The sequence below is a fragment of the Phaethon aethereus genome (assembly GCF_964289735.1).
Source record: "Phaethon aethereus genome assembly, chromosome: 5".
NCBI classification, from domain to species: domain Eukaryota; kingdom Metazoa; phylum Chordata; class Aves; order Phaethontiformes; family Phaethontidae; genus Phaethon; species Phaethon aethereus.
The window spans coordinates 17,620,365-17,692,453 of NC_138579.1; the positions used below are offsets into that span (position 1 = coordinate 17,620,365).

Consider the following 72,089-nt stretch of genomic DNA (forward strand, 5'->3'; position numbering starts at 1 on the left):
TGAAAATACGGAGGTTCTTGTGTAGTTCCTTTTCTGTTCCAGCTGATTATTAGAATAAAGGTCCTGTTGCATGTGTGTATATGACGCCTTAATTGGTCATAGGGACTTTCTGGTTGAGAAGAAAAATGGAAAATGTGGTATTTATGCCCGTACTCTAGAAAATCAATCTTTTTCTTTCTTGAAGTAAAGATAGAACAGTTCTATTTTTAAAAAAATTGTTCTTAAATATATTTTAAATGGGATTAGAACATAAATGGAACTTTATCCTGAAATGTATGTGTGTAAATCCAAATGCCTAGAGTGAACTTTGCCCTGTAAAGTACAGCTCCTTTTGGATTTCTTTGGCACTTTGAAGAGGAATAGTGCCTGTAAATTTAAAATTAACATTTTCTGCTGAAAATGGTATGAGATTTAGCACTTAGCGGTAGTAAAATCAAGTTATGTCCTTTTCTTAGAATAAATTTTCTCTTCTTGCTGTATATTGTGACTGTATCTAATACTGTTTCTTTTTCTTCTCATAGTAGGCTGTGCTGGAACAAAAAAGCAATGAAAGAAACACTGGATGAATGAATGAAAAGCCCTGCTTTGCAATCCCTCAGCATGGCGGGACTGCAGCTCATGACTCCTGCTTCCTCCCCAATGGGTCCATTTTTTGGACTACCATGGCAACAAGAAGCAATTCATGATAATATTTACACGCCAAGGAAATATCAGGTACTAGTGATAATACTAATACAGTAATGTCAGAAAAAAAGTACAGTTAAATCCATTAACTTAATAGAAGAACCCCCACAGTAGCTGGAGAATGTGCAGTGCTGTACACAGTCTAGGCGTGTCCCTCTCACAGCTCCACCTGTTGAGAGTTAATTGTGCCTCTTTCTTTAGCTTGACTGTGTTCTACATTTCTAATACTCTCTTTCCCTCTTCTCAGTTTGCTCTAACAAGCAGAACAACTTTTAAGATGAGTATTCTCTTGCTGCTCTCTGCGAACTGCTGTTAGGGACAAATAGGGTAAACTGTGCATCTTGATTGTATGCATAGAATCATGTCTCCTTCCCCCTCTGACCTTTTGTCTTCTACTTGGTAAATCTTGATTTTTTTTTTTTTTTGTTTTGTTTTGGGTTTTTTTTGTTTGTTTGTTTGCGTACTGATCAAAGCAGCTCAGTAATGTCAGAAACCCCACCAGGGCACGCTGATTTTCATTTTGTTAAGGAAACCTCTGTTTCTGAGTTCTAGAACTTCAATTCTCTTTGCACTGCAGAGGTGCCTGAAAGCTAGTAATTGGTTAAGATTACTGAGAGGCTTAGATCACCTTGAGCTAATATACTTGCATATTTGGCTGAATGATATATACTGTTATATTTAAAAGCTCTAGCTTCTTTCTTCACACAATGTATCTAGTAACAGAATCATCTATTAAAAAGATATACTTAGAAAGTTACTTAACCTAGCATCAAATGGTGATAATAAAGGATTTTAGGTTTAGAAGATAGACTATGTATAACCATTAATATTTCTTGAAAGACTGTGACAATAAGTTGTTTATAGAAGAGGTGTATTCTGTGGCACTGGAAAGATCCCTAGAGATACTGACTTGTCTGGAATTTATTTACCACTTATGGGTTTTTTTTTTTGTCATCTTTTTCACTGCATTGCTGCAAGTAAGGACATTATTACTTTTTAAACCTAGGTTGAACTGCTTGAAGCAGCTTTGGATCATAATACAATAGTCTGCTTAAACACTGGCTCAGGGAAGACTTTTATTGCAGTACTACTCACTAAAGAGCTGTCCTATCAGATCAGGGGAGACTTCAACAAAAATGGAAAAAGAACTGTGTTCTTGGTCAACTCAGGTAAGAGGAAAAGTATACTAGGTTCCTAAACATGCTGCTAATATTTCCGTGGAATATTCCTTAATAGAAGGTGTGTGAAAGCAAAGTTGAGAAGAACTTTTGTATAAGGTCTTCAACAGCAAGGATGCTAAACTCATTAGAGAATGTGATACCTTTTATCTTCTGCTTATAATTCATTTAACCTGTTCATCTCTACGACATCTTCTGTTTCCTGGTTTAAAATTAAGACATTGGTAACTAAATTGCAGTTCAAATTCAATGTTTCCTTTGCTGCAGTTCTGTTTACATGGAGGCAGTTGCCATGTACACCTGGTTTAACATTAGTCTAAGCTAAAGATTATGCTATGAAACATGGTGCTAGGTAATATGGCACACATCTTGAAAATCAATTTGTGAAAAGGCCTTTATGTGATTGAAATTTTTTTTTTTTAAGCAAATCAAGTTGCTCAACAAGTGTCAGCTGTAAGGACACATTCAGATCTTAAGGTGGGAGAATACTCAAGTTTAGAGATAACTGAATCATGGACGAAAGAGAAGTGGAGTCAGGAATTCTCTAAGCATCAGGTAATGTATTAAGTATAAACTAAATATAAGCAGGGTCTACAGTCAGTTAGGCTTGATCAGAAGTGATAATTACTTGTGTATGAGTTTTGAGGTAAAACATACATAGGGCTTCTCTGGTTGTTTCTAAAAAGCTGTCCTTTTAATCCTTTTTTTTTTCAGTCTCCCTGACTTGTGGCTCACAATGATTGCAGAAGAAATATTGAGTGTGCATGGCATACTTTAAATGCTATTAAAAGATGTTTAATTATTAGGTAATAAAAAAAGATGATAAAACTGAATGTTCTCTGGGAGTGCAGCGCATCTCTTTGGTGTGCATTTTATTTCTGCCTTCTTGGGTACACTATTTCTATATAGTTCTCTTTGTAGACGGAAAAACATTAGCTTTAATGGTAACATTTTGCTTGGTGGTTCTTGGACCCATTCTGTTATAATCTTTTTTCCATGCTGACTTAAGTCTTTGGGTGGGAGTGTTGATCTGCTGGAGGGTTAGGAGGGCTGTACAGAAGGATCTGGACAGGCTGGATCGATGGGCAGAGGCCAACTGTATGAGGTTTAATAAGGCCAAGTGCTGGGTCCTGTACCTGGGTCACAACAACCCCATGCAGTGCTACAGGCTTGGGAAGGAGTGGCTGGAGAGCTGCCTGGCGGAAAGGGACCTGGGGGTGCTGGTTGACAGCCGGCTGAATATGAGCCGGCAGTGTGCCCAGGTGGCCAAGAAGGCCAACAGCGTCCTGGCCTGTATCAGAAATAGTGTGGCCAGCAGGAGTAGGGAAGTGATCGTGCCCCTGTACTCAGCACTGGTGAGGCCGCACCTCGAATCCTATGTTCAGTTTTGGGCCCCTCACTACAAAAAGGACGTTGAGGTGCTAGAGTGTGTCCAGAGAAGGGCAGCAAAGCTGGTGAGGGGTCTGGAGCACAAGTCTTATGAGGAGCGTCTGAGGGAACTGGGGTTGTTCAGTCTGGAGAAGAGGAGGCTGAGGGGAGACCTCATCCCTCTCTGCAACTACCTGAAAGGGGGTTGTGGTGAGGTGGGTGTTGGTCTCTTCTCCCAAGTAACCAGCGATAGGACGAGAGGGAATGGCCTCAAGTTGCGCCAGGGGAGGTTTAGATTGGATATTAGGAAAAATGTCTTTCCTGAGAGAGTGGTCAAGCATTGGAACAGACTGCCCAGGGAGGTGGTGGAGTCACCCATCTCTGGAAGTGTTTGAAAAATGTGTGGATGTGGCGCTTCAGGACATGGTTTAGGGGCCATGGTGGCGTTGGGTTAACAGTTGGACTTGATGGTCTTGAAGGTCCTTTCCAACCTTAGTGATTCTGTGAAGTATCTTGTAGTACTGCAGATATTTGTAATTTCTGCGTTTTTCTCTCCAGCATTGAGTAGTGGCCTATGAAATATGTGTGAGGAACTGTGACAAGTGTAAGTGTTACTGTACTTAGTGGAGTTCGAAATTAGCGTAAAAGCAGTGCATAATTTTATCAAGCAACTCAGCTTTATCTGTCATAATGTACAAGAAATGAGTTTTCATTTAAATAGAATTGTGATAACATCCTCGTTTTCTGTTACAGCTGCAGATGGTTATGAGTTTATGAAGAATTCTCTTTCTTGACAGAGACACGATGATGGGACACATAAGGGACTTCAACATGTTACGGATTTAATGACATTTGTTCTGTGTAGTCTGGCTGGTGTTGATATCATCTGTTTGTTGTATTAATTTTTTTTTTTCCTAGGGATGTGACTGGAGATATGTAGAAAGCCTCCAGACAGATTATTTTCTCAAGTAGAGAATGTTTTATTTTCTTTTGTCCTTACCTGTTGTATGTAGACCAATAGGAGTCGATATTTTTTAATACTGTCTAGCAAGACCTGCAGAACGCTTTCCTACTTCACCTTGACCTAAGACAGCTTGCACTTTTCTTATACTGACACTTTTTTTCCCCTTTCCATCTAGGTTCTGGTTATGACATGTCATGTTGCTTTGACTGTTTTGAGAAATGAATATTTATCCCTGTCAAATATTAATCTTCTGGTGTTTGATGAGTGCCATCTTGCAATCCAGGATCACCCATACCGTGAAATCATGAAGGTGGGTTTCCGTTGCATGAATGTTTTAAATACTTGGTTGAGAAGGAGGAGTCTGGGAGGGCTGGAGAAGTGGGAACTATTTAAGGCAGCTTTTGCTACCAAGGAAGAATATCAGTAAAACTATATTTTAGCATATTCTGGAACTATGAAATGACTGTAATGAATGAATACTTCGGTGATATTATGAGATAGAAAAGTCATGTATTTATTGTCTTTTGCAGTGGGGGTTAAAGAAAAACCTGTCATTAACAGAAAAGAAGCTAAATTTATGGAATTGAGAAATTCTGTAAATTCTTTGATAAAATATTTGAGTTTGGGAATGGGATTCACTAATGAGTTTTTACTATGTTTAAAATACTGATTCCTAAAGATGTTTGTAGGACTCTTTTCAGCATATTCTTGGCTCCTTGTGTTATTTGGCTTATACAGTATGAGAAACCTGTATTATAGATGTCTTTCCAAATCTCTTCAAGTTTAACCAGAGCATGTGTCTTTTTTTTTTTTTTCAGATGATACTTTAGTTTTTTACATTTTGTGGAGTTGGTATGATATGTGTGTTGTATTGTAAATGTGGCAAGGGTATTCTGTGCAGTGCTAACTGTTTGTTTGTTTATATTGTAAATATATTCTTTACATTGTAAATATTTACCTTTGAAAAAGGTGATTGCAGTTAAACGTTAGTCAGTTTCTAGTTTAATTTCCAGTCAATAGAATAGAAAATATTCATTCAACCTTTGGTTCCTTTGACAACACCTACTATTGAAATACTAGTTTCCAACTAGGCATCTAAGTTTGCAGTCTGCTAGCTTGATGGTAGATTTGCAGGGTAACTGTCCTAAGGTATTTCATTCTGTTTTACTTCACAGATCTGTGAGGATTATCCATCATGTCCTCGAATCTTGGGATTAACAGCCTCTATTTTAAATGGGAAATGCGATCCTGCTGAGTTGGAGGAGAAGATCCAGAAACTGGAGAAAATTTTAAAGAGCAATGCTGAAACTGCAACTGATTTGGTGGTCTTAGACAGGTACGTTGTACAGTTATGGGTGTTAAATTGATACCTGCATTTTCATTTTGGATAGAGGGATAAACCAGTAGAAATATTTCTTCTTTTAAATTTTAGGAAAGTTTGTGTGCATGTGATGCCATTACTTCTCTTTGGGGTGGGCAGGGAATGCTAAATTACTTTTTAACTAACCAGTGTTGAAGTATACCTTTCCTGAAGGTTAGGTCAAAGGCTGATTGGCCTTGATATTCAGAGATTTTCTGTAGTTGTTAAAAAAAAATCACAACAAAACACAAGAACAAAAAAACCCTAAAAAACAACAAAAAAACCCCAACAACACAACTAAAAAAAAAAAACCCACACCCCAAAACCAAACAAACCAAAAAAAACCAACAACAACAAAAAAACCCACACCACCAACCTAAAAAATTTGTTACACAACACATTTCTGAACTTGTAAAATGCATTGTCTTACGTTTGGAGAGTAACTGGTTTGTGTTCAGTGTGTGCCATAATGTTGCTATTTAATTTAGAAAAATGTTGCAACATCTACAGTACAAGATGTACTTAATGCCAGAAAGGTTGCATGATTTTTTTTTTTTTTCCTTTTCAAATGAGTAGCCTGGGTTTAGAGGCTAATGAAAGATAGAGGGAGATTTGAGGAAGCAGTGAAAAACAATATTGAAGTAGCAGGAGCAATTGGGTGTTTTCCTCTATGTTCTTACAGAATGTGGAATCCTGTGAATGGTTATTTGTTTTAGAGGAAAATTAGTGTGAAATGATTAATAGGTAGCATGTTTTCTTGCACCAGCTGTACTGTGTTGTATGAACTGAGTCAAAGATGGTTATTTCATGTTCTGGAACAGGTGTTTTGTGGGTGTGTGGTTTTAAATGAATTTTTCTGAACTTCTGTGAACCATTTGCTTTTAAGAATTTCTCATTCATAGCTCTGCCATTCGAGAAGAGTAATTACTTGTGTATGTGTGTCTATATATAGACCTAAATTGACATTATGTGGATTGTATTTGTTTGGCGTATCAAAAGAATACACTTCGGAAAACCAAAAGTGAACATGGTGGTCAAGTAAATTCAATTTGCTTTGCCTTAAATTTTCCAATATTTGAAATTAAGATAGTGATACCTCCTTTTTAGGGAGTGTATTAGAACAGTATTTTAGAATTAAGTATTTTGTGTGGTGGAGGTTTTTTTTACTTTCAAGTATTTAACTATGTAACTAATCATTATTAATTAACGGTGGGGGAAAAAATGTGCTTAAACACACTTCATGTTGCTGTTACTGGCTGTATAACCTTAACAGGCTGAAATAGCTCTGACTTTCAGAAGCTGTGTTTAACTTGATCTTTGCCCTCAATTAAGATATACTTCTCAGCCGTGTGAGATCGTTGTAGACTGTGGACCATATACTGACAAAAGTGGGTTGTATGGAAGATTATTAAAGGAGTTGGATGAAGCACTTACTTTTCTAAATGACTGCAACATATCTGTGCATTCAAAAGAAAGAGATTCTACTGTAATTTCTAAGCAGGTAAGGACATTATATGTAAAAAACCTGGCTAATAGAAATCTTACTGCTGTTTTTCTTTACCATGTATGTTACATTACTGAAACTTTGTAAGATAGCCTAGACCATTTGAGCAAAAAGACTTTTGTGTTTTGTACTCATTAACAGTGCAGGTCTTTTCATAAATGAGTGGGGCTTGAACGTCAACCATTGATTAGAACTTCATCTAGTTTGAGATTCAAATTTGCTTAAGGCAGTAAAGTAATTCTGCACCCTGATGTTGTGGGTCCGTATTTCTGAAGTCAGGAATTTGACGTCTTCGCAACCTCCCATGACCTTTGAATAATTCAGTACAGAAGAAAAAGTAATGCCTCAGGAAGTATTTGGAAAAACTGTACCCAGGTGTATTAAAAGATGATAAAGTAAGAATTCAGGCAAAAATTCCAGCCATAGATGTACAATTTATCTTAGAACAATATTGGACTAGTGCCACACCTTGCTGGAATGGAACGCTTCAAGCTAGCCCCTAATTTTCTATGTGTGTGCCCCTATGTTGTCACGTGAGATGGCAGAGTAGAGTCCAGAAAGCATGGTGTATTGAGCAGGGACCTGTCACACATGGAGTCCAGGCAGCTTTTTTCCTCTCATGGGCTTTGTGGTTTGAAATTGCCTCCTGAGGTACAACTATGTAGGTATGTAAGTGTCTGTTTAACAAGAACTCTGTAGTAAGTCACACTTCTATAATAGTCCATGAGGAAATTGGAGAACCTATTTCTTCAGCCCAAAGTATTCCAGTTTGTTTTAACGTTCTTAGAAACCCAGTACTCTGACGCTGTCCAGAAAAAGATTATTTGGGCCTGAGGGTGATATGTAAGGCAGCCTATCACAGCTGTGTGGGAAAAGGAAGTCCTGGTTAATTTTGTGCCAAACTTAAAATGTACTAGGCTAAAAAATATAAGGAGTGCTGGCAACTGGGGGCAATCCCCAGGATTTGCGTAGTCCAGAAGAGTGGATTAACTGCTATGCCTCTAATGCACAAGCTTTCTGCTTGTTTTCTGATCCAGTAGCTCTCCAAGAAGATGGAGGCACACATTAAGAAAAAGAAACCAGTTTTCAGCCTGAGGTGCCTTTTGCCTTGGCACTGGAGAGCATCAAGCCTCTTATGTGCAGTTACAATTAATTTAGATAAAGTTTGCCCTTAATTTAAGTTTACAGCTAACAAACTTCAGGGAGGATAGAGATTGATAGTCTGTTCTTTACTTCCTCACAGAAGAGAGGAAGGAAGAGAAATTAAAGCAGCAAGTGAAAACTGTATCATCCTGACTGTTGTCATAGTTCTGTCATAGTTGTTCTGTTGTAATAGTGCATCCAAATCCTGAGTCTTTTTAGTAGTAGTATCCATGTACCCCACTTCTGGATTCCTAGTTTATTGTTTTACCACTTGAATCTTAGGAGGAAAGAACTTGCCATCAGATAAGATGATGATGATGATACTCAAGTGCCTATTCTGTGCTCTCTGAGTACGTTATAGTTATCCCTGTTTTTCCGGTTCCACCCAAACATACAAACGCCTAATTATTTTTCCTTTGAGAGGCTAGACTTGCTAAGATTACCCTGAGGCCACTATACAACTTTCTGGTTAGATACTTTTGAAACCATTGCAAATATCAGTAATAAAGTAAAAATGCCCAGTAAAGCATTTGTTTTATTAGTTCTGTGTTAAATATAAAGGATAATAACTTCTGCTTTGTTTAGCTGCCTCAAGAAGTATTCTCCTTTTTAGCATAATTGTCTTAAGGTAAATTTCAAATTACAATTCAACAAAATTGTAAAATGTTCTTTAAATTTGTTATTCTGAGATTCAGAAATGTAATTCAGAACAAGTTCAAAGTTTAGTTGTTGTAATATAGGGGGGAGGGGGAAATCTGCTCCATTAGGAACACCAAAGTTTCCAAGGCCATCTAACAAAACAAACATCTAACAAAAGCGGACTTCTAAATAGTTTTGTAATAGAACAATTGTCATAATCCTTACAAAGGTTGTGCTATGTAAGAAACAAGATTCCTGTCTTAAATGAATAGTTCATGAATGTACTCTTTGAACTGATACTTGAATTCATTTGTTGTAGATATTGTCAGACTGTCGAGCTGTGTTGGTTGTTCTGGGACCCTGGTGTGCAGATAAGGTAGCTGGGATGATGGTGAGAGAGCTGCAGAAGTATATCAAACACGAACAAGAGGAGCTGCACAGGAAATTTTTATTGTTTACAGACACTTTCCTAAGGAAAATACATGCACTCTGTGAAGAGCACTTCTCGCCTGCCTCACTTGACCTGAAATTCGTAACCCCAAAAGTAATAAAGCTGCTTGAAATCTTGCGCAAATATAAACCGTATGAACGGCAGCAGTTTGAAAGTGTTGAATGGTATAACAATAGGAATCAGGATAATTACGTATCTTGGAGTGATTCTGAAGATGATGATGAGGATGAAGAAATTGAGGAGAAAGAGAAGCCAGAGACTAATTTCCCATCTCCCTTTACTAATATTTTATGTGGAATTATTTTTGTGGAAAGAAGATACACAGCAGTTGTTCTAAATAGGTAAAGCTTTTTACTTTAAAAAAAAAAAAAAATATTAAAAAAAAAAGAAAAGAAAAAAGGCAGACTCAGCTGCCAGCACATGGATGTTAATATCATGGATATCTAGGGGATTGTCTTGTATTTTCAGAACTCTATTTTAAAGTTGGCTTAGGAGGTCATACTGGATCTGTATAACAAATAAAAAAAAAAAAAATTATTCAGGCTATGTGTATATGGGATGGATGGGAAGAGCATGTGTCTTTGAAAATTGTACTCAAGGGCTTGTTTTGGACCTGAGTTTGTAATTTGATTCCTTTAGACGGCAAAATCTAAAATACTGTAGTTAACCTGTAAAATATCCGTATACTGATTTGTCTTAATTAGTCTTTAAATTTATATTTGCAATGGATGCTAGAAACTTTTCTAACCTACTGAGTTCAATACTTCTGGAAATTTTATCATTACCTTACTAAATTACATTATCATATGATCCAAGTCTACAGAAAGCCAAATTTTCCCTTGCACAAATGTCTCTTAAGATTTACCAGTACTGCTTTAACAGTTAGTGTTTATAAAACGCCTATTCAGTCAAACACTAAGCACTTTCTTACAGTCTCCACCAAGAAAAATATGAACCCTGTAATATTTGCCAAGATACACTTTGCAATACTCTAGTTCCTTATCAGTTCTTATTCCTGAATGTGATCCATGTTAGTTAAATATAATACTTAATTGTTAAATGCTTTTTGCCACAAACCATGAATGACATCTGATTTTTTCATCTATCTTGATTTTTGGGGTTTTGATAGGGGCGCTTTGAGTGTGCTAAATGTCCTGGGCAATTTGTTTATTGCATTCTGAATACCTCTGACCCTTCGTTGTTACCTTTTTGCCCGAGTCAATAGTTTGAGTGCATAATATATTCGTTGATTTGCAGACTTGCCTGTTTTTTTGTGAACGTCATCTTTTTTCTTTGCCTCTTTTGCATTGTTAAATATGTTGACATAAATGTGTAATATGAGGCAAACTAAGCCATTCAGTGAAGTGAACGTGTTCTGTTAATAACTCCTGAAGAAATAACATTAACAGAATCTGATAAATTTTTGCTGAGCTGAAAGTATTTAATTATCCTACAGGGAGTAGAAGTGAACAGAATTGTGAAATATTTTGTCTTCTCTAAGTTATGAATGTGATTTAAATTACACTCTTTTTCCACTGTGTGTTCTTGTAGACTGATTTGTGCACTATACTATATCCTAAGTGCTGTTGAACCTGACAGAATATGATGTCTAGATCAAATAGGTAACCAAATTCTGTGGTCTTTAAGCTTTAGGCACCTTTGGTACAGGTTATTGGCAGTAAAAAATAAAACTACATGTAACTTTTTATCCACTTCTGAAAGCTAGCTAGCAGACTCTCAGAATGCTCTTTTACTTCATGTAACACACCTGATCTCAAAATACCTGGATGATCAGCAGACCTGAGCTGTTGGAATTAAGGCTGAAAGCTTTCAGTGGAGAACCTCACTGTAGGCTCACTTCAGTTGAGTGGATTTAGTTCAAGGGCCTCTGATTGTAGCTATACTTACGCTGTATATACAGGTGGAAAGACTGTCTCCTAAATAAGGAAGTCCTGAGTGTTTGAATTAGTATATCAAAACCACTGAAGCTTCCAGTAATCCAGTATGGATTCTTAGAACTAAGTTAAAGTAGAAGTATAACTTTTCTTAAAATATATTTATTATGGTAGTATTTAGAGACTAGAATCCCACTTTATGAAGTACATGATGACTGAGGAAGGGCAAAATTGATGGCATGTGTTTTACTTTCTGGGAGAAATGGGTAGGAATTTTCTCCGAAGCCGTAATTAAAGCTGATCTCTTTTCTTTAGAGACCTTTAGCAACAGCCACTACACATTGTAAATACTACAAGTTAGAAAAAAGCAAAAAAACCCAACTCCAAACCAAACCCTAAAAAACTCAAGTTATTCTTTGATTATTATTAACACAACTGATGAAGTGGCTCACTTACTGTTTTATTTGGTGTATACAGTCAAGTTCTGGTGCCTCTAAGTTCCTTTTTCAGTAGTGAAAACACTTTCTAAAGCCCAATTTTCTTCCAGTTTCATTGTGGTGCCTCTCAGCTCCCTTACAGAGGGTCCTGAAAGCAGAAGTTTTTATATCTATTTGAAAAACACCACCTGTTACCTACCACTATACCACTAATAATACTTTTTTTAACCACAAGGTTGAAGTCTTCAATATTTCTCAAGAACTTGCCAAAGATGTGCACAGTGAAATGTTTGTTCAGATGTGTTTTAATTGTCCATTTCTATAATAAGTGAGATACAGTAAGAATGTTTGAGATGCCTAGTAGGTACTCAGACTGAAGCTATGTGACTTGACAGAAATGCCATGTGGCAAAACAAACAAACAAACAAATTAGGGAGTCTTGTCCAGTTATTAACCCATACTGCCGTAGTATGTCTGTTCCAAGAGCCTAGGCTGCATACAGAAAAGTCAGTCAATTTAGCCTTGAACTAATAAATCACATGCATTTTAGTATAGGAGGATCCTTCTAGTCTGTTTCCGTAAGGATATCAAGCTACGTGCTACTTTTCTATTTTCTTGCCTATATTCCCTGTCCATTCCACTTTTAACAGATTTCAAAGGAAGGAAGTCTTGAAGGTGTTTTATGTTCCCATAAATCTTGTTTAAAAGAGTGACCAGTTACAGGGGGGAGACTTCCGTCATTTTCCAAGGGTAGAAAGGGCTTTGGTTTGGCAGCGGCTTGCTGGGCAGGTAGGTGGTAGGCATATAGCTGGGGACTGGCATAGCACCCATCTTATATGTGAAGCAGAAATTCTAGAAATGTAATTGGGAAAGATTTGAATTACTGTTGGAAGTATACAGAGGCAGGCTGTCCTTTGGATATGAGGAGCACCTGGTAATGGACGTGATGCATGTGCTGTGAGCAAACTGGTAGTGGGATGGCTATAGTGAGACATGCAAGGCATGTAATTTTTTGTATATGATCCCTTGATTTTTATTTGCTTTGCTGCTCAAAAATGTGTTACAGCTGAGAAATCCCAGGTTCTGTCCATGCTGAAAACATCAACTAAGGATGCTAGGGCATAATTACTTTGCACAATGTAATTATGCTTTTGAATCCATAAGTGTTTAGTTCTGCGTTCAGTGCATTATTTATATGAGCATATAAAAATATATGGTCTACCTTGTCTGTAAAATCAAAACACTGCAGGAGCCAACCTTTTCTGCTTCTGTAACCTAAAGAAGGATGTAGGGAATAAGCTGAGAGCATGGATGATTTGCAACTCCCTCTTCCAGTGTTCCTTTTAAAGTATTGTATTAAGTCCTCCAGTTGTAGATAAATTTGGGTTAATTTCAGAAGTAGTAAACATCTCACTCAGTAGACCAAGCATCACTCCTTAGAAAAACAGGTTAACATTTTGTCATTAGTATACCTGTGCAGAATATGTATTTTAATATTAAGGAGAATAACTGTCTATGTTTTAACTTAAAAATTAACACCTTATATTGAGGAAATATACTTTGTTGATGGAGCAGGTACAGGTTTTTCTGCTAAAACTGGTCATAATTTACAGAAAATGAGATTAACTAAAGCAGTTGTGAGTAGGGTGCCTTAACAACAGGGAGCCTTAGAGTAATAAATTGGTTTAAAAAAGCTGGTTTTACCATGATAGGTCTGAAGCGCATGTGATGCATGCACACGCATGCTGTGTATATATGCAGTCTGTCTTTTATTATCCTTACAGAGGTTTTCACTAGAATTAGTGTTTTCAGAGAAGACTAAGATCAGTGTATGTGTTGGCATGGCTTAATTGTCATGCTTCCATTTTTCCTTTTAATATAGATTTTGCAAACAAAAGATTGTCTTCTATTTTCTGGATTGTGTGACTTCTAAAAATGCATGTAATATTTTTAGGTTGATAAAAGAAGCTGGCAAGCAAGATCCAGAACTGGCTTACATCAGTAGCAATTTTATAACTGGACATGGCATTGGCAAGAACCAGCCTCGTAACAAGCAGATGGAAGTAGAATTCAGAAAACAGGAAGAGGTAACTTCAAGAAAAATAATTAAAACTAGCAATACCTTCAGAACCTTTTGTTTTCTTTTTTGTTTTGTTTTTGGGGTTTTTTTTTTGTTTTGTGTTTTTTGTGTGTGTGTGTATATGTATCTATAAAAACAAACCAAACCAACAGTCAGAGTCTAGGGCACAGTCACTGGAAGTTCAGGGAATACCATTGATTTGACAAATAAACATACTTACTGGAGATAGGGATGTTCATTTTAAAAGAACAAAACAAAAAAACAACATGTTTGGAGACATTGCTATGTCACATTACGCAAACTGAAATTAAAACTTTATGTAAAAATCATGTTTGTGTTTAGCCAGATCATTGACCATCTAATTTTTCTGCATTGGGTTAGGAGTAGTACAGTAATACTGTAAAGAAAATCAAAGTTCCTGACATTTTCAACGGTTAAGCTGGCTTTAATATTTATCTTTGCTAAAAGTGAATTTGGTAGATCATTAAATTATATATAAGCCCCATGATTTTGACCTCATTTAAAGCATGTAAATTATTTTGAAAGCAAATGCATTTATCTCTCACCTCTGGCTGGGTTGTCCTTCTGACCTTCCCCCCCCAGCCCTCAAACCTTTCCTTAATACTGTTTAGTAAATAGTATAAATATCAGAAGTACCAGCTCTAGAATGTCCTCCACCCCTTGACAATTTCTCAACCTCAGAAATGGTTGGAAAAGATGCTACCCTGAAAGCAGCATTTTCTTTTATACTACGGCTGAAAAATTGTAAATAAATAGGTGGGATCCTATCCATTGCTAGTGGCTGTAGTAGCTTCTTAGACTCATGTAATTCCACGTACCAGATTTGATTCCTAGAAATCTGCCTGTTCTGATAGTCTTTCTGTGTTTCTGAAAAGACTTCTTGTAATAGTTTTCTATCTGCATATTTAGGCAAGTTTTTGGAATGTCTGATCCACTTTCCTTGTTTTTATTGGCTTTTTGTGAATCTGATGATGGAAACAGATGTCGGACTAATCTCTCAAATTTGTCTTCATTACTTTTGCAGGTTCTTAGAAAATTTCGTGCACACGAGACTAACCTACTTATTGCTACTAGTATTGTAGAAGAGGGCGTTGACATACCAAAATGCAACTTGGTGGTGCGTTTTGATTTGCCCACAGAGTACCGTTCCTACGTGCAGTCAAAAGGAAGAGCTAGAGCACCAATTTCCAATTACATTATGTTAGCAGATACAGACAAAATCAAAAGTTTTGAAGAAGATCTTAAGACGTACAAAGCAATCGAGAAGGTATGAGGTCAAAGGAATGTGCCTGTTTTTTTTAAATGTATTATAGTATTTTTTAAGGGAAAAATCTCTCACCATGTTCTGTTCTTGAAATGTTAAGATCCTCAGAAACAAATGCTCAAAATCTGTTGATACCAATGAAACTGAAACTGAACCCATTGTTGATGATGATGATGTATTTCCACCCTATGTGTTGAGGCCAGATGAGAACAGTCCAAGAGTGACTATTAACACTGCTATTGGACACATAAATAGGTAAGAGGCATATTCACTTCTTAGTTCTTTTCTTTGAATAAAAAGTTTCTTAGTCTGCCTCGCAACATGGAAGCAGAGACTGGGGCATTGTACACATTTCCTTTTAGGAATACTGACTGACAGGATCTTCTCTCCTGAAGAAAGTGGTCACAGCGGTTTGAAGCGATAGTTTGCTTTTTGGCTCTACCCTACAGAGGCTCTAGCTCTGATAATAAATGTAGTGATCTTGATTTCTGTTTAATTAAAATCTGCCCTGAAAACATTCTATTTCAAAATGGGTGGTAAGATTATTTTTTGCTATTTTTGCTTTTGACAAGCTAGCTTCAAAAATAAAGAAATAAAAGTGGCTTGTTAAAACTATAGTATCTTCCAGTTCTAGTGTTCATATTTGTAATAGTGATCTGTTGTCATGTTTAAAAACAAAACCATAGCAAGCAAGCTGAATATAATACCAGTCCACAAGACAGGGTGGTATGCTTCAAAGGGAGCTAGCCAAATACCACCTTTGTAAGGCCATGGCAATTAGAGGATGTCCTCAGGGGTGGGAAAAGGTAAATGTTATGACACTTACAAAAAAGGCAAGGAAGAAGATCCAGGGAGCTACAGACGGGTCAATTTTACCTTAGTCATATGGAATATTATGGACCAAGTCTTCATAGAAGCAGTTTCCAGGCGTGTAAAGGAAAAGGGGGTTGGCAGCAGCTTACAGACTTTTATTGAGGGCAATTTACCTGACCAGCCTTGCCTCCTGTGTAATGAAGTGATTGACACTATGAACAGGGGAAGGCAGTGAATGTCATTTACTTAAGTAAAGCTTTTGATGGAATTGCCATAGTAACCTTAGTAGTCAAATTCTTGAGATGCAGACCATTTCAGTGGACTGCCTGGTCAGTAAAACCTTCCAATGTAGTCAGATTTGAAGGGTGTAATGGTAGATGGTTCAAAGGCTAGCTGGCAGCTCATTATATGTGGTATTATTCATGGGCCGTTAGGAGGTCCAGTATGGTTTAACATCAGCATGTTTGCATTTGACTCCAAGTTGGGAGAGGGGGAAGTGAGTGCAGTCAAGGAAAGGTGGAATAGACTTGTGCATCATTATAACCTTGGAACCACCTTGCTGGAGACCAGCTTTATGGTAAAGGACTTTGGAGGCCTTCTGCTCCATAGTTAGTTGAACTAACTCAGGAATATACCCTTGCAGTGCTCAGTATGGCCTGAAGTCATCTTCTGTAGTGTTTTACTCCAGTAAGGCAAGACTCCACTGAAATGTGTTTAGGTTTCAATTTGCAGATTTTGATGATTTGTAAAATGTTTTGTCAACTTAGGTACTGCGCTAGATTACCAAGTGATCCATTTACACACCTAGCTCCCAAGTGTAAAACCCGAGAACTACCTGATCATACGTTTTACTCTACTCTCTACCTGCCAATCAACTCACCTCTTCGAGCTTCAATTGTTGTAGGTATTTGGGGAAAGAAAAGCGTGGAAATAAGTAAATATGCTGGTGTAGATGTGTCCGTGCCATTTCTAGAATTCGTTTCATTGTTATTAACGTTGCTACTGTGCTCTGTAACTGTATTTGGATCACAGTTTGTTTCTGTTCTAATCTGTATTCCAGCAGTTAACTGTTTATTCCAAAGGCAAAAATACTTAGATATTCTTCCTAGTGCCTTTTTTTTTCACACATTTATGTATCAGATGTAGAAAAACATCCTTTATTGGTTTTGATCAATAGTAGTTGAGTTACTGTAATTTTCTAATTTTGGCTTCTGTGGAAAACAACATAAGCTGAATACCTTCACAAAACTGTCATCAGTGTATTTATTAAAAAGTTTTGCTTACCTAATAAGTTTGTGTTAAATCGAACTAATTAAACATGTATAATAAGTAATGTGCTAATGAACCAAAGTTGTTAAATATTTAAATGTTTATAGGGTCCTCCAATGAGTTGTGCAAGACTGGCTGAGAGAGTTGTAGCTCTTATTTGCTGTGAAAAACTGCACAAAATTGGTAAGAACTGGAAAAGCAACCTTTTTAGTAAAGAATATTTTATAATAGAGAAATTGAACATGGTACGGATGTTACACATATACATGCGTTTCTGGTGTAGCCATCTACTATAGCTTCCTTTCTCTTGCTTTGTTTTGTGATATGATCATGTAGTTACTAATTTAGCTTATACCTTGTAAGCTAAAGTTAAATTTTCCAGGGGAATCCTGTTATTTGACGTATTTTGTCTTAAACAGCAAATGTAATGTTAATGCAAGGCACACAGATTTTTGAAATTGAATATAGCTAATAAAGGGGAAAAGAGTAGTTTTCTCTAGAAGATGTTGATTATAGGTCAGGGGCTACATCTTGCAGCCAAAAAATAACTTGTTTTTTAAATTGAATTGTAACAAATTAAAATATAAAATACACAGCCCTAATTTTATTGTATTCTCTACTGCATCATAAGTCACGTTCCAAAAATAGGACATTGCAAGATTACTTCAGTTCTCTTGTCTTTATTAAGTGTAATGAAGCATACTCTTTACTGTGGAATGTTTCAAAGAGAATTCCATGTTATGGGTGTTTGATGAAGTATTTATGTATCTCTTAAGCAAAAAAAATTGTGAGTCTGGGGTTTGTATTTTTTTATTCCGAGTTAAACCTTTTGATCACTGAATTCATACCAATAAGTGTATCCAAGAATAACACCATGATGGCTCAACTCAGTGTTGACAGTGCACATTCAACAGTAGTAATTCCCTTTTCAGAATGATACAGAAATATCACTGTTCCCTCTTTCTTGGCATAGCTCCATATGAGTGATTTTTAAATGAGCATTTCAGTGAGTGGTTGTTTTTTATGGGCAAAAGAGTTTATTTTTCTTTGACATTTTCATGATGTAATTCAATTTTTTAATTCACATTTCAGGGGTTTTTCTGTAAATAAGTATTTTTACCAAAAAGTCAACCTTTATCACTTTTCTTCCAAAGCTACACTTTTGGAGCTTTCCAGTAGTAAATGTATTTTAAAAACTTAGGTGAGGTGTTTTCATGTGCAATCATGTCTACTGTGTAGTTTCTGAAGGAACCAAAATTTGATTGTTCATAATGGTATTTTTTTGTACTCTTCATAATATTCAGGTGAACTGGATGATCATTTGATGCCGGTTGGTAAAGAAACGGTTAAATATGAGGAGGAGCTTGATTTACATGATGAAGAAGAAACCAGTGTTCCAGGAAGGCCAGGCTCTACAAAAAGACGACAATGCTATCCTAAAGCTGTTAGTATCACTCACTGCTGTCCACATCTCCAATGCTTTATGTACTGATAAGACAAAATTGCCAACTCTTAATCTTACCTGATGAGTCTTTTACAACAAGTCTTGCATTTGTAGTGGAAATATTTTGCAATTTTAACTGTATGGAGACTTGCACTATTACATGAATGAGCTTATGGGATCACATGCTTTGTAAGCATGCCTGTAGTTTAAAGAATGCACACTTTCTGTAAAGCTTGTTGGCTGTATTTGCCTAGTATAGAAATAACTGGGAGGAATAATTGTCCTGCATTAACAATCTGTAAAATCTGTAAATACACTAGAGCAAAGGAAGAATTACTGGCTTTCTAGACAAATAATTGAAGGCTGAAGGAGATGCCCAGGAGGTCAAAGTTATCAGCCAGGCGTTAAACATAGAAAATTATGATTTTTATTCTTTTTTAGATGCTTGCTTTAGTTTGGTGACTTTACTGGTTGAACACAGAATTCAATGATTTTTGGTTTAAATCTTACAATATCAAATAAGTGTGCTTTTAATATCTTTTACTTCTAAAATACTTCTAAAAATTATACTTAAAATGCTAAAGGGGTCACATAAGATACTCACTACAGCTCTGTGTTATTTATTAAGTTTTCTGTAGATCTGTTACAACAGGTTTCAGCCACATCAGTTTGTGGAACTGGACTTAGTTAGCATTTATGGGGGAATGTCAAATACTCAAAATTAAGACAAAATGGAGAAAAGCTTTTTTCGGAGTGTCTTGCAACTACTCCAGAACCTTCTTTCTTCCCCTGCAGTTGTTACAGGTTCTGTCTAAGGTCCTTTGACAGGTAACTCATTCAGAATAGAAGCATAGTAGCTTCTGATAATCTTCACATTTCACGGAGAAACTGATAGCCTTTGGTCACATGTAGGAGTGTCAGCATGTACGCTTACAGTAGTGGGCTATAGTGCTGTGTTGTACGTTCACGTGCAGCCTCAGTTATGGTGATAGCCCTTAAGTAATTCCATTCTTGGCATCCTCCGCATGCCCCAGTTTTACTAGTAGTTTAAATAATTGGTTATTAGGAAAACTTAGGAAAGGATACTGTGGCATCACAGAGTGTGTTACAGAGGGAACAGCAGATGAGAACCTTTTTCTTGCAAGATTTCACAAACAGCTTGAACCTTTGCACAGCTTTTCTTGGTGCTTCTTGTTACAAGTGCCTTTCTCAGTCCTCTTACCTCACTAGTGATTGTTGGAATATGTGTGACTTGTACAATGCACAATTATGGTATCTCTCATTCAGAGGAATTGATTTGTCAAGTGACGCATCATTCTTTCTCAGTTATTTTTTAATATAGAATCCAAGAACATTTTCCCTTGCTTTTGCCCCAACTTTTCACATCTGGAAAAGAAGCTTTGGCAAATGTTGAAGGTCTACAAGATCCTCTTGGGCTTAATATAGTTATTAAACTTATGAGTAATTTTCCATTAAGCCAAGGCCATAGTTCTGCTACAGTATAACTTCAAAATCCAGGACTACATCTATTGCAGTTCAATTTTAGATAAACAGGAGGATCATTTTTGAGACCCATGAAGTAATGAACTCCTACCAAACATAAAGCATCGTTTCTTAAGGTCTATGAGAAATAGGAGCAGCAGAGTTAAAAGTGCCTATAGCTGTTGTGAGTATTCACATCTGCAAGCTAAAATTGTTATTAGAAAACTTCTACAGTGTAGTGCCTGGGCAAAGGGACAGTATATTGAATTTTGTTTTTGTTTGTCCCAAGTGTATAAAAAACGTTTTTGATGCTTTTAAGCAGCTCTGCTGGGGAAAAGAATGAGTGATAATGAAGCTGTAAGTTCAGCCAAGCCTATATGAAAATTGAATTACTGGGGTGTAGGGGTTTTTTCCTCTCTGTGCATGATTTTCTTTTTCTTTACTTTTTTTTTTTTGTTCCCCTTCTTTTAAGGTCCAAAGACCTGGCTAAATATGGAAATTGGCATCAAAACTTCAGTTGTATTTATGGTGAAGTGATGTCTGTGTTCTCCAGTTAGACTCGCATTTCTAACAGGATGGATACAGAGGAAGTTAGGGATGTAATGGAAGTTGCCTCTTGGCAAATAGGAAGATCTGGAAGCATTGTGCTCCCTTGATGCTAGTGTTCGGACAGATCTCGTGGCTGCCAGGCCAGGCTGCTGACCAAACGTTTTTGCTTATAGAAAAAAAACATTACTTAAATCCAGATTAATATTTTTTTATTCCTCATTTTTAGTAACACCTTTCCAGATAAACATGCAACACCTTGTTCAAAGAATAGTCTTTAGGTGAATTTTGCTGATATTTATCATGTTAATGTTGACTGTCTTTTTTTGGTTTTTAGATTCCAGAATGTTTGAGGGATAGTTATCCCAAACCTGATCAGCCCTGTTACCTGTATGTAATAGGAATGGTGTTAACGACTCCTCTACCTGATGAGCTCAACTTCAGGAGACGAAAGCTATATCCTCCTGAGGACACAACAAGATGTTTTGGCATATTGACAGCTAAACCTATACCTCAGGTAATGAATCTAGCTTCTTTCCTTATTCTATATGCCTTACAACCTGTCATTTTCCACTTATTCCCCATCCCCAGATTGAGGAGTTGGAAGTGACCATAAATGCTGTTTGTATTGAGTAACCTCCTGAAAAGGAGCAATAATATCCGTCCAGTCACAACTTCATTTGCTGTCTTTAGCGATGGAACAGTCTGTTCTATTTTTACCAAACTTTTGTTTTATGATTTTATTTTTTATTATTTTGCAGTAGCAAATTCAAAATGTTCCTCCCTTTTTGTATGAGATATGATAGGCGTGGCATATCAGCTACAGAGATGGCCTGCAGTGCTCCTTATCTATATGAAAGCTATGGTAGCAAGTCCCCTAAGCATTCGTACTCTGCAGCAGCAGAAAAAATAGGCTGTGTTAATTGAAATTGGCACCTCTTGCTTTGGAAAATTTTTATAGAAAGGCATTTTCTGTGGATGAGACTCAGCTGAGGAAGATTTTTTTTCAAATTATATTTTCTGTTACCTGCAGGGGAAAAAAAAAAAATTCAGGAATACTGCTGGTTTTCACATTTCTTCCTCCCTAATGTAAAATACTTTCTTTTTTACTTGACCTTATATACAGAGAAGAGCTGTAAAACACAAGGAGAACTATTAAAAAAAAAAAAAGAAATTAAGCCTTCAAAATCTCATCTACAGTTGAAAGTCCTCAAAGGTCAAAATTCTGATCTGTTTTGATATGGAATCAGGCAAGCACTGCCTCAGCATCTGAACTAAACAACCATTACTCTGTAGAGGAATCATAGTCTGGTTTTTCTCTCTTGATTTCTTTTGGTTTTTTTCTGATTTAGATTCCTCACTTTCCTGTGTATACTCGTTCTGGAGAGGTTACAATATCTATTGAGCTTAAGAAATCTGGCTTTACTCTGTCTCTGCAAATGCTTGAGCTGATAACGCGACTCCACCAGTACATTTTTTCACATATTCTTCGTCTTGAGAAACCTGCACTAGAGTTCAAACCCACAGAAGCTGATTCAGCCTATTGTGTTCTACCTCTTAATGTTGGTAAGAACAGAGCTCTTTTTTTTTTAAATATTCACTTTGAATTCCTTTAGCAACACATTGTTAATGTTTGTGTTAAATTTCAGATTTTAGCTGTAGAAATAATACCATATGTGATAGTATGAAAATTTGTCAGGTATATTTTTATTACTTCTTCACAATTCCAAATTAATTTTAACTTGGTGATGTAAGTTGATTTATAGTAGGTTTCAGCTGACTCTATAAAGGTCTAAAATCATATAGATGTCTCCTTTGAAATTTTTTTGAAATAATCAGATATGCGTATAGAATAAGAAAAAAAAATCCTGTAACTTACATCTTCCCAGAAAAGTTCAGCCTGGAAAACTCTCCCCTGAATAACTGAGTTTTGCATTTTCCTTTTTAAGTTGATGACTCCAGCACTTTGGACATTGACTTTAAGTTTATGGAAGACATTGAGAAATCTGAGGCGCGTACAGGCATTCCCAGTACACAATATACAAAAGAAATGCCTTTTATTTTCAAGTTAGAAGATTACCAGGATGCAGTTATCATTCCACGGTGAGTTCTGTATAAATACTTTAGGTAGGTACCTATTGTATTTATAGGTAATTGTTTTTTAGGTAAATATTTACAATATTTACTTGTAATAAAGGGATGTTAAGATCTGCAATAGAATTGCTTGTAAAAATGTATGCGATTAATTTGAAGGTATCTGGTGGTGTCTTAAATAATTTAAAGATATTTTTTAGTCAATAGTTAATCTTACATAGTAGGATTTAAGAGTTTAGGCCTCACAAGACTCATTACCTTTATATTAGGAATAGTAGAGTTCACCACGAAACTTATGTAGTATTCTGATAACATCGCAACTTCATCAAGAACTGGCCTAATGAAACCAATTTTAATTTGGAAGGTTTGAGTGAGAGTCCTGTTCTCTGATTACTACTTCGTCACACAAAAGGTCTGCTAAAGGGGAGTATGCTGTTGGTAGACATAAAAATTAACAAGTGAAAAAGACCAGTTAAAGGAATCTTTCTCTTGCCTGGTATTTAGGGGAGAAATTTACATCATTTTAGGTACTGAATATGCAAAGGTACTCTGCAATTGGTAGGTTTTGTGGAGACTTAATTATTCCCTATGTCATGTTTGGCATGATGTGAAGAAAGAAGATGGACTGACTGGCTTGTGCTTGTACCTAGTACATTGTAAACAATGGTAGTTGCAGAATATGTATCTAGAAGATAAATATTAGTACTTTGTTTTGGTCTCCTCCGTGTTAGACTACTTTTTTTTTCTTTAAATGTCATCCTGCCAGTGCTGATGAATATTGTGGTGAAAAAGTGGTGATGGACCATCACTGTGTATAAGCATTACTTCATGTGATCAGAATTAATGCCATACAAGTAGCTCATAGGTGGTGTGAATTTGCAGAGTTGCCAGACTTCCATGAAGCTATGGTATTTCACCTGTCTGAATATCTGGCCACAGTGCCTAAACTAGTACTATTCTCCCCACCGCTCCACCCCCTACACCTCCCTTTTTTTTTTTTTAAGTTTTGCCTTTTTTTAAAAAAAAAAAAAGGTAGATGGTGGCTGAGTACGTGTCTTTTATGAGAATTATTAGTTGCCATCTGATAATATTCAGGCTTGGGAGAAGGCAAAAAATTTTTGACCTTGTTTCATACATTAAGAAATCTCAGAATTTCAAGTACTTTTCTTTTCAGGCAACATACAAATGGTGGAAAGATGTGCTTGTCCTTCTCTATTCTACTTGTTTGTAAGCTCCTCAGGGGAAGCATAATACAATAATTGTGTATTGGTATAGTTCTGACTGAATTCTTCAGAATAGGCATGAATGTGAATAAGATAAGGAAAAAGGATTTTCTGAAAGCCCCTTTAACCAGCGTGTTCGTCAATTAAGTTCAGACATCCTGAGAATATGGTTTTCTTGATTTTTCTCTTAATAGTGTGTTAATTTTATTTAGAGATGTCTATTTAGATATTTGAATAGAAGCCTAAAATGATAGGTGCAGCAGATCAAAGCACAAAATAAGCTAATATGCACATCTAAATATTGAATATTTATTTCATTATTTTAAAATTATTATTTTCCTGTGAATGTTTATAACCATAGTATCCAATTAGCATTGACAGCCACAATAAAGGTGTTGCCAACATTCTGACTTTATTTTTCTAGCATTCTGCCATATTACCAGAACTGCATTGTCCTTGGAAATCTTGTGAATTTACCTTACTAAATATTTGGGGTTTTGTATTTTAACTTTGTTTGGAGGATGACTTGGTTAAAATACCAGTTTAGGTGTGAGGTAGTACCATCTCTGTATGCAGCAGAACTCGGTTTCTACTGATTGTAGCACATAGGAGACTAGACATTAAAAAGCCAAATTACAAAGTTTAATTGTTAAGTGTTTGGAATTAAGAAATCATCATTTGCAGCATTGCTCTTAGAGATTGTTGTCCAGAGCTTGATCTTGTATTAGGTATTGAAGATACAAATCCTGCATTTAATTTAAATGTTTCTGTAGAGGGAATTCCATAAATTATAGATTGACTTTATTCCTCCTTATTTTATAGCACACTTCTTATTTAGTGTTTGAGTTAGCTGAACAAATGGTTTCTACAACAACAAAAAAAACCATCAACCAAAAACCTCAAGTGAGCTATTTATCACCTGTCAGGTTTATCACCTGACAACATCAGAACATTAAGAAATTAGCACAAGCTTTGCCCTAAGTCTATAACATATGTCAATTTTTTTTTTTTAGGTATCGAAATTTTGATCAGCCTCATCGATTCTATGTAGCTGATGTATACACTGATCTTACTCCACTCAGTAAATTCCCTTCCCCTGAATATGAAACTTTTGCTGAATATTATAAAACAAAGTATAATCTTGATCTGACCAATCTCAACCAGCCACTGCTGGATGTGGACCACACATCTTCAAGGTAACAGTCATGTTTGTAGTTTGACAATAGTGCCATTTTTTAAATCAGCTATGGGATAAAGCTTGAGGGCTTGTGTTTTCCAAAATAATTATTGATTTTTTTTTTCTTGAGGGTGTACTTAACTTATGCTCTAACAACTGTAACTTGAGTCCTTTTGTTTCCAGACACAACTGTGCTGTCACTTCACAATGCATTAAGGTTGAATACTAAGAATAAGTCATCACTGTAGAAAGTTTAAGCTAGTACGTTCTATTAATCAATTGTACTTACATTAACGTATTTTCATGTGGTTTTTAGACTTAATCTTTTGACTCCTCGCCATTTGAATCAGAAGGGGAAAGCACTTCCACTAAGCAGTGCTGAGAAGAGGAAGGCAAAGTGGGAAAGTTTGCAGAATAAGCAGGTAAAATAGGAGTACCTAAATCAAGTTGCTTCTCTCTTAACAATGATCTGATGACTACAGGTAAAATTCTTTTCATTCCCCCCCTCCTCTCCCCAGATACTGGTTCCAGAGCTTTGTGCTATACATCCTATTCCAGCATCATTGTGGAGAAAAGCAGTTTGCCTCCCCAGCATACTTTATCGCCTGCACTGCCTTTTGACAGCAGAGGAACTAAGAGCTCAAACAGCCACTGATGCTGGTGTAGGGGTTAAATCACTTCCTGCAGATTTCAGGCATGTATTTTTGCAATATGTATTTTTCAATATGATATTGGACTTCGTTGGAAAACAAGGTGAAAACTTAACCATTACCGCATGACTTTAAAGCTGACACCCTTTGTTTAACTCATTGTCAGTTTTCAGTGAAACATAGTTTAAAAAGACTTGATTGTGAATTGTGAAGTTAGATGCTGCAGTTGCCATTCTTTTCAGAAGGATGTGGCATTTTTTAAACATGTATGTGCATATAGTCGTTTTGTCTTATGGTAATATTTTTTGTTAACAAAATCAGCATGTGTCTTTACAGATATCCTAACTTGGACTTTGGATGGAAAAAGTCTATTGACAGCAAATCCTTCATCTCTATTCCTAACTCCTCTTCAGTAGAGAATGAAAATTACTGTAAGCACAGCACAATTGTAGTCCCTGAAAATGCTGCACATCAAGGTGCTAATAGAACCTCTTCTGCAGAAAACCATGACCAAATGTCTGTGAGTTACAGAACATTGCTCAGTGAGTCACCCAATAAACTCCAAATTGATGTCTCAGCAGAACTTGCAGCAATTAATGGTGTTTCTTATAATAAAAATCTTGCCAATGGCAATTGTGATTTAGTTAACAGAGACTTTTGCCAAGGAAATCAGCTGAATTACTGCAGGCAGGAAATACCTGTACAACCAACTACCTCATATCCCATTCAGAATTTATACAGCAGTGAGAACCAGCCCAAGCCCAGCAATGAATGTACTCTACTGAGTAATAAATACCTTGATGGAAATGCTAACAGATCTACCTCAGATGGATGCCCCAAAATGGCAGTGACCACCAGTACTTCAAAAGCTATTAATCTTTCAAAAGACAGAGCAGATTCTGAAAAGAACCCTTCCAGTGTGTACTCCTCAAAAACTCTTGGTCCTAATCCTGGTCTCATTCTTCAAGCTTTGACTCTTTCAAATGCTAGTGATGGATTTAATCTGGAGCGGCTAGAAATGCTTGGTGATTCGTTTTTAAAGCATGCCATCACTACATACTTGTTTTGCACTTACCCTGATGCTCATGAGGGACGGCTGTCATATATGAGAAGCAAAAAAGTAAGTAGTAACACTCCAGTGATACTATGTAAAATGTGTGCTGTAGCAAGCCATATTTATATAAACATTTTACTAGAAGGTTAAATGGCAACAGGTTGATTTAAATCCACAGCTTTACTGATTGTGCATTGGGTAGCATGGATGTTAGGAATAAAAACTACAGGACTACAGGGTTAACGTTGTCATAACTGTGATTGACTGAAACTGTTTTCTACAGTTTATTTTGAAATATAAACCAGCTGATTACCAGCCTAAGAAAGGACAGGACTGAACAGAACTAAAAGTTCTGGGTTAGTGAGGATATTTGGTGGACTGAACACTAGAGCTGTATTCAGTAGGAAATCTTTAACAGGAGTGCTTGAACGAAGGACTGAGAGTTAGCAGCACAGAGCCTTAGGTTGTGCCTTTTTTTGACCTTTCCTTTGTTTCCTCAATAAGTTACTTTCCTTGACAATTCTTAGCATGATCTTACAGGAACACTGAAAATGAAACAATAAAAATAACCTTGAAGAGCTGTTGCACAAAAACTTTTGGAAATATTTTAAAGTAAACGTAAACAGTAGTGAGCAGAGTCTTTAGTTCTATTGCTCCTGTTTTTAAATTCTGGGATACACAATCATGTGAAAGTTTGTTTTGTTTGGGTGCCCCACCCCTCAATATGATAACTTGAATTAAATGCTAAGATTTGGTTGTCTACCTCTAATAAAATGTATAACTGAGAATTAAATGATTGAAAAGTTTAATCTTGGAAAATAAGGAGAGCTAAATAAATTGCACTGTTCAAATAAAAGAAGTGATTGAATATTCAGGTTCATATCTCAAGACTTTAAAAAGAAACATGGAAAGTGTTCGAAATGATAAACTATCAGATCTTGATAGTTAAAAAGGAAAAGGAAGTATGTTTGTGTATGTCAAAGTGCTTTTTTCCCTTTAAACTATTTAAAAGAATTTTAGACACTATCAGAATAACATCTGCATTATAACTTAAGATTTGTTATACAGAACTGTTCTAACACTTTCTGCTGTCAAGGTCAATCTACCCATAATAGCAATAATTTTTGGTTCCAAATCTAGTCTGGATGTTGATTATTAATACTGGTAATTAATGACACTTGTACAGGTTACATTTACTATTATTTTAACAGTAGCAATAATTTTGTTTTGCAAAGAACATTTAATCTCTCAGTTTTTTTTTTTAGCTGAAATTGTCACACCTAATATGCTTGTCCTTGAAAAAAAAGTTTTTTAAAATTCTGTACTTTGATGTGAATTGGTTGTACTATATTAAGAAAGCTGAACTCCCCTTTGAGAATTAGAGAAAATGCACAATGGTACAAGATTTGGCTTGACATGTAAAATTGTTTTGCTCCTTTTGCATTGTAACCCATTTTTATACAAATGTATGTCCAGAGGTTTACCAGAATGTTTTTCTTGAAGGTCAGCAACTGTAATTTGTATCGCCTTGGAAAAAAGAAAGGACTGCCTAGTCGTATGGTGGTATCGATCTTTGATCCCCCCGTCAATTGGCTTCCTCCTGGCTACATAGTAAACCAGGACAAGAGCAACACTGATAAGTGGGAGAAAGATGAAATGGTAAGACTTCATTTAACTGTGTTGAGGAATAATTATCTGCATGTCTATATTCTCTCATCCTTGCTTCCTCCCACCCTCTAGATATTTTTCTATGTTTTCAGCAAAAAAAAGGAATCTGTATCTTTGTTTCCTTTCTAAAACTTCAGTATAACTTACGGAAAATGAGAGGGAAACTGATCTTGAATAGAACCTGAAGGAAAGAAATTTACTGAACGTCATCCAGTAATGCCTGTATATATTAATAGAAAGGCAGAGGAGAAGAACTTTCTTGCTTGTAATTAGCATGCGCTCAGGAGTTTTTCTGAAATGTCTCTTGGAAATTTCCAAACAGAATTATCGCTACCGTTCTTTCTGTAAATACGTACAGGCAGAAGACTGTCTCCTTTTAGTAAATAACGAGTTCACCTTTATAGAATATATGAAAAGGAGTTGCTGTTTTTCATAGTGCTGAGGCAGAATGAAGGTTAGAACTGGCTTGAGAAAATGTACAATTTTGGTTACTGTTAGCTACGCCATGGGTATGACCAAGAGCTACTTCTCATCCAAAATACAGTGCTGGCTTTTTTTCTTTTCTCAATTCTGAATACCACACTCGGATTATAGAACCACCAGAGGGCACATGAGAGGACTATTAGGTAGATGTACTGTGCAAATAAATGTTTATTGCAGAATAAAATAACCTGAATTGTGATTCTGTATTGTGCCATGATACCATTTCAAGGAGACCTACTGCTATACCTTTCTAAAAGTAAGGTAGCGCATTTTGGACAGGAGCTAATAATTCGTTTTAAAAAAACCTTTCAGCTGTCCATAACTTCAATGGCCTCTTCCTCTTTGCTTGTCACTGTTCATTTGTAAATAGACTATTTCAGACCAAGATGCAGAGAGTGATGCAACTAAGAAGTGGGTTTTTTGGTGCCAAGTAGATACTTTGCTTTCTCGGATGTAAATTTCATTTTCCATCCATGGGCTGATGGTTTATGACTGGGGCTAGAAATCTCTTATCATTATGACTAATTATTACTAAAACATCCTAGTCAAATGTTGGTATTTGTTGTGTTAGCAAACTTTATTAAGGGGAAGGATCTTCCTTTGTTCATTTGATCAAATAGCTGATTTCCAAAAAGCGTGAAAAGAGCACTTACATGTGTTTATCTTCAGCTTGCAAGTGGCCATAACTTACTCAAAATCAATCAGGTATTCTTTAAGAAAAGGTTCTTTCATTCTGGGGTTCATTGTTGATTTATTTTTGAAATGCTGTCTAATGATGAAAAAAAAATGAACTATCAGAATTGCATCCTGGCTCCATAACGTACTGTTCCTTCTCATCACAGAGAATTTTATTATTTTGTTATACAAGAAATGATGTGCAGACAATGTTAGGGTAGTTCATCTAGTTGTCCTGACAATTAAAATAAAAGTTAAGAAACTTGTGAAGGAAATTGTAGTAAAAATGAGATTTATCATTTGTTAAATCTTTGCAAAAACAGACACCAAAATCTGTTTCAATCATCCGTATAGACATGTCTCATTCAGAGAGTGTATTATTGTTTCAGTGACAGGTACGGCAGGTGGTGTGTAACAAGAAAAAATCGGCACTAGCTCTCTAGTTGGGACTAATTTAGTATCCAGAATAACTATTTGAAATAAAATTTTGCTATCTCTTTCTGAACAATTAAAGTTACAGAAATCCTTGCTGTGTATATGTGAGATGGGTAGTTACAGCAACAGCAATTCTTTTGGCAAAATGTCTAAACTATGAATTTCTATATCAGTTACTAAACACAACTAAGTCTGTTCCATCCTGATGAGGAACGTTGTGATCTGTTTGATCCTTAGGTGCTTTCAAGTGCTGCCTAGTGCACCGTACAGCTGCCACCCAACCACACCTCTAGAGTTGTGCATTTGGTCCAAAGGGAGAGGTCCTCAGTAGTAGCATCTGGTTCACAGATTTGCAAGACTAAGTGGCTGAGACCTACAATATGACATACATAGATTGAGGGCAGATATAGGCTATTTCACTTGATTCAGGACCCAATCCAGAAAAGCACTTTGAATCTGATCTTGCTCCTATCAAATTCAGTGGCAGAATTCCCACTGACATCAGTGATGCTGGGTTGAGCCTGTGAGTGGTCCTTTTGATGTTAGGAAGACTACTTGTGCGTTTAGCTAGTATGTTTAAGTGCTTTCCTGGATTGGGGCCATGGCAAATTGTACAGCACTGTATAGCCTGGGCATAGCTGTGTTCAATTTATAGTTTACATCAATCCATACCAATTTGCTCAATATGAGCAGGGAAAAGGCATGAGACATCATTAATTTTACTGTTGTGGGTAGGTGTGCAAGTATTAGAAAATTGGTGGCAAGTTTAACTTTTCTTTTAATTACTTAAGACTGTGTGTGTATAGCCTGAAAAAAACCAAAACTCTAAACAAATATGTACTTGTTTAAAGGGTACGATGAATACTCATTGCCTTTGCATTTTTAGACCTGCTATTTTGAAGTCCTGGTAATATTAAATGTATGACAAACTGGAGAGATTTCGTATTTGTTAAAACTAAGAACGACAGTAAAGTTAGTACTTCTTACACAACCAGAAATTGGCCTATATCTAACATCTAATAAATGGCAAGATCACTTACTGAATCCCTGGTACATGCAGTCAAGACTGTCACCCACATAAGCATTAGGTTCGTGCCAATGAACTGGTATTAGACTCTTGGTTTTGATCTGTAATTTAAAAATCACCTACACTGATTCACTAAACTTACTTTCTACTAGTTTGCCAAGTAATCCAACTGGATTAATTTGCAACTAAATGTGTTTGAGAGCATGGATAAATGTATTTCACTGCTTCAAGTGATACTTATTGAAGGACTATGGTAAAGAACTTCTTATAGTTGTTTTATTGAATCCGTTTTCCATTGTGTGTCCCAAAACTGAGATTATCATGATGGTGACTATAGTAAACCCCGAAAGCCCCTTAGTATTTGCCATAGAAAGATGTAGGAAGAATCATCAAAGTTACATTGATTAAACATTTGTAATAGCTTTACTTAGCAGCTAGAGAGAAGGGTGCCACCAGAACTGTTTCTTTTACTTCTCTAAATTTCTTAATTTAGAATTTTTTCTTTTGCGTGCTTTGGTGTGCAAGTATATAATGTGTAGTGGTTTTAAAATTAATTGTGTGTGCATCACATTCAAGTGTAAGGACAAGCTGCTATGAAATGCAGCATGTGTTATATGTAGAACATATGCTATTATAGGTTAATTGTAAGGGGTTTGTATTCCAAGACAATTATTCTAGTCTTAGAATATTAGTGATAATTGAGCTTTTACTGTATATCTGATCAGAAAATGTAATGAGGAACATTAATTTAAAAATCAGCCTTATTATTAGCAGACACTACTCAAATCTTACTCTTCAGACAGTTCTGGAATAAAAGTTTCTCATTTCCCTCTTCAGTACCATATTTTTTGTGTTCTTTTATAGACAAAGGAGAATTTGTTGGCTAATGGTAAACTTGATGATTATGAAGATGATGAAGAGGATGAAGACCTAATGTGGAGGTTACCGAAGGAAGAAACAGACTTTGAAGATGATTTTCTGGAGTATGATCAGGAGCATATCAAATTCATTGACAACATGTTAATGGGATCAGGGGCTTTTGTGAAGAAAATTTCTCTCTCACACTTTTCAACCACTGATTCAAACTATGAATGGAAAGCCCCCAAAAAGTCATCCCTGGGTAATGTTCAGTTTTCATCAGATTTTGATGATTTTGACTATAGCTCTTGGGATGCTATGTGCTATCTGGATCCTAGCAAGGCTGTTGAAGAGGATGATTTTGTAGTGGGCTTCTGGAATCCATCAGAAGAAAACTGTGGTGTTGATGCAGGAAAACAGTCTATCTCATATGACTTGCATACAGAGCAGTGTATTGCTGACAAAAGCATTGCAGACTGTGTGGAAGCCCTGTTGGGCTGCTATCTGACCAGCTGTGGTGAAAGAGCTGCTCAGCTTTTCCTGTGTTCGTTGGGGCTGAAGGTGCTCCCTGTAATTGAAAAGACTGATTGGGAAGGCACTTTGTGTGCTACCAGAGAGAATTGTAACAGTGAGCAGAAAAATCTTTCACCAAACTCTGTTTCTGCTTCTGTAGCTAATTCAGAGCCCTTTCTGTATAAAGACCTGGAGTATGGCTGTTTGAAGATTCCACCAAGGTGTATGTTTGATCACCCAGATGCTGAAAAAACCCTGAATCACCTTATTTCTGGTTTTGAAAACTTTGAGAAGAAAATAAACTACAGTTTTAAGAACAAGGCTTATCTTCTTCAGGCATTTACTCATGCCTCATACCATTATAATACCATTACTGGTAAGTCATCTTAAAGAAACTAGGCAGTTTTTTTCCATATTGTAAGAGAAGCAGTGTATGTTGCGTTCCCATATGTAGTCTTTTTTTAGACATCACATGGTACTTTAAGAGGTCAATAGCCTCTGAATACAAAATCTTAGAAAAGAATGTCTTGCCCTTATTTAGAGGGGGATACTTGTTGAAGCTGTATGTCAATGATTATTCATAGTTTGACTTGATACAGATAAAAGATTTACTGAAGCCTAACCAAGTTTGGGGAAAGAGCAGCATTTTTCGTCTCTGATGCTGTATTACTAGTTGTATATGACTGACATTAGATCGTCATTTAGCTGAAATAGGTTATTGTAGAAGTCTAGAAAATTGGAGTGTACTTCTAGAAGTAGTGATTGTGTTTTGCAAATATATTTAGCAAATTTTTCCCATAATTTAACCCCAAGAATATTACCCTTTGACTATACTTCTGAAGATTAAAAGTAGACTATACAACTTTTATTAGCTGAATAGTCTATAGGATAGCAAAATATGGAGACTTCCATTTGAAGTTGTGAATTGGAAGGCTTAATTTAAGTCTAGGCATTTTATTGCATAAATATTTAAAGTCAAAGTTTGAAGCAGTTGACTAAATCAGACTAAGTATTAATTTCAGGTTAACTGCTTAATGTTTCTGTACATGATCTCATAAAAGATTTTACAGCAGTACAAATTTGTATTTCTGTAATCTTCTTGAATTACTTTTGCTTATACTAATTAATATAGTAGTCGTTCATTCTAAAACTTCAAATATTTTCTTACGGTAACATGCAATTGAAAACAAACCGTGGTAAAATTCCAACGCTATTTGAAGTGAATGGCAAATTCTCTGCAGTCAGCAGTCTGAATTTTTCCCCATAGTAAATTGGTTTCTTATTCCAAGGAGTAAGAAAGCTCTGCATTAATTAAAGAAATAAGTAATTTTGAAATGTTAGTATATTGAGAAACAGTTCTGACAAAACAGTGAAGTGTTCCTTCGTTTTTTCGTTCTAGGTGATATTACCCACATACATATATTTACTTTTTAGAAATATTTCACAAAACATATGGAAGGTAGATGATTCCTTTTTAAATATATATACTAACAAACAGAACCCTTGAGGCATAGTGTCTGGATGAAATTATGTTGTTGGTAGCAGAAACTTTTGATTCCATTTTTATTTACCAAGACAGTTGTGAATGGCTGTTACCTGTAACGTTTTTTTCTTAAGGAGTAGCTAGCAGCTGAGATCTGGCAGCATCTTAGATTCAGCTTCTATGAAAGGAACTTAGTGTTAGCCATTCCATGCTCATGTTACTTCTGTAGTAATTTTGTCTTCCTTCTCTACCTACCTATCCCTGTTTGCTTTTGTTTGTATGCTAAAAATAGACCTGCGTAAGTCTCCATTCTCATGTCCCCAGTCAATTTACCAAACAGCAAAGGCTTGACAGTTATAGTTTCCACTTTAAAAGACCCATTCTGAATGGGAATTTTTGTTCAAAGCTTTCTGAGAAATGTAAATGTGTGACAAATTAGATGAAAGAATCTCGGATTGTGTGTTCCCCTGCTTTTAATACATTGATTTCTTTATTCATATTTTTAAGTTTAATTGTTACTGCTTTCAGATCAGCCTGCTGGTGGAATCTCTTGATTTTACTTTTTTGATGTTTCTCAGCACAATGTGAAGATCTTGAGTAAAAGCATTAATATAAACACAAGTGTTTTGCTAGCCTGACAAATTAGTATTATGTTCAAAGGTAGCTTTATTGTTAAATAGAACTTCTGATTTTTTCTGATTTTTTTTTTTTCTATTTAAATAATTCAGTAACAATCTCTTTAAACACAAAGGTACCTGTTCTAAAAAACAGATTGTCTTCTCTGAGCATTGGTTAGTTTGTGGAATTTACATGGCAGTGTACCAAACCTCCTATCCAGAAAGACCTGGAAAGAATGCGTGTGTTAAACTTAATTGTGTTGATGTACATTCTTCTATTTCCAATGCTTTAAGATTGTTACCAGCGCTTAGAATTCCTGGGAGATGCAATTTTGGACTACCTCATAACCAAGCACCTTTATGAAGACCCACGGCAACACTCTCCAGGAGTTCTTACTGACCTACGATCTGCTCTAGTCAATAATACCATTTTTGCATCATTAGCTGTAAAATATGACTACCACAAGTACTTCAAAGCTGTCTCTCCTGAACTGTTTCATGTTATTGATGACTTTGTGCAGTTTCAAATGGAAAAGAATGAAATGCAAGGAATGGATTCTGAGGTTAGTGGAAGTAGAAGAATTGTGTTCAGTATCTGATTTTGAAGCATGTCACTGGATGTTAGTGTGATGCGTATTTTTGTAGTGTTTTAGTTTTACGCCCACAGCAGCCATAGAAGCAGGCTCCTGGTAATGAAACATGCAATATGCAAAGTAAAATACAGTCATCTTAAAGTACAAAGTCAATAAAGAACATTCAGAAAATAATTGAAACTAGTTTTCCACTAGATATTTCTGTGACACTTGATTTCAGTCACTATTTTGCTTTTGTGGTGGTGCTAGAACAACATGGCGGGAGATGCTCAGCTTCCTTTCTTCACTGACAGATTGGAAGCACTATTATACCATAAAATTGTGAAGAAGAGTTACTGAGTCACATAATGCTGACTCAGGATAGGATATCCATGCAACATCATGAACAATATCTTGGCACAATGCTGGGATTATTTAATGTAGCACACTGACAGAGATTTCCGCTGTGTTTTGTCTGTGATTTCTGCTGGAGCAGGTGTCGTTGCACTGTACTCAGGGGTGTTTGACATACTCCTAAAGACGTTATTTCTGCTAGCCAGGAAAACAGTATATGCATCTTTCAAATAAGCAACTCAAAAAAATAGTTTAACTGAAGACTTGCAAACACAGATCATATCTGTGCTATGCAGGAAAGCTAACGATAATGAACATCTGTTTTCTGGAGAATGGACTAAAACTAACTCGTTTAGAAAAGGTGCTCCAGAAAATGTATGAGAGCAAGGGCCTTGTGAGTCAAATTCTAATCAGAGTCCTGGAAGAGATGGACTTTCTCATTATCCCTTTTTTAAAAGTGTTATCCAATAGATATCCCTAATAGTTTGTCTCCTGAAAAACTGACCAATCTTGTAGAAAATACTCTGAGAATACTCCAACACTAAATAAACATGTTATCTTTTGCCTTTAGTAATTTCTTCTTTCCGATACATAATTTAAAAGCTTGGGAATCAAAATACTTCAGTTACATATACGTGCTTGCAGCTCTTGCACTCTGTTGAAATCAGAGTGAAATCTGTATCTTTTATGGGAAGGTTCAGAAAACCTTGACTAAGAAATTTGTCACTGAAATTTAGATAATATAAATTATTTCACATCAGAGGATCAGACTCTCTTATTCATCTTGTTTTCCTCACAGTATGAGCGAAAAGGCTAAAAACTTATTTTAAGAGCTTATAGTAGTGATTTTTAGCTGTGTTCAGTTTTTACTAGTATGCAGAAAGATTGCCTAGAATCTTCCACCAAAGTTGCAACCAAATTGCGTGATAGCTGTTTCAAATAAAATTCTTGTTTCACTCTCCCTACGCCTGCTCCCTATCTTGGTCTGGCACTGAATTACTGAAACTCTTATTTCATCAGAGTTAATGCAAGCGTCTTTGTTTCTGCAGTTCATGCCAGCTAGACTGGTTTCCATGTGTGTCTCCACATCATCTGCTTTTCTTTTTTAGAATCTCACTCCTGAAACATCTGTTGGCCCTTGCCTTATAGCTCTTAGTTTCTCTCTCCTCCTGTTATTTCAGTATAACTCAAAAGTGCTTCAGTTTGCACTTCGTATGAAGTACACTATTCAGAACAGTTGAATTTGTTTTTTAGCATCAGAATTCCAGTTTGGAGTGTGTACACATCAGGTCTGACTTCTTGTTTGATTTATTTTAAGTAGAAGTATTAGGTGGGACTAGTTTATGAAGTAGTATGGTGACTCTTACGAGGACTGAATTGGGATTTAAACCCTAAATAGCGACCAACTGGAGTGAGAGGGGTGCCGCTGGGGGAAAAGACCAACAGAAGCTTATTTCTGTTTAGGTAGAGGAGAGTAATGGTCAAGAAATTTTGTTTTCAGGTTACCTTGTTTGGGCTTAGGTGAATGTATGTTATATATTTGAGGTATTTTTAGTAAAGGATTAGATTAACTCAAGACCATTAAGATGTTTAGTTTTAATAATGAGAATAGACTATTGTCTTAAATTAGTAGCATAGAAGAAAACACTGCCTGCTACATTTAAAAAAATACCTAAGTGTGCCTGTTAGTTCAGTCTGATGTTGCTGGTTATCTGTTATTAATGGTTATTTTGCTAATGCTTGTTTCATGCTTGTCTTCTGGGGTAAGTGAGGTAAGGAAAGGTACATCCAGCTTTCATCCAGAGATTGGACTTACAGATTTTGACATCTCCTTCTAGGACATGATTAATGTATGAAGTTGTGCTTTCTTATGAGTAGCTTTCTAGTATTAACTGATAGAGCCAAGTCTGTTTCTTATTGGAAAAAGCAGACCTATGGTGAAATCCTACAGAATTATTACGGGAGGAATTCACAAAGCATATAAGGTCTCTGTATGCAGTGGTGTTTGAGATTTTTTTTCACAAAAATGTTATTTCCAGCAACTTGGTTTCATTGGGGAATAAAAGAACAATTTCACTGTGGAAAGTTGTCAATGAAAAACTTAAAGGAAGCAGTTCAGGATAGGATGTAAGAGAGCTTACATTTCTGAAGATCTTTGCTTTATTTTAAAAGAAGCAATTGTTTCTCTCCTTTCTCCTCCCCTTCTCTCTCCCTCCCCCGCCTTGGCTCTTTTTAATTGCAAACAGCTCAGAAGATCTGAAGAAGATGAAGAAAAAGAGGAAGACATTGAAGTACCAAAGGCCATGGGGGATATATTTGAGTCCCTTGCTGGTGCCATTTATATGGATAGTGGAATGTCTTTGGAAATGGTTTGGCAAGTGTACTATCCAATGATGAGGCCATTAATAGGTATTGTCAACTTTCAGAAAAAAAAAAATTAAGTACCATCTGCTATGAAGGGAACAAAGCTAAGGGTTTTTGGGTTTTGTTTTGTTTTTTTTCCCAAATAGAAAAGTTTTCTGCTAATGTGCCCCGTTCCCCAGTGCGAGAGCTGCTGGAGATGGAGCCAGAGACAGCCAAATTTAGGTAAGAATACACTTCCTTTGGTACACGCTGCCATAAAATGTTTTTAAGCTGTGCTTCGTAAACTACTGAGGATTTTTAAATTACTTTTAATTTCTTTTGAACTAAACAGCTAGCATGATCAATGTGTTCACTGATTTTTACGTTTTTCCTTGCATAATTTTCTGAGAAAAGTAATGATTTCTGTTTAACTGTACTGCTTTAACTTCTGTAGAAAAGAGAATTTAGGTCTCTTATTTCACATTAACTTGCCTAGGCAGTAAGTAATTCTTGTGTATATTTTTGCAGTCCTGCAGAAAGAACTTACGATGGAAAGGTCAGAGTAACAGTGGAAGTTGTAGGAAAGGGAAAGTTTAAAGGTGTTGGCAGAAGCTACAGGATTGCCAAATCTGCAGCTGCGAGAAGAGCACTACGAAGCCTCAAAGCAAATCAACCTCAGGTCCCAAACAGCTGAGACTCCTCTTAAAAATAAATGAAATGGGGGGAAAAAAACCCACATACAAATAAAGTGAATTTTTGAAAATGTTGATGTTGAGAGGAACAAATTGGAAGACAGAATTTAAAGTTTGATAACAGAATAGATAACAAAACATTTAACATGTATAAAATTTTGGAACTAATTGTAGTTATAGTTTTTGCGCAAACACAATCTTGTCTTCTTTCCTCACTTCTGCTTTGTTTAATCACGAGAGTGCTTTAATGATGACATTTAGCAAGTGTTCAGAATAATTGTTGTCAGGTCTTTTTGGTTTACTTTTATCGTCAGTACAGCTTTGCTTAGTGTTAGAAGGCCAGGGAGCTTATGCCTAATGCAGTTGCTAGATTTATATATAGTAATCTTGAAATTCTTCAATCTGTGCACTAGTGCCAGTCATAAAGCAGTTGATAAACTGTGCTGGATGATTGGGTATAAGAAAGATAAAGTGTGCCAGTATTCTCTTTTTTTTTTTCTTCTTTTTTTTTCTTCTTTTTTTCGTTTTTCTCTCCATGTCATCTTCTTACATTAAGATGGCATTCCCAGTCATTATTGCACTTATTTGTTAGGGACAGATTTTAATTGAAATGGCTGGCATACTGGTAGAATGAAACTTCAGTTTCCTTATGCCACACAGTCTTGCATAAAAAAAGGTTCTTGCCTTAAAAATAAATAAACCCTCATTAATAATCTTTAATTTCTGATCTTTTTTGGAACAAACTGTTTTACATTCCCTTCATTTTGTTATGCATTTTACAATGATACAGCTCTATATTTACAGTACAACTCATTACTATAGCTGTGACTTATTACAGGATTATAATAGAAGTTGTATTCATATGTATGTAATTAGGTTATTTTTAACAATTCTGGGGAGGTGGTTAGCCTACAGTTTTTTTTCTATACCGTAAACAAAATATGGTCTTTGACTAAAATTCCAGTTTTTCACAAACCTGCAAGCTAGATAGTTCCAATACTGGAAACATAATGAATAATTGCACAGTGCAAACTGTCACTCTAACAAAATAACCTTAGACATATCACACCTAAAATATGCTGCAGATTTTATAGTCAATTGGTTACGTATTTAACAAACAGAGCACCTTTACACTTAGAGATATTTCCACGTAAATTTCTTACTGTACTTTTCAGAGTTGCATGCGTATTTCACCTACCAAAGCTGTGCTGTTAAATAACATGAACGTTGATGTTTGAGATATTACTGCCGTACTTTTGATACATCTGTGATTTAGGTCCTTAATTTAGAGAAACTAGCTCATTGGTGTTTTGGTCTACTGGGGGTGGGGGGAAAATCATACTTTTATTTTTTAGGCTTTGCCTATACTTCTTTAATTAGATTTTTGTAGGCACTCTTCACTTAAATACCTCAGTTCTTTTTTTCTTTTCTTTTCATTCTTTTTTTGCATGCATTGTTTTTTTCTGTTTTGGTGCTATGTTTATATATTATGCTTGAAATTTTAATTTTTTGCACTGTAACTATAATACCTCTTAATTTACCTTTAAAAAAGCTGTGGGTCTCGTATTCCCACCAATATCAGTAGAGGTTTGCTGCAATTTTGCCCTGTTAATTATGCTTGAAGTTTGAGAAAGCAGAGCAAGGTGTTTTAACGTTTTCCAGCACAATAGTTTGAACTTGATGCTGTGTCTTATGTATTAAATTACAAATAAATACTGTATTTCCTGCTTTTAAATCCTATTCCTTTCCTCACAAATGCACACTAAAACAAAACAAAAACTGTCAGCTCTTGCTTTCTTAACAAAAAAAAAAAAGCCTTCGTGACAAGGGGTAGACATTAAGCTCTTCTGAAATACAGTTTTCAAAAGTTCATATATTTTCTATCTCAGTCATTTTTCATTTTGCCAAAAGGACTATTCTTGTATTTGAAAACAGCATTGTTATACTAGTCAGACCGAGAATTAAAATATTAGCTTATAAAAATTTCTAGCATTTGTTTGGTACTTCAGTCATGAAAATATAACAGGAAAGTATAAGACCTGCAAGTCTTGATGTGTATAAAACAAATGTAAATGAGATGGAACAGTAAAAGCATTCAGTCTAAATTTTCAAAGGAAAATGTCTTTGAGTTAGCTGTTCTTAAAAAAAAAAAAAAAAGTTACCAGTTTAAGTTAGAGCTCCTTCGTGGTAGGAGTGAAGTTTCTTGGAGAAAACACATGATCACTAATGTTAACAATTCTGTGTTTCTGGCCAGACATCAATCAGCAGATAAAATCAGACCATCTAGTAAATCTTAAGTAGTTTTAACTGCATTATGAAAAACTAAAATTTAAGTTAGTCTTTGAATGCCTAAAATTTCTTGCTGATTGTTACAAGGTTATAGAGTCTCAGGGGTTTCAGGTAATTGTTCGCAGTAAAGTGCTGCAGAGTGTTTTGATGCAAAGAAAGTGAACTGAACTTGCTCTGTGTTTCAGAATAGTTTAATGATTACTTTGTTACTAGATAAAGCCTATGAATTGGAAATTTGAAATGTGTAGTGGCTGACTATAAAGTAGTTTCTGCTGCTGATGTGTTTTTAAATGCGTTTTAAATGCCATAATTTTTTCCAGTGTGACCTCATTGAAATATTTTTTATCCTTTGAGATAGAAAATTCATATTAGTTTCCATGTTATACATCTGTGTGTTTTACCCCATGATTTTGATATTGGACAGTGTATTAAAGACCTAAATCTGATCACTTGAAGGTTGGGGTAGAAATCACTTGACATGCTATAAGCACAAGTGTAAAGCAGACTGTTGCAACCCATCTTCAAAAGCAACCACACAGGCTCATCATAAATAGTGTGGGGGTTAGTTGGCATGAACCTTGTTGGGTTTTTTTTGTTTTATCTAAGTTCTGTTATACTGTACTTTAAACAGTCCTCCTAACTATGCTGCGTTTTTATTTTTATGGCTTTTTTTTGCGCTGTTCTGTTCATGTAGCACAAATAAGCATTGCACTTGGTACCATGCTTTACCTCATTTCAAGGAAAAAAATGCTTAACAGAGAGGAAAAATGTGGTTTGGCCTTGCTGCTGTTCTGATTTACTGAATTTGAAAAAGATAATTATAATGCCTGCAATGTGTCATTTACTTGCACAACTTAAATAGGTCATTTGTAATGTCTGTGGCATTTTTACTGTATGTGGAGAAATACGACAAAGATGTGTAACAACTCTTGATTGTATTTTTAAAGCTATTGTTTTTCTACTACATCATTTTAGTGTTATGTGAAGTAATTAAAATTAGAATGACCTCTGACACTCCAGTAATTATCTCTGAACAAACCAACATATTATGTGTATCATGTAGTTTTTGCGAGAAGACAGCCCCTAGTAATTTGGTCAGCCTCAGCTAAATCTCTGCTCAGTCTGAATATTGAGCGCCCAGTAGAGACTTCTGAAGTGTTTGTTCAGCTTGATGCTGCTGAAGTCCGTACAGAAAAAAAGCCTACTATTTTTAAGTTTCATTACACAATAGTATGTTGTGACTGCAGAGTACAGAACTTGGACAAGAACCGGTTTCCGTGCTGGGGAGGAATATAGTGGTGGCCCAGGGATGAGGTGCCAGATCCTCAGTTAGTGCAAATTGATGTGGTATCATTTTAATCGATGGAACTGCATTCTTTTTCATACCTGAAGATCTTGTGCTTATATGTATGTTGCAGAGTTTGGGTTTTCCTCCTTGTAAGCAAATATAGAACCATGAACTGGAAAATGTGGGGTTTATGTTGCTGCATATGACATAACTATGCTACATGCATTTGTCTGTATAGAAAGTGAAATCTTTGTATCCCAGTCACAGCAGCACACGTAATCTGAAAATGACGAACAGCATCGTGGTCTGCTGTGATACTACACTTGCTGACAGTATTCTGGGTTTGTGTGTTTTGGGTGGGGTTCCCGACGAAAACATTCCCATGGAAATACCTGTATTTATTGCGTGAGTAAAGCGAGAAGGATTTTGATTTTTGGTACTTAATTACTGACATTGATCCTTTTCCAATCACTCTAATTTTTAAGAAGTTAAAGTTATTTTCTTTACTTTTGTATTAGGTTTAAAACTTTAAACACCACAGTTCATGGCCATGAAATGTAACCTAAATATCAACTGTAACTCAGTCTGAATTATGTTAGCAAATATCTAGAGGTCATTGTAGTATACTCCACTAGCAGTTAAAATTAACTTCTGTCAAAGCTAACTACATTTCTTAAAAATAAATTTTATCCAGTAAAGTCCTTGGGTCTTTCCCTCTCTTATTTGAATGGCAACCACAGACTACTTTAATTGCTTTGTAGATGCACTCAGAATTTACTGCAGCAGCAAGTTGGAGAGAAAAATGTTTGTGAACAAGAATTGGAAATTGCAGGCATTTTTATTGTAAATAGTTTGACTGAAAAGATGGTTAAAATCAAGTAGAATGAATAACAAATATAATTTGATGGACAATAAGATATTTACCATCACATGCTGCAGCTGTCTTTAAGGGACATAAAATGTAATTCATTCATACTGTAATCATGCTGCAGAAGTTTGCAATCTGCACCTTATGGATCACAATTACCTTTAATAGTTTTTTGTAATAATTGTAGCTGAGTATATCTCCAATAAAGTTATGGTCTGTTCACCTTGTATTGTCTTTTTGCTTTTGTTTTTAATTCCTCTTAATCTTGCCATAAATCTTCTAGAGTTTACAAAAAAATTACTTTTCAGTCTCAGTCTAAATTAAAAAATTGTGAAAACATTATTTCTTGACCTTGTTTAAAGACAAGCCTGCTTGTCTCCTTCCTCTGATGAATGAACTGTCTTCATAGCGATGTGAAGACTTAAGGGACGCGCAGGTTAAAAATGATATACATGCTACAATTTGATCTGTGTTGACCATTATACCTGCAGAATTTCTGTTGGAGCTGGGAGGCCCCAGAACACAAGGGCTCAGTAACAGAAATTTGCACAATTTGGCACATGTTTTAAGAATAACATGTTAATATTTGCTAATAGTCTCAACTACTAACATTGATTTTAATTATTTTTGCCATTTGTTTTCCATTAGTATTTCACTTACTCTGAATATTGAAAGCATGTTTGTAGAGTGTTCTGACTGGCACACCAGTGTCCTGTCTATGTTTTATGGAGGAGAGACCTGCCAGTCAAAAATCAGCAGTCTTCCTTTTTGAAAGCTTCCCAACGCAGCAGTCAGTTTCTTGGCATCTACAGTGGGCAACTTCTACACCTTTTGTCTTGGCTTATAGAGAAAAGCCTGCTGAACCGCTGGTAGCCATGGCGCTACCTTTTTCTGGGATGTGGAGGAGGGCCAAATCACTAAGTCTTTCAATGGCATCAGTTTGTTCCTTATCTCAGCTGTAATGAAGCGAGAAGTTCTCAGCTGAGAAGCCTGAGGAAACTTGTGGATCTTCTGTGGCTTTCCAGCTCTTTCCTGCTGCCAGCCCCTCATAAGCTCCAATAGGTAGACTAGTAAGCTGTAGTAAGGGATGCCGGCACAGCCCCTACGCCCAAGTTCTAAGTGGGTCAAATCTGAAAACCTGCTTTCCCCAAATTTTCTACAGGAAAATAGGCCTGCAAATAATAATGTAAAAAAAAAAAATGCGGGGGGGGGGGAAAGATGCCATTATCTTCCTGTTCATTGTGGAGGAATGAGATGAGGGATGGCCATCTAAACCTGAGTCTCGAAGGGTTCCATCCCTTGCTGCGTAGTCACATGAAGCATCCAGAGTTCTCCAGTAAGTCAAAGTGTAAAATCAACAAAGGTTCTGCGTCAAAGGCAGATGACTGCATTTTTTTGCCAATATGGGAGTATCACCTGTAGATTTTGAGTACAGCTTATTAGCACTGGGGTTAAAACGGTATAAAATGAAGATTCCTTTAGTTTTTTTAAACTTAAGCTGCTCAGAATGCAGGAAAGACTGGGTTCTTCCTGCTCCCTCCCCCCCCCCCCAAGCAACAGCAGGCTTGACTTAAAAAGAGGAATAATTAACTTCAGTAAAGCTATAATGTCAAGAGACAATTTTTTCAGGATAGTTACCATTTTTCATCTTGACAGACCTCAGCAGCCAGTCTACAGGCATTGAAAAGAGAATACCTCTACGTCTGAAGAAGAGTTTACAGGTACTGGTTTCTCATCTTACTATAAGAAGTACGTTTGATAATTGCATCAATAGAGCTAAGATATGTATTTGGTTATCTGCTATTCTTCTTAAGTGAAATCATACAGAAAAAGGAATTTGAGTGAAAAATGAGGGGAATAAGTTTTTGAATATGCTTGCCCTCAAAAGAGGTAGTAACAAAGCTGATCATAACTTCAAGTCTAGAAACAGAGCTGCAGATTTGGTGCTTGGCTGGGCTTCCCTTCACACTTCTGCTGGAGTCCAGGTGCAGGATCTGTTCCTTAGAGGAAATCTCCATGTCAGTGGACACAAGCAGTACTGACATGTAAGTGGGTTTTATTTTTCTCATAGCTGTGATTATGTCCTTCCTTATTGTAGAATGTGAACAATACTTTCATTTTGGTGAGTAAAATAACCAAGGACCTTCCATATGTTATGAAAACAGTATCATTTACTTTGCAGCTTAACTACCTCCACTTACCTAGCTTATATTCTTCTTTTTTTTTTCTTTAACATTGCTTTTTTATATATGTTTTATTGGAAGCCTCATGCTAACTCTTAAATTGAAGTAATTTTCCTCTGTTAACTTGAAAATTTCCTGTAGTTTTGTGTTCCTGTCCAGCTCCCACTGAAGTCACTGGGAAGACATCCACTTGGGCTCTGTAATTTGTGTGCATTTGAACTTAACACAAAAGTCCTCCAGCTATAAGAAGTGTAAATTCCAGATGTCAAGTAAAAGTTGAGAAATGCAGTGATGTGCAAAGGCAGCCTCTTCTGTTTTCCTTCCATTTTTGAAGCTCTTAAGTAAAAAGGGTGGCACGTTTGCCAGCTACCTACTTTTGAGATGGCCCACCTATTGTGGTGAATATCCAACTGCTTGCTCCATTTTCTTTTGCCAGCTGGGCAAGATTTAGCGGGGAAGACCAAGGGCAATCTTCCTCACAGCTTTTATTAACCTCTAGGATGCTTCAGCTAACTTCAGGCGTGCGCTCCGCAGGCAGCTGCGTCTGGGCTAACTCCCACCCCTTTCTTCTGCTTTCAGTGGAGCCACATCAGCAGCCACAGGGCATAGTTCTTTTTTCCTGCCCTTAGATCATCCTTTCAAAATGAGGTGAGTTAGAATGAGAGAGAGGCCTTCTCCTCCCCAGCCTGGGGCTGGCACCCCTCTGATGAGATGGATCCCACACTGTAGCTTAAAGCTGGAAATGTTCATTCAGGGAAAGTGATGGGGCAAGGAGAAGAGGAGATCTCATCTAGCATGGCCAGGGAGTCACTAGTTACTCCAGGGTCGCGCTCATCTCTTGCCAAGGTGAGGATGATCCCTTCTTTTCTGCCCCTTGGCCAGAAGCAGGTGAGTATGAACTGTTGCAGCTGTTCCAGCACCTGTAATAAAATGATGTTAAGTTTGCAGCCTTCGCGTACCTCCCTCTGCAGCCCTGAGCTGCAGGAGGGGACTGCGGGATCACCAGTCCCGTCTTCAACTACGCATTCCTTTAAGAAAGTAGTTTTCACAGAAGTACTTGAGTGGCACTTTGCCATCAATTTTAGGGTAAGGCTTTTAACTTAGATTCTCATTCATAAAACAAAGTAACACGGAGGAGCAGCGCTATGGTTGTACGAGTTGCCTATTGCATAACTTCTAGCATTAGCACAAGCATCAGCGAACACAGATATCGTTAAGCGCAGGATCTACTTCCATGTTCTTATACCACAGCTGTCTACATCAGCCATTTTTGCTTTCATGTATTCACTCTCCAGTCACATGAATTTATGCAAGACCATGGTGTCAGAACAAAACCCTCCCTGAATTCAGTAGAGCCTTGGTATCTTGATAGGTAAGATCTGCCCTATTGTCACACGTTTATAGCAATTAATAGTATTTAGCAGCACCAATTTTAAGTTAAGAAATTACTGCTTTCAGGGTGATTCTAGCTAGAATAGCAGGGCATTATGTTCCTGCCAGCAACACTCATCACCTTCCTCCCAGCTGTACATAGTACATGTGCTTCCAGACAAATGAGATCTCATTACACAAACAAGCATGGCACAGGCAGCCGTACTGCCTGTCTGGCCAACGGGCTGCTGTGCAGGGTCGTGCCAGCAAAACACGTGCTTAAAACACAGGCAAAAGTTCCCAGGACGCTGCCTCAACAACAGTGTTGAAGTTGCTGGTGGTGGAGGTGGGAAGGTATCTATGGAAGATGTAGTAACTGTTTTTTCCTGGGCCAAATACCTTTGCTGGGCTCTAAAATGTTGCCCTTTCTGTGGAATCCATCAGCTAGAAGGGCTCCTGCACTGAGCACCGTGCACTGCCTGCCATGGAGGGCTGAATTCCCAAAGAGTGCCGGTGTCCCCAGCAGGTACAGCAAGGCGGAGGAGGACAGTTCAGACCTTCCTTGACCCACCTTGCAGAGCTGAATCAAGCACACATCCTTGTGCGTGTGCATCACAAGGGTACTCCTTATTTTACTCATCCTTTAGTTGCAAGCCACTAAATTAGTGTAAAAATAACCATACAGCCACCTCTGTGGAAGGTTTCTTGTAATGTTGGTTTATTGGCGGTTTAGCTAAGGTTACTTAATGTAGCAGCTAAGTAAATCGCAACAGAGCCCATAGCACATGGGCTGCAGGGTCTAAACTAAACATGAGTATATAATCTATGCTAGATATATATAGCAGCTGCTTTTTGTATAGGGTATGGTGTGTTGATGTGTGTCAGAAAATCCCAGAAACTGCAGTGACTGAGGCAAGGAGTGATGGGGGACCTGCATAAACACCTGAGATGTATCAACAAATAGAGAAAGTTGTAGGCTGGAAATATTTCAGAAGAAATGCCGAGATTCAGGGACGCCTCTATAAATATAGAGAGGAAAGGGAACAGACCTGGGCAACTCAGTTCTTAAATCAGCTCCCCAGAAAGGGCTGAGCATCGTGGAGGAGGGCTGGGCAATGGTGGAAACAGCAGAGCCAAAGGTCACTTACTCCAGCATGATGTTTTAAGGAGGCAGTGGGACATGTGGGAGGGACTGAGGAGATCAACTGAACTAGAGCCTTACAAGAAGCAGAGGTTGAGCTTGGCTACCAGGTACTGCAGAAGTCACAAGTTTTTGCTGCTTCCAATAAACCTTAAGCCTCAAGTATCCCTGAAGTTAGTCCTCCAAGTTCCCAAACAATTCCTGTGGTCCAGGGGCCATCTTGCCCTGAATGTTGCCTCCTCCTGCAACAGTTTAGAACTTGTGACCCTCTGCATGTCATCACTGTGAGGACTCCATGTCTTAACTGTAACAGCAAAAACTCTGCCTTGTATCCAAAGCAGGCTTGTGGTGAGAAGAGCCATGGTCTGTCCACTGAGCCAACAGTAAAGGTACAGTTTCTGTGCCAGCCACGCCACAAACAGCAGGCATGGTAGAGTTGTGTTTGATGGGCAGGAAACCGGTTTTGCTGTTAGAGACAAGACTGCAGTTGTGGCCTCCCGGCATCACTTGGCTTCAAATCCCCTGCTGGTTTTCACCTCGCTGTGATTGCTCACATTGAGAGCTACGTTTGCTCATCCCCTACATTGGCAGAGTCTTCTGTCTTTTTTGAAAAAGCACCTCTGCCCTGAGACTTCTTGAAGATAACATGTCTCAATTTCAGAAGCAATTTCAGCATAGGGTTTCAGTTATCTGGTTAAAGTCTAATGGACAGGAGCAAGCCCATCAGTGGTGATTTTCAGGGGACAGTTTTAAGCTTTTGACCAATTTTATTGCAAAGCTAAATCTAACCTGATGTGCAGAAGTTTTTTCCTCACTGTGATCAAAAAGGTTCTGAGAAGGTCCTGAGTGAGACCAGGCTGGAGAGATTTGGGGGTGATGTGAAGCCACAGGAGACTTACTCTGACAATTACGGCAAGTATGAAGAAGCATATGAAGCTGCAATTGCAGTCAGCTGAGGAACGCAAACATTTTTGAGTGGTGTAGGTAACAGCAGTCTTTGGCCAAGTTCTAACTGGGTCAATGGCCTGGCCATAAATCCGTGCATCTGCCTGATTTTTCTCTAATGTTGCATTATTTATGGACGATTTCGCCAGAGGTCGCTGGTCAGCGGGCTCCCATTGTCCTGTGGTTTTCTGGAAGCGCAGCTGGGGTTATCTTTGGGGATTCTGAGCAATGTAGCACGACGATGCTGGAGATGGAGCCTCCGAGCCTTCGGCTCGACTCCCTCGGCAGCCGGGGGCTGCACCAAGGGGAGGCTCATCCCGTTCCTGGACCCGCTCACTGCCGGAGGGTTGGAGCCAAAGGCTGCAGCTTGGCCCTGTGGCCAGGACTGCCCATCAACGGCGGTCACCGCCAGGACACCCCAAATCGGCACGCGTCCTTCCACGGCTGCCTGCGCACCTGCCTCGCCTGCAACGGGGCTTATGCCTGTTATATGATGCTCCTGAGACTTTGGTATAATTTTCTCCGTTCCCTGTCCCCAGCCATCTTTCTCGACCGTCAGTGTTTATAACCGCTGTGCACAGCTACTCTCCTCCCCTAAGCCCCGCTCCACCCCGGAGGCAGCTGTATTTCCACAGCGAATGAAGCAATTCCTGTACGTATGATTTTAAAGTGCTTTGGGACCCTTTGGGAGAGAAGGTGCTATTGTACAAGTACAAGATATTATTAAAACAGGAATCTCTGTAATGGGTGATAAATTTTGATACTGTATGTTTAATATAATATGACGGTTGTAAATCCAGTGAATTACCATAGGTATTTGCTGTGCAGTGTGTTTATGAATTGTTTGGGCAGGTGTTTTCAAGTCCCAGTTTTTCACACGAAATGTGAATTATAAGACAGTTTAATAATATTCCCTACTAGACTCCACTATGCCACAATTAGCTGCAGAAATGTTATCACCTGATGGCTGAGCTTAGTTGCTGATTAAGTTCATGTATAAGAAGGTAAATGAAAGAAGCAACGCAGAGGAAAGATCTGCAGAAGTAAACCTTTAGATCTGTCTTTGATCTCTTACAAGTAAATAACTTTTAAAGCTGCAGAAATCAATAGTTTTGGTATTGTCGAACTGTATTTTACATCTGCTTCCATATAGGTTAGAAGCAGTTTAATTTGATTGCAATAATGAAATAGTTCTCTAAAAGTTTATATTCAATAGTTATACTATTAATATTTATTGATGTGAAGGGATATCTGTACTGCACATGTTATTTGAATCAAACCTTGCTGGGTAGTTTTTAGATGACATCCAAAATAATGTAATTCAGGATTACATAGGGTCAGGATTTCTTACTTTTATTTTTTACTGACTTCCACATAAAAAAGACTTACAAGACCTTGAAAAAACTTCTCCCTTCTCTGAAGAAGAGAGAATTGCTCTATTTCACTCTTCCATCTGCTTTTGTACTACAAGCTGAACCTCATCCCGAGCTGAAGTTACATCAAGCAGCACAGCAGTACACTATCTAGAGGCAGGGCCGGCTAGAGGTTTTTTAACTTAGCGACTGAAGAACACATCTTCTCCATCACTACAGGATTTTGTGAGTGTAAATTCGGCTGTCATTACTTTTAGGAAAGCCTGTTGCCCGTGTTCCTTGGGCTGGGGAGCCCTTTAGCTTTTTCACGTAGGGGTTTGCCGTGCCTTACGCACCTCCGTAGTCGTGGGTGGCACCTTCCAGCTGAGGGAGACTCAGGGCCGGGTTTCGGAGGTGCTGGGCACCGGCGCCCGCCTCTCCAAGTCCCGTCCCACCACGGCTCAGGCCTCCCTCAGCGCCCGGGAGCTCAGCACCTCCGGTATCAGGCCCATCGCTGAGCGTAGCTGGATCTCACCAGCGCGACGTTACAAGCTGGTAGCTTGGACGGAGGTTTACCTGGACGTTTTCGTTCCAGTTGAGTGGCGTAAGGAAGGCGTTCGCAGCCCGACCCCCTCCCTGCACCGTGCCTTGTGTATGTGTAAAAGCTGCCCTTGGCCCCAGATGATATGTTTGCATTTCATAATTAATGCTGAACTCGACTTGAGGCAGATACCAAAGGGCGATTTTTTAAACAGATGTTGCAGGTCACTTGTAAGTTATTTGTCAAATAAGTTTCAGAGCGCAAGCCGCTGCTTTTGCCATTGTAACCAAAGGCGTATGCTGTTCAGCAGCAGTAATTACAAAGCCAGGGCAACGCAGGGAAAATTCATCTTATTTAAAAGTGTTTTAGTGTCACCAAACAGCTTGCTATGCCATTAGGCAAGTTTTGCAAGACACGTTCGGGTTGAGGGTTTTAATTTGTTTGAAGTATTCTCTAAAACAGAATTATGTTGGAGTTTACATAAAATGAGAGAATGACATGAAAAGTTTTAACTTAAGCAGCAAAATATAAAGGCTAATCTTATTTAAAAGTAATATGTGTGTCTTGATTGAGTGCCCAGATACACTCAACTGGGACATTTTAGTGGAATCGGTTCTAAGCTGTTACACTGAGTTATATAGAGTAGGTTTTCCTGAGCTCACATTGCCAGACCTGAAATACTCTTGTGGCTGCATTTAATAAAGAAACGAAAGTCTTGGGTAAGGGGATATGATTTTTTATGACAGAAGGAATGCAAATAACTTTTAGTCTCATTGCCTAGACCGGGCTTGGTCTGATTTGATGGAGTTTAATAATGACTTATAACCTGTGCTGACAATGTGCAGACCTGCACAACGTCATTTAACTCATTTATTCTGCTTGCTGTAAAAACAAAGAGATGGCAAATAAATATATGGAAAGTTCATTGTTTGTCAGAGGGCCCAAGCCAAAAGTTTTCAGTGACCTTTTAAAATATGGTCCCAGGCTAGTACTAAAATGTCTGTCACTCAGCGCACACACTTGCACAATTTGGCCTTTTAACCCGTGCATCTTGTTTTTCTCTCTTTCAACTGGTTGTATGAATTTCAAATCAGCTGCAGCTATTTAAGTTTTTGCATTGGAGGATTACTGTAAATTGCAGTCTGACAATTACAATGTACAGCGCACAGGAGAGTTATTAATGGATAGGCCTACTGATGGCCTTTCAGCGCTGACGAGGGCCTGGTGTTCCTCACCCGTAATTAGATCCAGTGGTCGGGGTCTGCGCGGATGAGGCAGAGGAGGGGGTCGGCCGTGGAGCGCCGCTTTATCAGAGGAAGATATCAATTGATCAGAGATAGTTACTATCGGCAACGTCTAAATCTCTAATTCACCTTCTTCTTAATGACTTGTATTGGCTTAAGAAGCTAAGTTACTTGACAGCGCGGAGCTCGGCTGACAAAGCCGCGCAGGTGGTTTTAATAGAGGATTTCTGTTGCTTGAGATTTCGCTAAAGACGGAGCAACAGTTCAACAGACACAACAGAGGCCAGTAAAAACCCCGCTCTGCTGCTCTGCTCGCCGAGGATACCAGTGGGGCTCGGGCTGCAGCGAACCATCGCTCCCAGTTACGCGGCACTTTTTTCCTTTGCAAACCCCGCACGAGGATTTTCTCTGAGGTTTCAGTATTTATTTTAAGGAATGAATCTTATGTGGGCATAAATTATGTTTGACAAATGAAAACCCTTTGGGGGGGGATTTTTTTTTTACTGCCCTATGAAAAACATTATCCAGAACATAATGTTCCTGAAAAATTGAATATGATTTTTAGGACAAAGAGAGAGTCCAATGCCCAGGAAGAACCAGTAAGCTTTGTAGAAGTTGAAAACTGGTCATTTACCATTGATAAACCCAGAAAATAACCGTACTGCAAGCCAAGTTCTTAGATTAGACATGGCATCGTAACCCAAAATTTCAGCTTTTTAATGAAGTAACTCAAGAAGCAATGGTTTTGTGCTTAGATTATCACAGTGTAAATCCAATAAGAGATGGGCACCTAAATCCCCAGGGCACTGCTGATCCAGTCCTGATCCTTCCTAGAAGGATTACAACCACCTGCCGGGAAGTTTTCCATGCAATAAAGTTTGTAGTCAATCTGATGTTCACAGTATGTCCCAAAGGTTTTTTATTATTATTATTATTATTATTCAGATTATGTATACCCATGGCGAATATCAGTTTGAATCTGTTAAGGCTTTTTTTGGGGTAAGCATTTGTTTAAAATCTTGTTCCAATCTCTTAACACATATTGAAGTGAAATCTAATTGAGTAGAACACTGGCATAGGTGGAACTTTCTGTTGTTGTTCTTGAGGGAGAGCTCAACAGAAAAGCAGGTCTGTGAGACTTGGCGTTTTAGCCTTGAGTGGAAACATATTTATCAGTACAAAGCGTGCTTTTTTAACTCGTTCTGGAACTAGCAAAGCTGATGGACCTGTCTTCTGCTTTCACTACCAGGTTCATGACCTCACTCCCAATACCACTTCTGGGTTAGTGTCGCAGTTTCTACTTGTGAGCACTAATTTGCCATTTGTACTTCCACTGCACTTGCAACCCATCTCTGGCTGCTGGCTTTGCAGCTCTGAGGTCAAGGACCACTGGCCTGAAGTGTTAAGAATAAATACACTGTGCAACTGTAGCGTGCTGTTATCTCAAGATCTCAAAGTGCCTTTGAAACTTGCTAATTACGGTTTATAAAGCTCTGAGTGCTATCCCTGTCAGAGGAGAAAAAAAGGCAGAGGGAAATAAGTAATTCTCCCAAAAGCAATAATTTTTTAAATGGTTCATTAAGTGATTTGCCCAGCCAGGGATATAGACTGAGCTAGAGCATGGACTGAAATCATGACCCTTTGATGCTGATGGTGAAAGTCCCATTGGCTTCGGTCTTGTCAAGAGCTCACTGGCACGTTTTTTGCTTTACATGGAGGAGCGCACCCAGGAGCCCAAGTCATGGATGAGTTATCACATAATTATAAGCTTTCCTCATTAAAATGAGAGCTGACATTTTGGAGCTGACTGAGCTAGCTAGCTGGGGTGTAAGCATCATCCTGAATTTAACGTCGATGTACCAGCAGGAATCGAACTGGAGAATGGTGCCGCGGTGGAGGGCTGCTTCTCTGGAGCAAAGCAAAAGCGTTGTGATAGCAGTCATCTTCAACCCAAAATGTACCTATTCTGCCATGGACAATGAGGGATGTCCAACAAGTCCTTTTTGGAACAGGTGTGTAGGTCACCTGTTTGTTATAAAATATGTTTTTATTTTATAGTTGCATGTGCTTATGCCCTTAGATTTCTGCTTTTTATGTTTGAAGTTACGTTGTGCAGGGAAGGTTTCTTCACTCGTGGTTGTAGAGTAAACCTGCACAGTGAAAAACTATTACCGGCATCTTATTATTTATTCAAAAATGACTAGTGACAGTGGGTGCAATAAGCAATGTGGTTCTACAGGATCCCAATGTACCACAGAAAGGTGTCTTCTCCTATCACGTGTCTTGCGTGAGCTGCGAGGTACAGGTGTTGGGGCAGGCCTGAGTCTCCGCCACGCTGTCTGCAACCGCGTGCCAAATAGGCAAAAGTTAAACTTCTCACCAAGGAAGACTTTGGCACCAAGAATCAAGCACAATCCTTTCTCTTGCTGTAAGTCTGTCTTTTTTATTATTTAATTTTCTTTTAAGTATGGATTGGAATGTTTCAATTACTTTATTTTACTTTACCTGTGTTCAAGGACTTGCCGAAAGAATCGTTTTGGATGCTGAGCAAAGCTTGATCACTCAGCCCTTGATGGTGACAGTTTTGGCACGTTTGGAGGGTTGAAAGCAGTGGGGCCACATTCTTTGCTCTTGTAAAAAGAGGAACCTCTGCTGACTCAGTCGAGCTCTGTTCATTTACACAGAGAAGATAGGGCCGAATGGTTTGCTCTATAATGCTTTCCATAAGGGACATCTCAGCTCAGTCCTGTATAGCTTGTGTGGTGTGAATAATCGCCAAGCTGTTAGCAATTTTGCGCAAGCCTGCTAGCACCACGATCTGATCAGCTGAGTTTTGCAGAGAGACGTTGTTGAGCCGTTCTGTCGCTCACAGCCACATTGCTCCTGCAGATCACGTCTTACTACAGGGCAGCAAAACGTGGGAGCTGCTGGTATTAGATAACTCCCCTCTTTTGCTGGCCAGTGATGCTGTGTCCCACCATGTAATATTTCAATTCAAACGTGCTTATTCAGTTCAATGACTTTGAAGGTAGTTACTTTCCTGCTTAATGTCCATTAGCTAATGAAACTGGGGTAAGCTGGTCAAAAGAGGGTACATGGTAGATGACCTTATTCTACCAGTGTGCCCATGAACCAAGACCAAAACACAATTTTTGGAACATTGGAACATTTACCTATACCTCATCTTTCTTCCCAAGTAAAAAAGTTTACTAATTCAATCTTTAGTGTGTATATACCTATATACACACACACACACGCTACATATGTGTATATGACTTGCTCATATATGACTTGCATGGCAAGCCATCTGACGACAAAGCAAAGAAAACAGCCAGCTCCACAGCTTCTGATGTGAAGCACTGCTGCAAAAAGCATTATAATGAATAACTGACTTCTGTCTTAGTGGTGCCTTCATCATTTTATTCCTTTTTAAAACAAAGTCTGTTTTGACTGCTTTGCTATACTGTTAACAGACAGATACACTCAAAATTTTGGCAGTTTTGCTCAAGGCTGGATTAATATAGGTTTGTTATTTTACTAGCATATCCAAAGGCAAATACTCCTACTGGACTCCACCCTTCAGCTGTGAAGTAGGTTGTAAATCAGTCCCTTTTTTGTTGTTTTTAAAGTAGTTTAAGAGCTTTAAAATGGTATTTAACATTATTACAGTCTGCTTGAATATTGTACAATTTCTAACTATTTCTTCTTTTTTATATCCACTTTTCTACCACTCAGAAGCTTCTAAAGAAAACAATGCAGTCACTACTAACACCAAGGTGTAGCAGAAGTGCTTATAATGTTCTTAATGACTGTTCTCCCACAAGTATTTAGGTGCCATAATTTTTAGCTTGCTAAAAGCCCCAACATTTACAGGGGGAAAGAATGAAGGCCAGGTTTTCAGACTTTGTCCCTTTGTCTTTGTGGCTGGAATGGGTAAATTTGTCCTTGCTTCTTTCCCTAGGAACACTCCAGTAGGTGCACAGCCAGCTGTCCTTGTCCTCGTGCTGTCCTCCTTAATGGAGCACCTAGACTATGGAAAAACATATTCTGCATCTGGAAATATGGAAGGAAATGTCTACTGGGTCAGGAGCCAGCAGTTCTGATGGTAGCACATGCTCAGCCACATCCATCAAGCACTCCGTAACCTGTGAAAATTATATCCTAAAATATCCCAGTTTTGTTTCTATTTTGAAATTGTGGTGTCTGCGTTTATTCTTTTTCCTCAAAGTCAGAGCAATGTAATCTGAATGCTGGAGGAAACTGTTGTTACAGCTGATCTTCTTAGATTCTTGATTGATTCTAAAAATAGAGCCCTCCTATCCATTAAGATAAGACTGAAACACTGGTGACATTAAGTATGGCTAATAGCTTTAGTGTTCTGGTCTGCAAAAAAATGTCCATCCTGTCTAGCAGGGACATTGCGTCTGGCTGGTGTCTCAGACCCGGGTGAGAGGCTCCAGTCTATCAAGTGTCACCTCCCACCATGTCCTAGCAGCTACTGTCCCCAGAGGGAGGGACCCAGCGAACATACTGCGTTTCAGTGCTCTTGTGACAAAGCTTGTGTACCCTGGAAGAAAAATTTCCTTTTACCTCACCTTGTCCTCTTCTGATTCCACATCCCTGAGCCCCCCTGTGCTGTTTGTTTTCAATTTCTTCGCAAGGCTCCCTTTATCTGGGCTCCTGGATCTCACGTTCCCCTTCGCGCCCTTCCCCTGTGCCGGGAGCACGCGTGGGAGTAACGCAGAGCGTGCTGGCGGAGCGCTCAGCCTCACCTGCGGGCCGGCATCTGTGTGCAACGTGCTGGGCAAACCCAAGTCTGCTGGCTAGCCTGCAAGCATGTTTAGAGCTTCCCAAATGTAAGGACTGAAAGGTGAAAAAATTTATGACTTTTCAGTGCCTGTAAGCTAACCGCTGTGTAGACTGACATCCAACCTCGCTTTCCTGCCCTCCCCTGCCCTCCCAGTGCTGTTTTCCTGCCTCTCCCCAGCACCAGCAGCAGCGTTTGCAGGCTGCACGCTGAGCTGGGCGAGGGGACTCTCCCCATTGCAGTGTATCTTTGGGTATTCTTCTGTTTCATGGTCACGTTAGCTTTCAGTTGGACCGGGTCCCTCATCTGACCCACTGCGTAAGTTCGGGAGCGCTGGCACCAACAGGAGGGAGAGGGCAGGGCTACTGAAGGCAGGGGAAGCATGGGCTGACACCAGCCTCCCCTTCCCTTGGTTGCGAGCCTCTGCGAGACCCCCGGCCGTGAGCTCCCAGCCCCGTGTCTCCCGCCACATCAGCAAAGGGAGCATCACCGGGACCAGCTCCTGACCTGGTGCTGAGGTTACTGGATAAGCCAACGTGTCCGCGTGCAGCCGCACAGTCCCAGCACAAAGAAAGCATTGGATACGGATGGCGATGGGTGGGAGAGGGGGAGCTGGGCTACTGCTCTCGGGAGCAGTTGGCGGCTGGGTCAGACTAGGTGTGGTGTGAAACCGAGCCTGTGCAGAGGCACGGATCAAAGCACCATCTCAGCGTGTTCACGTCAGACACAGCAAGCGTTTAGCAATTTACTTCGGTGGCAAGATAGAAGAAGTTTACTTAATACTTCTGAAATATGTCAGTCTGTGTGCTGTGGTTCACTCCCGCTCACCTTCCTCCTCATCCGCTATGCACACACACACACACAAACACACACACAATAGCTTCTTTGTTGGTGTGGAAAAATGCTCCATGGGGAGCTGCACATCCCAGAACGCAGATCTGTTTGCGTCTAGAGTCATGATGGATCACTGTGGGGAACCTGAAATCTCTGCAGCTCTCAGATCTCTATCAAAAATGGGGGCAGCTGGAGTATGCTCCATTTAACACAAACTACATGCATAGCTGGATTCCTTACCACCTTGTCAATGCCACCCCCAACTGCCAAGGTCTGAGAGCCCCTGAGTCTGCTGAAACCAAGGAGAGGTGAGGATTTTCTTTGACTTGGATGCAGGGTTTTTAAAGGGAACTTGGGAAATAATTAACACATAATTAACCTGTGGAACTTTCTGCCAGGAAGTATTACTGAGGCCAACCTCTCTGCAGGGTTAGGAATTTATATGAATAATAAGAGGTCCAAAGTGGAAAAGGTATCAGCCTTCAAAGTAGGGAGGACATCATTAACCAAAATGAGTTAAGGAGATGGTTTTCTTGCGGATGAATTATTTCCTAGTGGTCTATTATAGGATGTCTTGCGCCTTCCTGTGAAGCCTCTGGGAATAGCTACTGATGAAGACAGTAGAGCACTGGTCTGATCCACTCTGGCAAGCATGTTTCCTATTAAATATTCAGTATTGCAGATGTTGTGGTCTAGAGCTAATAGAGCAGCACTCACCCAGGTTCATACTGTGCTCCAGGAAATAATTACTTGTTCGATCGATTTCTTATTTGATCCCAGATCTGTCACTCTTGTAGACTGACATTATTTGAATGATTTATTGTCACTTCATCTCACTGGCAAGTTGTTTGTTAGAAATGAAAAAATACATATGGAGGAAGCCAGTCTGCTTATGGACTGAACTACATAAGGGTGTGACATAAAACTGTTAGAACAGGTCAGACTGAAAGGCCCAAGATGCACCTTTGCAGTGGTCTATAGGTGTCTGAGGAAAAAACATAAGCAATGGAGTAAGTGTAAGAGTTATCTTTCCTGGTAGATCATCTGGTTGTGGCACTTCATGTCTTGTGGACTCCTGGAGCTTGAGGCTGCATCCCCACCACAGGGCTTAATAGCCACTGAAGTTTTTTATTCCTTGAATGCTTTTTGTATTTTGACTTTCACTACATGCTGTGGCAGTGACATCCAATGTTGTAATTACAGCCTGGGTGAGAAGGTGACTCCTTTTGGTTGTTCTGAGCTTGCTTGTCCCACTCCCAATGGGGTGGGCAAGAGTGAAGAGCCATTCCTACAAGTTGTTACGGCCCCAGGGGCATCTCTTATGCCTTCTGCCTCCTGACTCCTCCCAGCTTATCATCCAGCAGATCCTGAGACATCTCAGAGCCTCTGGTTGCTCCCTTACTCCCCTCTTCCAAAGAAGAGATGAAGCACATCTTCTCAGATGAGCTCAGCAAGATACACCTGAGGCTTGGAAATATTTAGCTCTGTTTTGCACCCTGTCCCCAAAGCAGTAGGTTTGGCTTCCTTTTCTCCCTGTCCTTGCAACAAACCTAAGCTTTCACTGCTTCCTCTGTAGCATTTGTGATTTTACACACCTCTACTGTATCTCCTCATCCTCTCTGCCCCCAATACACTTAGTCATTTCTTTTCAGTCAAAGTACCTTTTCCACTGACTAGTTCCATACATCCTTGACTTTTACTGCCCTCGATGGACTTTTCTCCAATGTACTTGTTGCCTTTCCCTTTTGCAGTTCTGCGACATCCTGCTAGAGACTGGGCAGCCAAAACAGCATCAGGGATTCACGATGTGGGGGCACTGCATTTACACAGTGAGGTGGTGAGCACCGTGGCTGTGTTCTCCTAACTCTAAGATCATGTTTGCTCTTTAGACCACTGTGAATCCCAGAGCTGATACTTACAGAGGACAAACTGCAATGTGACCTAGTTCTATTTCCTAAATAGTTTTTGAGCTTGCTTAAGGAGCACAACTCCAGGAACAACTCCTGGAGACAACTCCTTGTGGGTATTTTCTCTCCACTGGGGAAATGAAAAACAGTTCTTCTAGCTTTTTCACAAGAATAAAACTATGGCCATATTGGATCAGACCTGAAGTGCTTCTTGCCCACAGCCCTGTCTGATAGTGGCTTGTCAATGCTTAGAGAAAGAACCAGGTGCTATACTGCAATATTTTCAGTATATATTTTCCACATTATGCCAGTCTGTGGCTTGGAAACAACCTTGGCCAGGTTGCATCTGTTTTGGTTCACACAGTCCTTGGAAGACCTTTTCTCTGTTCACTTTCACACAGATTTTTTAATACCTTTTATTTCAGCCATTTACTAACCTGCAAGAGGAACTCGCCCTTATTTTTGAAGAGCCTAGGTCTAAGGAAAAGCGGGTAAGAATTCTTGGTTTCTGATCTTTTTTTTAAACTCCAAACTTGTTCATCTGGCAGCCATAAGGGCTATTGTTAGAATTTCTTCGTAAAGTATCTTTTTTCTAATAGTCTTCTTGTCCGTTTGTCTATCCCTGTCAGAAATCCAAGGGGACTACAGCTCATGAAAGCCCTCCAACCTAGCTTGAAACTAGCAGCCTCAGAGTGCTTGGACACCATGGCGAGGCGCATGGCTCTTGATGAGTTATTCAGCCTTCTGCTGTCATGACTGCACTGTTATCAGTACTCAGCCATGCAGATGAAAGCTAGCTCTGCTGTCTGCTCAAGTTGCAGTCACACCTCCAGGTTGCAGCATAGACACCCTCTCTGTCTAAGAGTGTTACACTACATGAGTTCTTCCAGTTATAATAAATTTACGGTGAAATATTGAACACTGGCATATACAATTTTTTTGGCAAAAAGAAGCGAAAGTTGGAATCTGAATTTAAAACTGTAATGCAACAAGTGAACATGCAGATTTATGGGCTTAACAAACACATACAACTTTTGAGACTTGCCTAGCAGACATCATGCTTTTAAAATGTCACAGTTCATGTAGCTGTCACTTCAAACACTAAGGAAACTGGCACTCCCAAAGTGCTAGCAAGCTCTGGCTGGACAGTAACAAGACTCAGAGGTCTAAAATTAAAAACTGTCCAAGAAAACGTATAACTTCTTAAAGACCTCATTCTGAATGTTTTATACCACACTCCAGTTTGCAAAGAAATGGTTGTCTGATCAGCTAAATAGAAATGAGATGTTTCCACCACACCTTTGGTAGAGGAAACAGAGCTGTTTGTAATGGAGCAGCTTCCACGGGGAGTGTTTTGAGCCCTGCTGATTGAAGAATGTCTTCTCCTATGAGGTTTGCTTGCCTTTCTCTGGCAGATGTCTAATCAGTGATGCTGACGTGTTTTATGCAGTGGCCCATCTGAATGTCACTGATGAATAGGATGTATTCTAGTTCTGCAGTTATCAAAAGCCTCATTTCAGTTCACAAGTCAGATAATTTTTCTTTCTGTTACAGCATTTTAGTAATGTCAGCTTGGAAATTCATTGCAGCCTGTTTCAGCAAACGAGGTACACTGACCTAATTGAGACCTCTAGTATAAACAGACAAAACTCCCTGGGTTTTGAGACCTGCTGCCCTTCTCCTCCTAACAGCAGCAGACAGACACCCCTATGGAAGCAGCTTTCTCCTGCTGAAATGCACCAAATCATTTGATAAATGAACCTTCTTCTTCTGGTGCTCCAGGAAGTTAAAATAAATATCAGAACCCAGAATACAAGAACAAGTATTATGAATTCCAAGCAGACTTCACTCTTCGAAGAAACGTGTTTGTGTTTGAGTTCGGGAACTTAAAAATACAAATTTTCTGGTGAACTGAGACAGGAGAACTCTGGAGTGAATTTATTTTCTGCTAACAGGATATTCTGCTGATGCACAGCATTAAATAATCGTAGATCAGATGTTTTAAATGTTATTTTCCATATACCTGGGTGTAGTTTTACAACCAGCTGCCCCCCTCTTCCTCACCCCAGAGCCGTACTGCTTGTACTGGATTTTCCTGTCCTTCCCCTTAGGGGTAGTTGTCAGCCAGATCAACTCCCTCATCCAATTGACCTCACCCCTCTAGTCCCGCTGTGAACACAGCGAGGGACAGGTACATGTGGCTGAGCATGAAGGAAAGAACATCTCATGTCCTTTTAGCTGCAGGCTTGATATTACCTTTTTCAAACCTCTGATGCAGCTGTTGGACATTAATTAGTGCACTGACTACCTCAATGCTCTGAATTCCTTGTTTCCCTTGATGACTCCAGTCACGCCTCCAAGCCAAAGGTTTATATTGGGTATGATGGGACTTCGCACTTCGGCTTAATTAAAGCACATAACAGAAGCACAGCTAAGTCTCATTTATAAGCGTGGAACCATGCTTGAAGCACATTAAGATGAACAGTTTTGTTGTAGTTTCCTCTTTCTTCTAAGAAGAGTTCGTTTTGTGAGGCAAATGGAATGAAATGGAAAGGAAAAGAAATGCTCTTCCCTATGGGGATGAAGAAGAAGAATAGGGAATTCCATTAAAATCCTAAGACTAAAATAAAAGACAAGTAAAGAAACAACTCTTGCATTTCCACCAAGGGACACAGCAAAAATGAGTGTTGTGTCCCACTGTTGGTCAAGTTCCTTTTCTCGTCTCCCCTTAAAGAATTGAAGACAACAGCAAGAGCCATGGTGCCATTGCACTTCTCAGATTTACTGGCCTCCATTCTTTCCTCAACCAAACTGCCAAGCTCCTTGGAAAAGCCTTTTAGTTCATGAAAAGTGCAATGATTGCTAGCTTGTACATACAAGGACTGAAATTTGTTTTTGAAATTTTTTTTTAACATGTAGCACAAAACTAAGTAGAAAGAAAATCCTTCAAGAAAATGAGGAAAAGAGGAATCTCTACTCTTTGGGTTATCAGATCCTTTTTTGCTCAGAGTTTGTAACAGGCACATGGTGGGATACAATGCAGTACAGTACTTTTGCGGTGGGTTGACCCTGGCTGGACGCCAGGTGCCCACCAAAGCCGCTCTGTCACTCCCCTCCTCAGCTGGACTGGGGAGAGAAAATATAACGAAAGGCTCATGGGCCGAGATAAGGACAGGGAGAGATCAGTCAGCAATTACCGTCATGGGCAAAGCAGACTAGACTGGGGGAAATTAATTTAATTTATTACCAATCAAAGCAGAGTAGGGTAATGAGAACTAAAACCAAATCTTAAAAACTCCTTCCCCTGACCCCTCCCTTCTTCCCGGGCTCAACGTCACTCCCGATTTCTCTCCCTCCTCCCCCCCAGCAGCGCAGGGGGACGGGGAATGGGGGTTGTGGCCAGTTCATCACACGCTGTCTCTGCCGCTCCTTCCCCTCAGGGCAGGACTCCTCACACTCTGCCCTGCTCCAGCCTGGGGTCCCTCCCACGGGAGACAGGCCTCCATGAACTTCTCCAGCGTGAGTCCTTCCCACGGGCTGCAGTTCTTCAGGAACTGCTCCAGCCTGGGTCCCCCGCGGGGTCCCAGGTCCTGCCAGCAACCCTGCTCCAGCCGGGGCTCCTCTCTCTCCCCACGGAGCCACAGGCCCTGCCAGGAGCCGGCCCCAGCGCAGGCTGCCCACGGGGTCACGGCCTCCTTCGGGCATCCCCCTGCTCCGGCGTGGGGCCCCCCCCGGGTGCGGGTGGAGATCTGCTCCCCCGGGGAGCTCCATGGCCACAGGGGCACAGCCGGCCTCACCGTGGGCTTCCCCAGGGGCTGCCGGGGAACCTCTGCTCCGGTGCCTGGAGCCGTCCTGCCCCTCCTGCTGCTCTGGGCTGGGGGTCTGCAGGGCTGTTCTCTCACATGTTCTCACTCCTCTCTCCGGCTGCAGTTGCAGTGTGCCAGGTTTTTTTTCCCCCTTCTTAACTACCACAGTCACCGACGGGCTCGGCCTTGGCCAGTGGTGGGTCCATCTTGGAGCCGGCTGGCACTGGCTCTGTCGGACACAGGGGAAGCTTCTAGCAGCTTCTCACAGAAGCCACCCCTGCAGCTCCCCTGCTACCAAAACCTTGCCACGCAAACCCAATACAACTTTTTGAACAATACTAGACAAATACTTGCAAATAAGTCGTTCTTGCTTTCACAGATAACTTTCTTCTCATTTGGGTGGGTACGGCTCCTTGCTCATGACTGCAGCTGGAGCATTACTGCCCAAAACACGGTAACAATTTTATCAACTGGGGACAAAATGTACACAATCTCAGCTGAACTCAAGGATTTGCCTTTCCTGAAGTGGTTACCAGCAGAGCCCATCACATTTTTAAAGTCTTTCCAGTATTTAGGGCCACTTTTCTCAGAGTGAGTCCCACGGTTGGGTCCTTGGGAACACAGCTGCCAAAAACATGAATTCTCCATGTATGACCACACGTCCTGCATGTTCTTCCCCTTCCAGTGAGTGTGTATCGCAAGCCTCATGCTTCCAGCCAGGCTGATTATGTGTGTGGCTAGAGTTGACTGGCTAGTTGGTATGATTTCTTTAATTACTCCACTGGGAAGATTAAACTATTTCCCTAGCTACATCCAATGAGCTGGCCATGTATTTGACACCCTCTATTTACAAGGAGTTGACAAGGCAAAACATTTGGTATAGGGTGTAAGGGATGGATGGATTATGCAGAAATTTGGAGGCAGAGTAAGCAACATATTTAAGAGAGATACAAATGTGTAGATTGAAATGCTTAGATTAAAAGCCTATGAAAGATTTGAGTCCTTTTATTCTTGTGCTGCCCTAGATACCAACACAGGGTGAAATGAAAGAGTGGCTCATCAAGAACACTTTGGGTTCCCGGAGTATCTTCCCAAAGACCAAAGGGGTTTTGACACTGGCCTGAGGAATTAATAAGAAAGGTGCAGAGTAGCAAGGCCAAATGCTCGGTGGGGCAGCATGGTGTGGGCAGGCTGCGTGGTGACAACCTCTCCCCTGGGACGTCACACGTGTGCCTGGGCAGATCTAGCAGGGGACATGGCCCCTGTTACCCTCTGCTTGGCAATGTACATTTGTCACCACAAGGCATTACATATTTAATATCTCACAAGACTTGTATGACTTCCAAGGCCCATATGTCATGAATGAGATGAAATATTTTTCAAAGTGTAAAAAAACCCCTTTAATCCCAGGGACAGCAACCCTGGATTTTTACATTGCTTCTATCACATATTTCTTCTGAGCCCAGAATAAGTCTGTAGTTTCTCTGGTTTGTCCATTAAGCTCTTTCACGACCCCTTTAGAGGCCCACAGGCTGTCTAACAGAGCTTGGTGCTGCTTCACCAGAGGGAGAGGCTGCTGGTCCTGCTGGATGTGCCTACTGAAATGAATGCAGAAAGCTGCCCACACTGTCTTGAGTTGTAAAGCTCTCCCATATGAAAAAAAAACAGGTTTATGGACAGGAGATGCTTGTGTGGGTGTATTGGTAATAGCTTTCTCCTTGTAGAAATATATATTCAAAAAGATATAGAAATGTTGAGCTGTCAAAAAAGTGATTGAAGCAGCTACCTATTATCTTTCAGGGAAAAAAATGCTCATTTGTCACTGACCATCTTCTCTTGATGTGGTTATCCCCAATTAGGCTAAAAGTGCCAGAATTACAATATAGGGTCTGCCAATTTAGCTTTACAATGGCTTGATAATTATAGAGCAGGAAAATAGTATGTCTGGAAGGGTGTTAACTGAAGAGCAAGGGGCTGTGTAAATAAACTTGACAATGATATAGAAAGGCAAGAAAAAGACACTAGTGGATAATAGCGTTATGGTCTTCAGGAGTTATTTACATGCAACCAGAGCTTGTCATAAATAATGAGAATTAAAGGAAAGACCCTGCCCTTCCATGCCAGGCTCACCATGGAACCTCTTTGCCTCAAAAATGCAAACATGGGGGTTTAATTTGCTTTCTGTGTTGCACAATGCACAAAAATAGAAAATGATGTCTTCTGACTGGGCCTAAAATGTGGTCACAGTGTCAGATTCTACCTACCAGGTCTCCAGGGAAGTTCCTCTTTCAGAGGTCAGTCAACTGCAGAGAAAAGTGGGAAGGGGACTATGGGCCATGGGAAGTGCTTTTTTTTGTAGAAACCATGGGATCTGGGTGGTGGGGGAACTCCAAAGAGCTGTAAGGCCTCATGGTAAAAACCACAAGAGTTAGCAACACTAGATACTACTCTGGTCTTCATCACCAAATAGTGCTTACAGAAAGATTAGATAAAATTCTATTGATTTCTATGGGTTTCACCAGAGACCTTTACGGCTTCAGAAGGTCATCAGCCTCTTTTATGTGTAAAGAGTACTAAATTCCAGCACAAAATCCTGCATCCCTCGCTTACTTAAACTAACAGCTTCTGCAAGATCTTGTAGAGCTTGTCTATACGTGAGCCTGGTCTGCCCATTTTCTGAAGTAGTTTAACCTTGCTCTGAACAAATGCAAGCTTTCTCTGCCTGTCTTGACCAGAAGTTATGGTTAGTGCAGCTCTATTAATTATTAGATATGTAGATTAACATTGATACCACACTGCGCTAGCATGACCCCATTGCATTTAGCCTGCTCTGAGCATGTGCAGAGTGAGCTGATGTTTGCCTGGAGAACACTGTTTAAATGTTCTTTTCCCTAAATTAAAAGGAAGGCTTGTACAGCATCCAGCAGAAGGTCCTGCTCTGTGACACGGTCTTTTATCTTCACTGAAAAATAAACAAGGTTCTTATCCATAGCTAATAAATATCTTCAGGATTTGGCCCATAGGAATGATAAATGGGATAGGTCTGTCAGATTATGAGGTGTACATAAGATTTCTCAATTTTTTTCTAACTGTGGCTGTACATTAATGGAGACACTATGCTGAAAGCTACCCAGTATCATGATGTCCAATATATTGCATAATACCCCACTTTGTCAGTAGTAGAAAAAATTAAAAGCAAAGCTAAACAAACAATATTCCTTCTCCTCTGAATGAAGAAATGTAAATTTTTAGATGTCATGGTGACACAGAAAGCTTAAAAACTGGAAGCAAGCTCACTACTCAGGATTGAAGAGCAGAGGAGCAGGCAGCAGTTGCCCTGCATTTTTAAGTAAATCAATAGCATGGGTTATTTTTAAGTCACTGTCCTGATTTTGTGGACCTGCACTGCTGTCCTTGCACAAGGAGGATGCACCCCACTGCCTGTTCCCCCCTCTCTGGAATCACATTGCCCCCCTGTGCTTTTCCAGCAAACACTTTGACATGGGGAAAGTAATGTGCACAGTTTCACATTTTGTTTATTTCTTTTAATGCAATGTAGCATCTGGGAATAAGTGGGAAGAGACCCTGTGTCAGCAGCCAGCGGATGTCCCCTGGATTGCCAGTGGCCAGCGCAATGCAGTCTGGTTGGGTTCTCACCTACAGATGCTTCAGTACATCCCATGTAGCAACCTGCGGTGTTAAACATCCTATGTGAAAAAAGTTCTACCATTCTCCTTAAGAGCTATTTCCCTCCTGAGTAAGTCTCATACTGACAGTTTTCAGGAAAATTTCAGTTATCTCATTCACCCCATTAAGAACTGCTTTCCATCAAAGAGGTCAATGCTCAACTGTAACCAAGGCTGCTGCTTGCATTGCTGGTGAAACGCTGCCTGTAAGCGCATGCAGTAACGTTGCAATGGCTGACTGTATCGCTGAAGCTCAGCCTAGTGAGGGCTTTCACCACCCTACCCGCTCTCTTCTTCATCTCCCCTCTTTATACAGTTCCTGCCCTCAACTATGGTGCCAAGGCTGCCCGTATGGCTGCTTTGGGCTTGAAGAGTTAACTGATGTGAATAAGAGCAAAGTTTGAACATTAGTTTTCATCTGGGGAGTGTACAAACACAGCCTACCACAGCTGTGCTGCATTGAATGTCTTCCAGTCTTCCCCTCTAGTCAGGTTTCGTATCTCTATCTAGGGATATGTAAGTATTTCTGAGCCTGTCTTTAAGTGATGAAGGTGCCTCGATACCATCTATTTTCTCTGACACAGGCCATATTCTTCACAACTTTTTCATGCTGAGGTAACACAGCTGAGCACCCTGATCCTTTGCTGTCCCATGAAGATTCCTCTCCAGTATTTCACAAAGTTCATGAGCTCTTTTCATCTGCGCTCTCTCCTGCTCCCGCTGTGTTGCTCTGTGCATCAAGCCCGGCAGCGTGCACTGAGCAGCAGTGCGGGGCACCGTAACCCTCCAGCCCCACACAAGGCATCTCTCTAGGTGGATGCCTGAACCTCATGTAAAGCAGGACCTTCCTGCCGCAGAGGCCATCTCCTCTCCCCCTGCTTTGCTGTTGCCCTTTGTCCTTCACCTGCCCATGGCTGGGTCTGAAGTCACCTGCCTGACTCCTGGGCAGCCTTGCGTTGGTGGGGCACCTCTCACTATATGTTTGTTTGTAGGAGATGCTGAACACTGTACAGCAATGTGTGCCACAACTAGTGGCTTCATGCAATTGCAAACTGTGTAAGAATAGAGGTGTGTTCGGGGCTCAGAAACATCATTCAAGGTATCTGCAGGCCTGGGACAACCCAAGGTCTCAGAAATGTCAAGGTTTCATATTAATGCCTCCTGCTGATGCACCCAGCAACTGAGAATCCCTTTTCAGGTTCTGTGCTTCAAGAAAGTCTTGCCTTGCTTTATACCCCTCAAAAGCTGGCTATATTATGCATTAAAATGGCAAAAATACTTAGCTGGATCTCAGCTGTCAAACCTGCCTGGCCTGGCATTTTACTCAGATGTTTGAGCTCTTCCTTCCCTCCCTACTCACACTCCCATGAGTTGGGGGAGTCAGGCATATGGGAACTTTAAAAAAACTCCCCTTAGAAGTCTGTCTGCTTTTCCAGGCATTTAAATACAAAACTCTGGCCTGTTGGCACGTTAACAAGTTTTATCTCTACATATTTCATCTCTTTCCAGGAGCACCCATAGTTTGGGAGCACAAAAGTTGGTGGTGTCTAACCAAATAAACCGGTTACCAAACGTAACTGAATAACTAAGAGAAAATTAACGACCTAATAGTACAGCTACTTTACGTCCTTTTAATGGTTTCCTTTAATTTCCATTCACTTGGAAAGAACACGACTAAACGACAAAAATAAATACCTATAGAGTCACCAGGCCAAACACATTCCTGATGTAAGGCCAATAAAGTTACACTTGGGACAAATTTAGCTCAGTGGTTTTAGGTATACCTCTGTTTTCCATGTCAAAGGACTCGCAGCACATCTCAGTACATTCACGCCGTCCGTGAAAGGAACCCATGTTTCATATTGTTTAAATCTGAAGACATACTATATGTTTCATATTTCATGTCAAATAACCCTCAGCACACTCTCTCAGCCTACTTCTGTCCTTCATGATGCAAAGGAAACCATTAAAGTTGACATAGCTGGCCTTTTAGGGATTTCAACCCCTTCAGGCATGCCCCAGTGAATGGAGCAGAGCCAGGGCAGGGGTATAAATGCCCCTTCCTTGCCAACACAGAGAAGTATAACACAGAGAGTTGCGGAAAAGGATTCAGGACCAAAGCATCCAAGCTTCTGTCCCGTGCCTCCCCGTGGAAGGGAGCATGGGGGCCACAGGGAACGGGGAAGGCACTAGAGCAGGACTGATGCAGTTTCCCTTTGGGCCAAGTACATGACACAAAAGCAGTTTGCACCTTTCTGTTCCCTCCTTATCTCACCCCCCTCTGCTGCCCTGAGCCCGGTGTGTCAGATCCCAAGGATCCATCCCAAAATATTTAGCTCATTTTGTACATATTACCTTCAAGTAATCATACACCACTGAGTCATACATCATGGGATTAACAATCCTACACATGGTATAAACAGAACCTAAATAAAATCCCAGAAAAAGGATATTGCCTTTTAAATAAGTCCTGACAGCTGTGGAAAATATTATGCCCCAATACAACCCTTCCATACGACATACATTAATATGAAGAGAACCCCAAACTGTTCCTCTGGATATTTTGTAAGGTTTTATTTTATTATGGATTGGACATATTGAAGTAAGACTATAATCTTATTGCGCTCTGACCTGTGTTTTTACTGCGCTGTATAAACAGCAGTTACTATGTTAGATGGAGAAATGTTTACAGAAAGAAGAAATAAAAACAAACGGATTTATTGTGTTGCAGAAATTTGAAACAGGGCCGAAAATCTGCCCATGTGTTTTGTGCTCGTAAGACCTTTCCCTGATGGAAACAGACAGCTTAGACATGACAGAAGCACAGAGAGGTCCTGTGCTATCAAAAATAAAAATGTAATATCCGCACAGCACCGACTCTCTCCAGCCAGCCTCACCTACAATCAAAGCCCTTGATACGGCTCTTGTTGTTGTCTGTTCACATACAGCAGGTTTGGGATCTAATTTTTTTAATAGATTTTGAAATTGTTTTTAAGTGCTAGTGAAAAGTGCCAGATTGACAGCTCTGGAGTCTGGAGTCTCTTTTGAACCACAGAAAGAATACAGCACGGGAAACGGCAAAACAACCTTCCTTCCCCCGCCCCGCTCCGCAGCGCCAGGGAGGAGGGGAGCACCGTGCGTTACCCTTCCCCGCTGGCTTCTCCGATGTGCTAAAACACCCAGAGCGGCCAGCCACCAGCCTTCGCGGGCTTCAGGATGAGCAGTCACCCGAGGCACCCGTAAAATCGGGCCAGGTATGCAAAGCACTGGGGAAAGAAAGTCTCCGTTTTGGGAAAGCCTTTCTCTCCTTCTCTCTCTGAAAAGTTGACTTTTTGTCAAGACAAAAGTTTCTAAGATCTAATAAAGATCATTAGAGAAAACCGGACTTTTTCAAGTGACATGATTTGGCTGCTTTTTTCCGTTGACATTTTTATTGACGAGCATTATCAAGATTAATGCCAACATGATCATTCAGATTTTTCATTTTTCCAAATTCTGTATTTTTGGCAGAAAAGAATGCTAATAAACATGTCAGTGATATTCTTGATAAGAACATTGATTAAAAACATCATATGCAAAATCTTCAGCTATAAAACACAGAAGTGAAAAACTGGCCTGTTTTCAACTCTACAAAATGGAAACAATTTTGAAATTTTTTAGGATTTTTCTGTTTTACATTTCAACCAGCCTTGTGATCCTCCAAGTCAAATCTCTGCAGGCTGCTCAAAAAGGAAAAAAGGGGTCTCTTAAAATGAAATCCTGGCCCCATTGAAGTAATCTGCAAAGCTCCAGTTGAATTCAGCCCAGCTAGAATTTCACCCCTTATTTGTGTACTGAGCAAATCTGATCTGGAGTCGGTAACACATAATAAACATGGGACCCTAGGATGCCATTTTTAGTCACTTTTCAGGGGAGAGCTGTGCTTTAATTTATTTTGTCAACTGTTTCCACTTAGGTTTTTCCTATTAATGCTTCTGTTACCCACTGCACAGTAAGGTTATACCTCATATAAGTTCCTCTCCCTTAATAGTTGTGGTACTTTTGCAAATGTTACTCTCTTTAATATGTGATTTCAGAATAATGAATGCTTGTCAAACTGATTTTTTGCTGTCTTAAAATGAGTGGATGTGTTAAGCAATTTGTGCTAAGAAACAGTCATGATATGACTTAAAAATGACAGTGGCACCACGGAATGGGCTGAATTATCCGGAGCATCTTCCCAATAATCAGATGTCAGCTATTTGGCTGTTAAAAGGATGCCTCAGAATTCATGATACTCCAGATGAATACAGTCCCTCTCAAGCCCCCATTGCACAATGTCTGTGTATACATGAAAAATTAATTTCTGAGATTAACTGTGTATCAGATAAAACCCTGAAAAATTCTGACAGCCACCAAGCAGGATAAGGAAGGTACAACACATCCTTTCACCTCCATAGAAGAGGAAATCATAGTCCAGGTGCTGTTCTTAGTAACATCAAGAATAGTCCAGAAGATTAAATAAATCAGGGATGTGAGGATTTATCCTGAGAAAAGAATTAGTCAGAAAACAGAAAAAAAAGTGATGAAGAAGTTTCCTGGTTTTTCTTTTCTCTTTTAGCAGTGAACAGTACAAATCTTCCCCTTACAAAGAGCTTCTTGAGAAGCTAAAGACTAGATGTTCTGAAAAAAGCTCATTGACAAATACCTCTTTTTGGGTGGAAAACTTTACTAAACAATAAACAAACAACTGCATCAAAATTAGCTTTTCTAAAACTAAAACCATTCATATTTTAATGTCCAACCCCTTTGTTGATCCCAGGGCTAGGTCAAGTACTGGCTGACCTTGCCATGCTCCAGCTCCAACTTACCCTTCCAGCAGTGCAAGGCGCCAGCACCTCACCCTGCAGGCTGTGAGCTGTCAGCCGTTCAGCTTATGGTAGTTTTACATATGGAAGTGGTGTCACTACATCACATTAAATGTTGAAAAGAGTGGGTGTCAAGAAAGGATCATATTGGTATAGAATCCCAAATTTTGGAGGAAAGAAAGAAAAGATTTTTCTAATATAGATATGTATGTATATATTTGAAATGGCTGTTGGAAGTTGCTTAGAGATTGGGAAAGCCTTAGGGAGATGCCTGTCTCACTGAATGCAGGTGATGGCAGGCACATAAACATCAATTACGCAGTCTTGTGAATTTTATGTATTTTAGACTCATGGAAACCAGGGCTGGAAAGAAACTCAAGTTAACTATTCCAACTTTTTCTGCTGAGGTGGGATCAACTTCACCTGTTGTGTGGAGTCTAATCTGCATCCTCCCAGCTAGATGAAGGGTTTGAAGAGATCAGAAGTGCGTGACCCGTGCAGATTGCCATCTGTCCTTGCT

The 72,089-nt window shown here is 39.2% G+C and overlaps 1 protein-coding gene across 3 annotated transcripts; it reads left to right on the forward strand.

Moving 5' to 3' along the window:
• Positions 1-570: 570 nt before the first annotated feature.
• On the forward strand, positions 571-38,496 carry DICER1 (dicer 1, ribonuclease III; the record flags this gene model as incomplete). Of its 3 annotated transcripts, XM_082000772.1 has the most annotated exons (26): positions 571-714; positions 1,691-1,853; positions 2,287-2,417; positions 4,370-4,504; positions 5,370-5,530; positions 6,887-7,055; positions 9,160-9,632; positions 13,578-13,710; positions 14,749-14,991; positions 15,089-15,243; positions 16,569-16,701; positions 17,178-17,253; positions 18,375-18,514; positions 20,880-21,059; positions 21,895-22,108; positions 22,492-22,645; positions 24,873-25,055; positions 25,353-25,458; positions 25,555-25,730; positions 26,023-26,806; positions 28,244-28,399; positions 31,893-32,775; positions 34,794-35,062; positions 37,672-37,834; positions 37,936-38,011; positions 38,297-38,496. In XM_082000772.1, the coding sequence occupies 26 exons, from the start codon at positions 571-573 to the stop codon at positions 38,460-38,462; spliced, it is 5,766 nt and encodes a 1,921-aa protein (XP_081856898.1). In that variant the 3' UTR covers positions 38,463-38,496. The 3 variants fall into 3 exon arrangements, with proteins under 3 accessions (XP_081856898.1, XP_081856899.1, XP_081856900.1); XM_082000773.1 differs by lacking the exons at positions 37,672-37,834; positions 38,297-38,496 and having other exon boundaries at positions 37,936-38,237; XM_082000774.1 differs by lacking the exons at positions 571-714; positions 2,287-2,417 and having other exon boundaries at positions 904-1,853.
• Between the last annotated feature and the right edge of the window lie 33,593 nt (positions 38,497-72,089).